Raw genomic sequence first — 72,089 nt, forward strand, 5'->3', positions numbered from 1 at the left:
AAATTTACTGTTATTGAACGTTTACTCATATTTGTCAGTTGGAGATGATTTGTAGCTGGAAATATGACGGCACCAATCCCGAATATTTCCTTACAGCACATTAAACTGAGCAGACCATTAAAGAAAGCCAGTTTCCTACATTTTTGCACAATCAAACAGGGTTGAAGTTTAGAACTTGAACGTATTATTTTGAATAGGTCGACGTCTTTCCCATCATGCTATGTAACCTAAAAACTGTAATGTCACAGAAAGTCAATCATAGTACCGTTACTCTCAGTTAATGTTCACAGCAAAATTCTTGAACCATTTCCATGCCCACTTATAATGTATCTTAGGACACAGCAAAGGGAAGTAACTGCTATTACTACAGTATGCAGATTGCAATGTAGTTACCTTCCTCAAATAACCACTAAATAAATTGTTTTCACCTATTGACTCATTCGGAACTCTTCGGCCATTTTTTTCAAAAACAACCTCGGATGTATGCCGGTACATCTGTTGAAGTAGTCCGTATTTTTTTTGAATAAAAGCATTAATTAAATGTAGTGTTTAAGAGTTGTATTCATTGCTCTCAGTTTAAATTGATTGCCAGTAAAGTGTATTATTGCAAACATAATTACGATTCCCAAGAGTTAAGTCATCAATTTTAACTACTAAATAAGATTACTACGCGATCTATTTGCAGCGGACTTAGACCTACCACTTTTTAAGTATGTAAACCGTCCATATACATCCGAGGTTGTTTTTGAAAAAATGGCCGAGGAGTTCCGAATGCTATTGACTAGAAATTTTAGGAAATATGTGTAATTATTGTCAATAAATGTGGTATTGACATGGTCGGAGTCAAAATTAATCAGTTCATCCAGTTCTGATAAATATTTTAGATTTATAATATCCAAAATATATCGTTACTCTGGTTAAGTAGGAGTCACTGTTTCCACGCGATTTAAAACCTGGGCAGACTTTTACCTGCTTTGCGTGGCTATATGCACAGTATTAGCAGTTTACTTAATCCTGCAGAGCCGTCTTCAGTCTTAAGTAACGATTCTTAATAAATACGAAACGAGACATTTTAAAAACCTAGCGCCCCTGATTGGCTGTTGGGTAAACACTAACTTTGGGTTATAAAACTAGTCTTAGATATAATGCCCATATACATTCTGACACACTATGTATACTTGTTTAAAAAGCTACAAGGGGCCACAACTCCTACATTATTTAAGTTGGATTATATAACTTGTACAAAAGAGCACATTGTTACTGTTCAGAACTCAAAAGGTACTTTTAATTTTAACGAATCAGTTAATGAAAACCAAAATGGCTGCCGTAATTGGCCGTTTAGTAAATAATATTTACACCTCAACTTCCATTCCTTAAATGAACTGCCTTTCGGCAATTGCGTTCACCAATCGATGAACGCAACATCTTCGGATCGCAATTCATCGCATAACAATTATATACATGAAAACTATTGATCTTGTTATTGTTTGTATCATGTCAGCAGGCCCCGTAAAATATAAATCAACATTTTAGAAAATGTTAAGTTATTATATTTTAAACGTTTTGTTGCAGTGTTTCAATTTTATGTTTAAAAGTGATTTAAAGTGGTTGATCTTTTCCCGTTATTGTGACGTCATTTAAAAAAAATGTTTCCGGTAACAGTCGGGTCGTCCTATTTACAGAATGAGTAGAAAGGATTACTGAAAGGTAATCCGAAATGAAATGAAGTACATTTTTAACGTTTCTTGAAAAAATAATGAACTATTGGTGTAAATATAAGGAATTAATTGCGGGGTTGATGTCATTATCGGGGATATGAGCGCAATTGGGCTGGTCAAAATACACGTGGAGTCCGACTCCACACACACATCAACTCCGCAATGTTCCTTAATTGGAAAACTTTTATCGAAATCTGGATAAGAACCACCCAAGGAACATTCCTGCGAAGTTTAATTGATCTTGTCGTAGTGATAAAGTTGTTGTTAAGATAAAAATATTGACGACGAACAATCCCTCTATCGCAAAAGCTTAAGCTCAAAGAACTTTGCCAGATTTGCATTATATACAATCCAGAGTGAGCAAACTGTATAAGGTTTCAAAACAATACATGGATTAGATGTTAGATTGAAATGCAAAACCTAAACCAGACGAAAGAAATTGAATAAAAAAGGAACAAACACTACTTGAAAGACAGTGTGGTACCTTTGTATAAAGTTTCAATGCAATTTATCAAGTATGCTATGTTTTCTTACATGCAAAACAATTTGTTTTGAGGTAAAAGCCATAAGCAACCCAAAAGAACTATAAAATTGGCCTAATCAAAGGTTGTATAGTTGAGTACAAATGTCACAAATAAACTTGGTTATTTGATTGGGATGAACGGTTGAGTATCATTGTATAAAGTCGAAATACAATCAATGCATCAACTAGTGGCTGATATGTGTGCTTACATGCAAAACCTTAATCAGAATGTCCAAGTCAAAAGAAAAAGGTCCATAATTTGCTTTGTTTTCCTATAGGTATAATCAAACATAATCATTAATAATTATTAAGTTATGTTGGGAACACGTATAATTTCTTTCAATCAATACATGATATACTTGCTTAGATCTTGAATGTATTGTTGCTATTATGCAAATCCTTCAACAAACTGAGACACCGACCGGCGCTAGGGAAACAAGTGTAGCATTACTTATTATTCTAATATTCCCTAAAACAGAGTTGTTAATTAAATTCCATCGAGTAGTATTTAAGTTTTCCGAACAAAAAAGTGACAAAGGGCAGTAGCTCTGCACTGAGCTGAAATAGAGTTATGCTTTTTATACAATGCATTTCCGCTCATTGTGCTTTAAAAAATGTTTCATCATGTAGTTATGTTCCGGACAGGGTAATAATGCCATCTTTATAAGGTATAATAGTGTTATGTCAACTTTACTTATTATCACTGTACTTTACAATTGTATGTAGTTTAATTAAGTTCTAACAAGTATTTTTAAGTTATGGACAAGGAAAAATGTCATACATGGCAATAACTTCGAAAAGCTTAACTTGACTAGTAGTTCTTGTATGGGTTAGGGTTACCCTTCTTGTATAATGTACTTACTCTCATTCAATTCTATCATTGAATGAAGCTCCACTGAATTTGATCTAGAAATGTTGAAGAAATGCTCTGGCCCCGAAATCTCGAATCTTCTGAAGTCCCTATAAACAGGATTAAGCTAAGCTCACTATTTTTGGATTTCAATAATAATGTTTACTTCTTTAAGAGATTTTATACTTGAGAAAGGAATTATCATCATGATTATCAGAAGAGGTTTTTATGATTTATCAAAATCTAGTTAAGTATATATTTTGACATTTTGAAATAAGCTACTTAAGCCTGTAAAGCTTAAGTAGTTTCGCGAAATCGGAGCCAGCTGGTTACAAAGGGCAAACGATCTGTTAGTAGCTTCAACAGTTTCTTGTACACTCTACTTATTCTCATTGTGCTTAACTATCGTGTGTAGTTGAATTACATACTGTAGTTTTCAAAAATGGTTCTGATCAAGAAACGTAACACAGGACAATAACTCAATTTGCTGAAAGGTCCTCAGGAATATGATGTGGCTGTTTGTGTGTCACTAAATATTGAGTTGTAAAGGTTTTCAGGAGTATGATGTGGCTGTTTGTGTGTCCCTCTATGTTGAAATGTAAAGGTCCTCAGGAATATGATGTGGCTGTTTGTGTGCCCCTCTATGTTGAGATGTAAAGGTCCTCAGGAATATGATGTGGCTGTTTATGTGTCCCTCTATGTTGAGATGTAAAGGTTTTCAGGAGTATGATGTGGACGTTTGTGTGTCCCTCCTTGTAGAGATGTAAAGGTCCTCAGGAATATGATGTGGCTGTTTGTGTGTCCCTCCTTGTAGAGATGTAAAGATCCTCAGGAATATGATGTGGCTGTTTCTGTGTCCCTCTATTTTGAGATGTAAAGGTCCTCAGGAATATGATGTGGCTGTTTGTGTATCATTCCTTGTAGAGATGTAAAGGTCCTCAGGAATATGATGTGGCTGTTTGTGTTACCCTTTAGGTTGAGAAGCAAAGGCCCTCAGGAATATGATGTGGCTGTTTGTGTGTTCCTCCGTGTAGAGATGTTAAGGTCCTCGGGAATATGATGCGTCTGTTTGTGTGTCCCTCTATATTGAGATGTAAAGGTCCTCAGGAATATGATGTGGCTGTTTGTGTGTCCCTCATTGTTGAGAAGTAAAGGTCCTCAGGAATATGATGTGGCTGTTTGTGTGACCTTTTATGTTGAGATGTAAAGGTCCTCAGGAATATGATGTGTCTGTTTATGTGTCCCTCCTAGTAGATATGTAAAGGTCCTCAGGAATATGATGTGTCTGTTTGTGTGTCCCTCCTTGTAGAGATGTAAAGGTCCTCAGGAATATGATGTGGCTGTTTGCGATATTTAGAGATGTAGGGGATCCTGAGGAATATGCTTATGAAAGTATAAAACAGATGTATTATTGAATCATCAGAGGCAAATTAAGTGTTCACTTCGAATAAACATTTTATCAACAATATTTAATTAATTACTTTTAGTTTGAAACAGAAGAAGACACAGTGTTTTTCTTTATATATATATATAAGAAAAACCAACAACATATAAGTGAAGAAATTGTACCTTTTAATATTTTTTGTTAAATCAACCAAACACCCACATTTTCCAAATGTAAGAATGAACAAGAAACGCCGCAATGCGACGAAACCAGGGTTTTAATGATTGACAGAAGAACTTCAGTCTGTGTCTGTTTTCCTATTTTTAATAACAGTGACCTTGACCCTAGGGGCCCCAAATGCACTCGATTGAAAGGTATCCATAAACGCTTCCTTTATACCAAGTTGGGTCAGGATATATCAACCCTAACTTAAGTTATTGAGTTTCAACCATTTTTCTATTTTTAGCAACAGTGACCTTGACCTTGAATCAAGGGACCCCAAACGCAATCCCATGAAAGGTATCCATAAACTCGTCCTTTATACCTGGCTTTGGTCAAAATATGTTAACCCTTACTAAAGTTATTCAGTTTCAACTGTTTTTTCTATTTTTAGTAACAGTGACCTTGACCTTGACTCTAAGGAACCAAAACGCAATCCCATGAAAGGTATCCATAGACTCTTTCTATAGACCAAGTTTGATCAAGATATGTCAACCCTTACTAAAATAATTCAGTTTCAAATGTTTTCCTATTTTTAGTAACAGTGACCTTGACCTTGAACCTAGGGAACCCAAATCCAATCCAATGAAAGGTCTCCATAAATTCTTCCTATAGACCAAGTTTGATCAAGATATGTCATCCCTAACTAAAGTTATACGGTTTCAACCGTTTTTTCTATTTTTAGTAACAGTGACCTTGACCGTGACCATAGGGACCCCAAACACAATCCCATGAAAGGTCTCCATAAACTCTTCCTATAGACCAATTTTAGTCAAGATATATCATCCCTAACTGATGTTATTCAGTTTCAACCATTTTTCTATTTTAATAACAGTGACCTTGAACCTAGTGACCCCAATCGCAATTCCATGAAAGGTCTCCATAAACTCTTCCTATAGACAAAGTTTAGTCAAGATATGTTATCCCTTTCTAAAGTTATTCAGTTTCAACCGTTTTCAATTTAGTAACAGTGACCTTGACCTTGACCTTAGGGACCCCAAACGCAATCCCATGAAAGGTATCCATAAACTCTTCCCACAGACCAAGTTTAGTCAAGATAATTATGTCATCTCTAACTAAAGTTATTAAATATCAACCATTTTTCTATTTTTAGTAACAGTGACCTTGACCTTGATCCTATGGACCATAAACGCAATTTCATGAAAGGTACCCATAAACTCTTTTTATAGACTAAGTTTGGTCAAGATATATCAACCCTTACTAAAGTTATTCAGTTTCATAGGTGAGTTTGACGGCGCCAGGATGCCCGCCCGAACAACGACGTTCGACATTCTAATAACCAGGTTTCAACTGGCTATGAGAACAGTGATACAGTACCTAGACATGTGAAAGCCCTGGCTATGACAACAGTGACACAGATTCTAGATACGTTGAAACCCAGGCTATGACAAAAGTGACACAGTACCGTACCTATACATGTAAAAGCCTTGGCTATGATACCGGGGGTAACAGTGACACAGTACCTAGACATGTAAAAACCCATGCTATGGTAACAGTGAAACAGTACATGTCTAGTTATAGGAAAAGAAGCTCAGAATTTGTTTATACAGATTTCAGATGCCATTCATGTTTTCAATGGCTACAACTCTGTATAAAAATGTTGCAATTAAAACAAATCTTTACTGATAATGATGCCTAAATTTATATTTGTAAAGGGTCATGCAATAAAGCTACCTGTATAGTTTATTAAATTTGGCCCGGTAGTTTCAGAGAATTTTTAAAGCAAAAAAAGTCAGCAATTGTGTTGTTGTTCATGATCAATCTCAATGCCTTGTTGTATTTTTATAGAGTATGATGCAATGAAGCTTCCTGTTAAGTTCCAGTGAATATGGCCCTGTAGTTTAAGAAGAAAGATTTCTTTTAAAGCAAAACAAGAAGTTTGCCAGAATGTTGTTTGTATTTGATCAATCTCGACACCTTATATTTTTGTAGAAGGTTATCCAAAAAGGTGACCCTAGGAAGATTCCTGTATAGTTTCATTGAATTTGGACTGGTCTGGTAGTTTTAAAGAAGATGTTTTTTATAAAGCAAAACAGGAAGTTGGTCATTTTGTAAATGTTGTTTGTGATCAATCGGGAATCTTTGTTATATTTTTTGTAGAAGTTTCATTGAATTCGAAGTGTTAGTTTCAGGGGATATGCTTTTTTAAACAAAACAGGAAATCAGCCATTTTGATGTTGTTGCTTTTGATGTTGTTGATAAATCATGATCCCTTGTTGTATTTTTGGGTCACCCAAGGAAGCTTTCTGTAAGGTATAATTGAATTTGGAGTGTAAGTTTCAGAAGAGATGCTTTTAAAGTCAGTCATTTTGTTGTTGCTGTTGTTGTTGTTGTTTATCAATCGTGATCTCTTGTTGTATTTTGTAGAGGAACACCCAAGGAAGATTTTTGTGAAATTTTAATAAATTTGGCCTGGAAATTTCAGAGATGATTTTTTTTAAGCAATTGTTGATTTTGGACGGACAGACCACGGACAAAGACTGATCAGTGATCACAATAGCTCACCTTGGGCATTTGTGAGCTAAAAGGACTGGTATGTCAATGGTTTCTTTTGAAATAGGTCTATCCACACAGCAAGTTATATAAGTGTGTGACATTATGATCTAGGAATATGCATGCAATACCTTGAATAAAACCACAACAGCACAAAGAAACAACTTTTGTATTTTAGGCTTTTCAGATTAAGGTGAGAAAAACATGAGTTCACTTTATTGTGAACTAAATTCAGAAATTCACACGATTAAGTTAAAATCTGTCGAAATTTTGTTTTGACATACAATTTTTTTTATAAAAAGGCTCCAATCATCTAATGGATTTTTTGGCTTTTCCCTACTATCAACTCTAGTTGTGAAGATGAAGGTAGGATTGTTATTTTACTTCCTTACTTCTTTATTTCACAATGACCAACACAATTAAGCATTGAACGTTATTTTCTGGTGGATGGTATAAGGCATACAAAATTGAACTTTTTAGTAAGGATTATATCTTTTTCAAAACAGGGTACTTGTATGTAGGCTTTTTTTCAAATGAAATATTTCGTTTTCTATTATGCTTTATGTAAAAAAGTTATTATCAGCATTAGGTAGGAGTGTTCAAGTAACTTTAACGTTTTTAAATTACGTGTTTAAAACACACTTACGAAGAGGAGGCCAAAAACGGCCTATGCTCTACTGGCATGGCTCTTGTGATAATTTTTAATCCAGAGCATGTATGCTTGGGTAAAAGGCAACATACATATAGATCACGTTTTGTGTTTTGGTTACATGAAAATGTTGCACGATCAACATCTGAGGACAGTTAGTGTTGTTAGCAGATCTCTATTTGTCTCTGCATAAACTATTTTAATATGTGCCAAGTAAAGGTCATCTGACAAAAAATTGTTTTATATTACTGTATTCATGGTCAAATTTTCTGTAGTTTTAAAAATAAAGAAGTTGGTCAAAAGGTCAAAGTTAAGGGCATTCGATGACAACATTGATGCTCATTTGCAAAACTGTAGAAATGGTCTAAATATCATTGCTGTAGCTTTAAAAATAAAAAAAATCAAAAGGGGTGGGGCCAGCTTTAGCTCAAGGGGCATATTTTCAAATGCTTTGCTCGACAGTCATCATATGATTCTCCACAACAAACATCAAAGGTACGATCTTTGTGGTTTGAAACAAGAGGATTTTGAAAATTTTCTTAAATAAGTTTCTAGAAAAATTGTGACCCCAGGGGGCAGTGCCAGCTTTTTGACCCCATGGTCATAATTTGAACAACCCTGGTAGCAGATCACTAAATTGTGCCTTATTCAAAATAGCAAGTCCGAACCTTTGAACACCGTTGGATGGCCAGTTATAACCCCAGTGGCATAATTTGAACAAACATTCACAGGCAATTATGCTGAGATGGATGCGCGAAAACACAAACAGCTTTTCAAACATTTCCCAAATTAAGTGTACAAACTTGTGAACACTTGGTGTGGGCAGTACTGACCCCCGGTGCATATTTTGAACACATATTCTAAACGAATTTTGTTTCGATGAATGCGCGAAATACAGACAATAGAGCTAATAAATTGGCCTTATGGATTTCAGCAAGAACAAGGCGGAGTAATTGACAAAATCAACTGCAGAACCAAAAAGCAAGTTGTCTCCCTTTAATCCTAGACTTGACTTTACATGTTAACATGGCTACAAAAAGAATTCGCTCATGCAGACCTGACTAAAACTAGGTTAGCTAAAATATAATTTGTTTTTAAACTTTCACGGGCAATAATCTTGGCATTGTTTTGAAAGGAACCAAGCTCAAATATATATTTAAACACTGTACAAGTTTCATAGAAATACAAGCAAAACTGAAGATTGTATCGAGTTCACAAGCAATTGTTTACAGACGCATATACTACGTACACATAACCATCTCATAAGCTCTTTGGCCAGTAGATCTAACTACAACAAAGTATAACAAGAGTTGTAACAGAGACAGCGCGCTCGACTATTCCGCCGCTTTTCAGTGTAAGGATTGAAAAGTTTTGGCGAAACAAGCATGGATCACTGTTAGATGAGATTTTAATGCAATACATGATGTGCGGAGATATTAACATAAATGTGGTTCCATGCAAAATTTTAACCAGAAGTTTTAAGTGTAATAATAAAGGGCCATTATTTGCAAAACACAGTTATCTAACTTGGTTATTCAATTAGGTTGGATGGTTGTATACCATTGTATAAAGTCTCAATGCAATATATCAAGTAGTTGCTGAGATATTATCCTATGTGTGCTAACATGCAAGACCTTAACCAGAATTTCTAAGTCGCATAATAAAGGGGCAAAAATTATTTAATATGAAAGATAGAGTTATCTTACTTGATTAGATAAGAAGGTTAAATGGTTGGGAGCCTGTGTGTAAAGATTCAATGCAATACATGATGTATTCGCTGAGGTATTGACTCTCAAGTGGTTACATGCAAAACCTTCACCAGAATTTCTATGTTGAATAAAAAAGGGGCCATTATTTGAATTTAATGCAATCTTGAGTTATCTTACTTGGTTATTTAAGTAGATTGGATGGTTGAGTACCATTTAATAAAGTCTCAATGCAATTCATCCAGTAGTTGCTGAGATATTAACCTATGTGTGCTTACATGCAAAACCTTAACCAGATTTTCTGAGTCGAATAATAAAGGGCAATTATTTGCATTAAATGCAAACTAGAGTTATCTAACTTGGTAAATTAAGTAGGTTGGATGATTGAGTACCACTATATCAAGTCTCAATGCAATACCTCAAGCAGTTGCTGAGAAATTAACCTATGTGTGCTTGCACGCAAAACCTTAACCAGAATTTCTTAGTCAAATAATAAAGGGCAATTATTTGCATAAAATGCAATCTAGAGTTATCTTACTTGGTTAATTAAGTAGGTTGGATGGTTGAGTACCATTGTATCAAGTCTCAATGCAATACCTCAAGTAGTTGCTGAGATATTAACCTATGTGTGCTTGCACGCAAAACCTTAACCAGAATTTCTAAGCCAAATAATAAAGGCCTATATTTGGCATTAAATGCAAAGTAGAGTTATCAAACTTGGTTAATTAGGTAGGTTGGATGGTTGAGTACCATTGTATAAAGTCTCAATGTAATACCTTAAGTAGTTGCTGAGATATTAACCTATGTGTGCTTGCACGCAAAATCTTAACCAAGGTGTGACGCCGACGCCGACGCTTGGGTGAGTAGTATAGCTCTCCTTATTCTTCGAATAGTCGAGCTAAAAAGGGAAAGGGCAGTGCCTATTTGGTATGTTGGGTTGGGTAGCCAAAACTAAATGTGTTTTTTTTCCGAGGTCTAATTGGTCAGGAATTCTTGTGAGCTTATATGTTTTTAAATAATAAGCAGGGTTTTTTTATGTTTTGTGGCCAAGCTGACAGAGAATGTTCTAGTAGAAGAGAATGTGTAGTAGACATATATAGGACTGCAGGGACACACCCGTTACATGGAAGACGCACGTTTAATGCAATCCAATTACCTTTTAGTTCTTGAAAGAAAATCTAAATATATAAAGTGTTCTTTTCTAATGGAGAAATATAAAAAATCACTCAATATATGTTTCAAAACTAGGACAAAAAAAACACAAAAATATGGCAGTGATTAAAAATATATTAACAAATTACATAGACCATGGTTGCCAAAGACTATTAATATTAACTAATGCTTAAAAGTCACTCAACTGCAAAAAATGTAAATAGATATAGCTTGTTACCTATAACATAAAACAAACAAAACATATAAATCATGACTCCAAACCAAATAATAAGAATAGCAAAATGAACAGGCTTCAAACAAATAGCAGAACTACCAAACAGAGCCAAAAACAAACCTTAAAACACTGACTTCACGCATTTAACATGTCATACATAAAAGAGCTAAAACCAAACTAAAAATATACTAGACTTCATATTTACAGCATGGTTGCCATGGGGAGCCAAAAACAAACTAACAATACAACAGACTTCACATTTATAACAGGGCTGCCACGAAGAAACAATAAAATCTAACAATACAAATGGCTTTAAAACCATATGAATTTTACAACAAAAAGAGAAAAACAAACTAACAATACACAATAATCCATACATATAGCAAGACAACCTTAAAAAACAGCAACATACAATCTTACAATACACCAAACCATACATATAGCAATCGAGGCTACCAAAAAACCAAATCCAAACTAACAACACAACAGTCTTCATACATATAACAAGAATTAACAAGAATTAACTAAAACAATCAAATTACTTTAAACATATAAAAAGTTTACAAGCAGACCATTAAAACACTCTAACAATACAACAGAACGTGTGTATAAAGCATGGATTCTGTAAAGAGCAAAAAGCAAAAACAAATACTTCATAAATTATATGGCATGGCTACTTTACGATTACAAACACAAATTGTGATGCATCAGCCTACAATTCCATAAAATGACAACCATAGAAAAATAACAAAGAAACAAACAAAAACAATACAGAGCCAAAAGAAGACAAAAAGTTCAACAAACTACATACAAATAGCATTGCTATAATTAAAGACTTAATTTCCCAGATTTCTTACAACTAGAATGGCGCACTACTCTAAAACAACACTTAAAAAATAGTTACAATTTCAACACACTTCATACCCATCATGGGTACCATAACAGACAAAAACAAACTAATATTACTATATGCTCTAAGCAAGGAAGCATACCATAAAAAACATAATAAAAGTACCAACACATTTTAACCGACACATGTGGCCATAACAGGGGAAAAAACAAAATAAAAAATCACAATACAAATACATATAAAAAGACTTCTATATCATGATCAGATTAACAATACAGTGTCACACACAATAAGGTACAACAAACCTTATGCATGAAACATGGTTTTAATAATGTTTCACCAATTAACTAACAATAAATCAGACTTCATACTATTTGCATGGCTTCTTCAAAGAAAACAAACACTAAAATACACACAACTTCATATATAATAATTGTTTTAAACAAAACATGGCAATTCAAAATATCAAATACATAATTATGGTTTTGCTACTAATAAACCCCAAAACAAACTTAGATTACACACACCTTTTACATATAGAAAAGCTATCATAAAAAGACAAAGAAGCAATTCTCAAGACTTCATTCAAATAGCATGGCTGAAATAAAGAGCCAAAACAAACTTACAACACAGCATACTTCATAAATACAGCATGGATATAAGAATAAGAATAAACAACAACAATAAAACACAAGTCATACACAGAGGAAGGCTTTCACAAAAATAGCAACACAACATATTGAATATATGTGACATGGCTTCGAAAAAGACACTAAAACAAACTAACACTACATCAAACTCCATACACAGAAAATGGCTTTCATAAAATACAAACAATATAAAAATACAACATATTCAACCCATGTTACAATGAAGCATGGCCATCATAAAGATAAAAAGATAACAATACATAAGCCTTCATATGTTTAGCATGGCCACAATGAAGAGCCAATAAGAAAACAACAATACACATATTGCAAAAATAGAGCATCGCTACAAGAAGGAGCCAAAAATAAACAAACAACAAAATCAATACATGTAGCCTGGTTATCATAAAAAATAAAAACCTATAAATGCACCATCCTTCTACATATAGCATGGCTGACATAAACTGACAATAATCAAACAGACAATACACAAGATTTTATACATAAAGCATGGCTACAATAAAGAGCAAAAACAATTCTAACAGTATTCCAGACTTCATACATATAGCCATAAAAATCAAACTAACAATACACAGGCACTTACATAAATATATATAAATGTTATTATATATTAAAACACAAAATAACTAACAACACAACAGATAACAAAGCATGGCTACCATAAAGAGCCAAAACAAGCTAACAAGGCTATAATAAAGAGATAAAAAACACTAACAATACACCATACTTCATACATTTGATGTAGCATGGCTACAGTGAAAGGTCAAGCACAACTTATCAATACACCATACTTCATATATATATATATATATATATATATATATATATATATATATAACATGGTTATATATAAGAACCTAAAACAACCTAACAGTACACCAGACTTCATTCATCTAATATGGTTACAATAAAGAACCAAATACATGTACAACCTAACAATACCTCAGACTTCATACAGGTAACATGGCTACCATAAAGAGCCAAACATAATCTATCAATACAACATATTTCATACTTAGAGGAAGGCTATAATAAAGAGCCCAAAACAATCTCATATTACCCCAGACTGAATACATGTTGCATGGCTTTAATAAAAAGCCAAAACAAACAATATACCAGGTTTAATAAATAAAAAAGATAACATTCTAATAATACAATATTATAATACTTCATACATATAGCATGGCTGCAATAACATGACAATTGTAGTCAAACTTGCACTACAACAGACGTTATATGCATAGCATGGCTACAATTCATAGATTTTAAAACTTAAAAAAAACAATACACCAAACTTTAAACATGTAGGATGGCTACCATATAAAGCCCAAACAACAAACAGTATGCCAGAATCTATACATAGATATTGCATGGCTACAATGATAGTACAAAAGCACACTTACAAGACAACATACTCCATCCATTTGAAATGGTAAGGTAAAAATAAAAATAAACCTGGGAGGGAGTTTTAAATAATCAACATAAATCAAAACATATACCATAAAATATAAAGATCTAAAACAATCAGTATGGAGCCAAATCAAACGTAAGAATAATGTGTATAAGTTGTAATGGCCTATAAGAAGATGCAAAGAAAAACTTACAGTACATCATACTAAATGCATAAAGCTTGGCTTTACAAAGAGTAAAAACAAACTTAAGAGTTCAACAGACTTCATACATATGGCATGGCTTCAACGAGTAAAGCCAAACTTACGATAAAACAGACTTCATACAAGCATCCGCTTAACAAAGAGTAAAAACAGACCAACAATACAATAAGATTCATAAATATGCATGGCTAAACAAATGGAAAAAACAACAAATTTACAAAACAGCAGATTTCATAAACACAGCATGGCTTTACAAAAAGGAAAAACAAACTTACAATACAACAGACTTATACAAACAACATGGCTTAACAAACAGTAAAAACAAACTACAATGCAAAAGATTTCATACATAAAGCATGGCTTTACTAAACAAACTTACAATACAACAGACTACATACAAACAATATGGCTTTACAAACAGTAAAAACAAACTTACAATGCAAAAAAATCATACATACAGCATGGCTTAACAAAGAATAAAGAGAGTAAACTTACAATACAAAAGACTTACAATACAAGAGCCTTAATACATACTAAACATACAGCATGGCTTTACAAAGAGTAAAAACAAACTTATAATACAACATACTTCATACATACAGCATGCCTTATCAAAGACTTTACAAGGAGTAAAAACAAACTCACAATACAACAGACTTTATACATACAGCACTACATACATATATACTTCATTCATACTATTTACATTTATAATATACAATAAATTAAACGAGTACACTAAGCTTACATTACAGCATGGCATTACATACAGTAAAAACAAACTTACAATACAATAGGCTTCATAAATAAACATGGCTTTACAAGTAAAAACAAACTTACAATAAAACAATGTTCTAACATAGAGCATGGCTTAACAAAGAGTAAAAAACAATCTTTCAAAAATACTACAAATGTTATACATACAGCATGGGTTAACAAAGAGTAAAAAAACAATCTTCTAAAAATACTACAAATGTTATACATACAGCATGGGTTAACAAAGAGTAAAAAACAATCTTACAAAAATATTACAAATGTTATACATACAGCATGGCTTAACAAAGAGTAAAAAAACAATCTTCCAAAAATACTACAAATGTTATACATTCAGCATGGCTTAACAAAGAGTAAAAAACAATTTTACAAAAATACTACAGATGTTATACATACAGCATGTCTTAACAAAGAGTAAAAAACAATCTTACAAAAATATTACAAATGTTGTACATACAGCATGGCTTAACAAAGAGTAAAAAAACAATCTTACAAAAATACTACAAATGTTATACATACAGCATGGGTTAACAAAGAGTAAAAAAACAATCTTCTAAAAATACTACAAATGTTATACATACAGCATGGGTTAACAAAGAGTAAAAAACAATCTTACAAAAATACTACAAATGTTATACATACAGCATGGGTTAACAAAGAGTAAAAAACAATCTTCCAAAAATACTACAAATGTTATACATACAGCATGGCTTAACAAAGAGTAAAAAACAATCTTACAAAAATATTACAAATGTTATACATACAGCATGGCTTAACAAAGAGTAATAAAACAAACAATCTTCCAAAAATACTACAAATGTTATACATTCAGCATGGCTTAACAAAGAGTAAAAAACAATTTTACAAAAATACTACAGATGTTATACATACAGCATGTCTTAACAAAGAGTAAAAAACAATCTTACAAAAATATTACAAATGATGTACATACAGCATGGCTTAACAAAGAGTAAAAAACAATCTTACAAAAATACTACAGATGTTATACATACAGCATGGCTTAACAAAGAGTAACAAACAATCTTACAAAAATACTACAAATGTTATACATACAGCATGACTTAACAAAGAGTAAAAACAATCTTACAAAAATACTACAGATGTTATACATACAGCATGGGTTAACAAAGAGTAAAAAACAATCTTACAAAAATACTACCAACGTTATACATACAGCATGGGTTAACAAAGAGTAAAAAACAATATTACAAAAATACTACAAATGTTATACATACAGCATGACTTAACAAAGAGTAAAAAACAATCTTACAAAAATACTACAAATGTTAAACATACAGCATGGCTTAACAAAGAGTAAAAAAACAATCTTCCAAAAATACTACAAATGTTATACATTCAGCATGGCTTAACAAAGAGTAAAAAACAATCTTACAAGAATACTACAGATGTTATACATACAGCAAGGCTTAACAAAGAGTAAAAACAATCTTACAAAAATACTACAAATGTTATACATACAGCATTGGTTTAACAAAGAGTAAAACACAATCTTACAAAAATACTACAGATGTTATATATACAGCATTGGTTTACAAAGAGTAAAGACAAACTTACAGTAAAAGTTATGCAAAGCACTTCTTACATATACCATGGCTTTAAATATAGGAAAATCAACCTTACAATACAACATTTTCTTTACTTACAGCATGGCTTTACTAACAGTAAAAAACAAACTTACAATACAACATATTACATTCACACGGCATTGCTTTACAAACAGTAAAAACAAATTACAATTCAATAAGCCTCATACATACAACATGGCTTTACAAAAAGTAAAAACAAACTTAAAACACACCATACTTCATACATACAGCAGTTCTTTGAAACCAGTAAAAACAAACTAACAATAAAACAGACATGATACAAACATACATCATGCCTTTATAAACAATAAGGACTTTACAATGCAACAGACTTCATATTTACAGCATGACTTCACAACCAATAAAAACATTTTACAATATAAAGGACTACATGAATATAGAATAGCTTCACAAACAGTAAAATCAAACTTACAATACAACAGACTACATACATACAGCATGGCTTTTCAAAGAGTAAAAACAAACTTACAATACAATAGGCCTTATGCATACAGCATAGCTTCCAAACAGTAAACACAAACGTACAATTCAACAGACTCCTTAAATACAGCATGGCTTTACAAACAGTCAAAATAAACTTACAATACAACCAACTTCATAAATACAGCATTGATTCACAAACAGTGTATCATCCATGCAATACAACAGACAACATACATGAAGCATGGATTCACAAACAGTAAAACAAACTTACAATACAAATGACTAACAAGACAAAAGCCTTCATGCATACTTAACACACATCATGGCTTCACATGAGTAAAAACAAACTTACAATACAACAGACTTCTTACATACAGCATGGCTTTACAAACAGTAAAAACAAATGTACAACACAAAAGACGTATTTCATATAGCATGGCTAAACAACAAATTACAATACAACATAATGCACACATACAGCATGGCTTTACAAACAGTAAAAACAAATAATGATACAACAGACTTCTTACATGGTTTACAAACTGAAAAACACTTACAATACAAAATACTTCATACATATAGCATGGCTTTACAAACAGTTAAAACAAACTAGCATTATAACATACTTCATACCTATAGCATGGTTAAACAAACAGTAAAAACAACATTACAATACAACAGACTTCTAACATATAGCATGGCTTTACCAACTGTAAACAAGAGGCCCAAAAGGGCATATGCTCTACTGGCATGGCTCTTGTGGTCATTTTAATCCACAGCATGTATGTAAGGGTAAAAGGCAACAGACATATAGTTCACATTTTGTGTGTGGGTTACCTGAAAACGTTGCACGTTCAACCTCTGAGCCCAGAAAGAATTGTAAGCAGATTAGTTGCATGAACTATTTTAATATGTGCCAAGTAAAAGTCATCTGACAAAAAAAAATCTTTCAAAACTGTACTCATGGTAAAAAATTCTGTAATTTTAAAAATTTAAAAAGAGTTGGTCAAAAGGTCAAAGTCAAGGGCATCCGAGGACAACATTGATCGATTTGAACAAACATTCGCAAGCAATTCTATAGAAATGGATGCAAAAACACATAAAAAGATTTTCAAACCTATCCCAATTTAATTTTACCAAACCTGTGAACCCTGGGTGCGGCCAGTAATGACCCCAGGTGCATAACTTGAACAAACATTCACAACCAATTTTGTTAAGATGAATGTGCAAACTACAAACACTTAGAGCTAAAAAAAATGGCCTTTTGGCTTTCAACAAGAACAAGGCAGAGTAATTCACAAAATCAACTGCAGTACAAAAAGCAAATTCTCTCCCTTAGTCCTAAACTTGAGTTTACACATGTAAACTTGACTAAAAATATAATTCACTCATGTGGATCTGGCTAAAACTAGGTTAGCTAAAAATAGCATTTCTTTAATTGAAAACTTTCAATACCCTTTATCTAGGTATGCATATGCGAATTTGGCCGGTTTTCGAAAAGAACCAAGCTCTAATTATTATCTAAATACTGTACAAGTTTCATCGAGATACAATCAAAACAGAAGACTGTATCGCGTTAACAAAAAAAAATGTTTACAGATACACGGACACACGGACGCACGCACGGACGCACATACTACATACACATTACCATCACATAAACTCTTCTGGCCTTTGGCCAGTAGAGCTAAATACTAACGTACAACAGACTTCATACATACAGTGAGGCTTTATAAACAGTTAAAAGAAAATTACAATACAACAGACTGCATACACACAGCACGGCTTCACAAACAGTTAAAACAAACTAACAATACAACAGACTTCATTCATACAGCGCGGCTTCACACACAGTTAAAACAAATTAACAATACAACAGACTTCATTAACCAAGCTGATATTAAAATGCAATTCACTGAATAAGCCAAACACAAATTTACAATATACTTCCTCATATAATAGAACATAGACTATTGCTGCCTAAATGAGCCAAAGCATTCAATATCACTTGATACATGGGTTCTTGATGCAGCAATTATGGCTTTAAAGAATCCAAAAACAAACCAACAACACTAACACAAAAATTCCAAGTTTAACACAAAACACTGGAAAAACAAGACAATATATGACACGAACTTACACACACCAATGTGCCATTAAGAGGAGCCAAAACAACCTGACGTAACATTAACAACATAAGCTTGATGCATTTACTGTGGCTATCATAAATAAGCAAAAAATAAATAAAGCCAAAACACCACACTAAAAAATCATGATATAAAGAAACTGATGCTTCCAAAACAGAACTTAGAATACATAAAAAACTTAAGACACTTGAGCACAATCATGTCATACACTAACATTGGCTACCATAAAAATAGCTAAAAACACAGCAAATATAAAACATTTTTTCCGATATAGATCTTGCTATAAAATGAGCGTTAAAACACAATTAAGACAACATCATTCAAGTCACTCAATACAAGTACTGTGGCTACAATACAGACACAAGTTTAAAAAACCAACACTACTCTAATAGTATGCATAGCATAAACCAAAGTTGAGCAAAAATATGTTTCATCAAAGCATAATACATTTACCATGACTAACATTAAAATTACAATAAAATCCTGAAAAACATATATCATGGCTCAAATCAGAAAGGCAAAGTAGTTCTAACAATACAAAGAAGAGTAGAATGTTACTTTGCATGTTTATGAATGTTGTTGCACCTACTTTTTGAACATACACAATCCCCATGAAAAAAGAATGTGAGTAAACAATAATATATTTATAAGTCTGTTGATTGTGAAGTTTTTGGCCTTTGATAATGAAATATATTTAGATTTAGTTTCAAAGAACTTACTTTATACTTTGTAAGATTGAGATTTTCTGTACACCTTTTGAGAATACAAACAGGACGTTATGCACTCATAATGTACCTCGTAATAATATACCTTTTAATGAAAGATATTGTTTATGTTGTAATCATAGGGACATAGAGGATGAATATCACCTCATAAGTATTTGTCCATGATATCATCAGTGACATGTAACTTATATAAAACAATGCTGTATATAATGTATATATTCCATCTGTATTCAACTTCCATCAGTTATTGGAATCATGTAATAAAAGGATGCTATGAATGTTTGTAAATATATTAAAGAATCAAGTGTTATACTCAACTCACTTAATAATTTATCTTGATATAGTAGCTCTGAAACATACCCTCACTGCCAAAGTTAACATATTACTTATTTGGTATTCAATTTACATAGTATGTTTGCTTATTTCATATTTCATTATATTCTGATTGTAAGTTTAGACATGTGGCATGTTTATATGTATAACTGTATGTATTACGACATGTACACTTGTAAAAGTCAAATAAACTGTCTGTTCTATTTTGTTCTTCTAGGTCCTTTCGTTAATGAAGTTTATGGCTTCTTGTAGATCCTTCTTTGAATAAAGTTTTAGACTTCTTGTAGATCCTTTCTTGAATGAAGATCTTTAATACTTTGAGGTCATTTCAAAATGAAGATCTTTGCTTCTTAAAGGTTCTTTCTTGAATGAAGTTCTTGACTTCTTGTTATGGTTTCTTTCCTGAATGAAGTTAATCGTTTCTTGTACATGTAGTACCTTTCTTGATTAAAGTTCTTGACTACTTGAAAGTCTTTCCTTGAATTAAGTTCTTGACTTCTTGTATGTATGTCCTTGAATAAAGTTCTTTCAATAATTAGGCTATTACATACTTTAAATTCCTTTCTTGAAAGAAGGTAGTCACTACCTGCTTGTGATCTTTTGTTATTTTAATTGTTTCAACTCTAATCCCAACCAGGGGTTTGACTATGGTCTCAAAGAAATATTAAATTACTGCAAACATTAATGTATACACAAATTTATTAATACAGACTCACCTTAAGACCACAATAAACAATACACCAAAGGCTACCAATTAAAGAATAAGGTTTTAGTGGCAGGTTTGCGGTTTGGTACTGGGCTTGTCCATGCAGTTTTCAGCATTAGAAGAAGAGAAGAAATGGTGCCAGAAGAAAGCGGATGATTGAAATATCCTTTGATTGATGTATAGTGACTGTGTAACATCGGGAAGGACACACACACACATATGTTGAATGTGGTTATATTTGGAAGGACAACGAAATAAAGTGGTTGTGGTTTTGTTTAAAAGGACACAGTCATATTGAGACTGTGGATTTGTCTTGAAAGACACAGACATAAGGTGACTGTGGTTATATCTTTAAGGACATAGACATATGGTGACTATGGTTACATCTGGAAGGACACAGCACTATATATTCAAATGAAACTACTAATGGCCAGACATGATTTTTGCTAGAAAATAAAAAAATAGGGCTAAAAATTAAAATAGGGCTAAAACACTAACCCAAATTACTTTATCTATGATATACTAATACATCTATTTTATGCATCATCTATGATTCTTTTAAAATGTATACAAAAATTACCTATGGTCATTCACGGCAGGGTATCACAACTTCAAATGATGGTTAATGAAGCTTATTTGCGGGGTTTCTGAGCAATTGATACTATTCATTATGTTTCATTTTTGTTAGTCTATTTTAGTTCTTAATACATTTCTATTGATTCTAAAATTTCAAATTCCATCAAGTTAACAGAGCCCTGAAGGCCCTGTATCGCTCACCTGATCCAGATTCGAACTTGGCCTAAAGCTAAGCAATATAAACATTCTGACTAAGTTTCATGAACATACAGTCACGAATGTTACCTCTAGAGTGCTAACAAGCTTTTCCTATAACTTGACATAATGAACTAGTTTTTAACCACACATAACCCGGATTAAATATTGGCTTAGAAATTATTAATATAAACATTCTGACCAACTTTCATAAGATACAGTTATAAATGTGATCTCTAGAGTGTTATTAAGCTTTTCCTTTTCTTATTAACGTGACTGGTGCCTCCTACCTTGAACTCGTTCCTGCATTATTTACTGCCTTTGGTCAATTCTTCAATTCTTTCTCTGCCCATGGTAAGTTATGATATTGTCCAATGTTGGTTATATCGGCTTATACAGTAGGTTCTATCAGCATCCATGGTTGTTTCTATCAACATCCAGGGTTGGTTTTACCAGTGTCCATGCTTGGTTCTATCAGCCTCCAGTATCCATGGTTAGTTTTCAGTACGCATGAAAGACTAAAAACAGAACATTTTGGTCATGCCATCTAGTTTTCCATATACCATGCTATGTCCTATCTAATCATACAAGTTCCTTTCTACATTATGCAACTCAAAGTCAACCTTTTAAGTTTAAACCACTTGTCCCCTAAGCACTTCCATGAAAGGCCAAGTTAAAAACAAAACACATGGCCTGAAAGAGTTTTATAAGGCCACCTTAGGAGCACTTCTGTTAAACAATCTGGCCTGTTGTTAGTGGAGAGTAGATTCCATTGATTTATCGTTATATAGTGAAACTAGCCCTGCATAATGTTGGCAAGGTTAAAGCAATCCAACATAGCTTGAACAAAAAATATAAAGGACCTTTAAGTTGTAATTTATATATATACTGTATACAATTACTGCATTGATTTACCTTTATCTTTCACTTAAGTGTATGCTGACCATCCCTGACTGTCACTGCCACCTATGGCCATCCAACCACAATTATTCTAAACCTTTCAAAACCTAAGGTTATTCTAACTAAAGATTGCTTTTTGAAAATGCGCTTGTCCCCGCTATTGTGTGTTGGTATCTGAGAAAAAATAAATGATGAACATGAAATTTGTAATTTTGGACTGGAGATGAACCAACAGTGAAGTTTATTCAACCGTATTATATATTTAAGCGAAAAAGAGTTGTTGATTAATCCTGGAAAATGTAAACAAATTTTGCATTGTTTGAAGTTCCTGGGCGCAAGCGTTATTCAATTATTGAATGGAAACCATTTTTTCAGCTCAATATAATCATGACCTTGACCTTTGACCTACTGATCATAACATCAATAGGGGTTAAAGTGTTCTTGAGTTACTGAGCGGTAATTGTTTCTTCACATCAATGTCACAGCAACCTTGACCTTTGGCCTATTGATCTCAAAATCAATAGGGGTCATCTACTAGTCATGACCGACTAGCATACCAAGTATGAATTTCCTGGGTGCAAGCATTTTTTATTTATTGAGCGGAAACAAAGTGTAATTTTCAGACTGACGGTATTAAGTCAAGTATTAAGTTCCTGGGTACAAGAGTTCTTTAGTTATTGAGCATAAATCATTTTTAAGCTAAATGTCACCACCAAAATATCATTTTTTACTTGAAGATAATCTTGAACTTTAAACTTTTGATCTCAAAATCACTAGGGTTCACCTTCTAGTCATGATCAACTAGCATACCAAGTATGAAATTCCTGGTTGCCAGTGTTTTTTAGTTATTGAGTGGGAACCGTTTCTTCAACTGAAGGTCATGGTGACCTTGACCTTTGACCTACTGATCTCAAAGTCAAAAGGAGTCATCTACTAGTCGTGAACAACTAGCATACCAAGTATGAAGTCCCTTGGTACAAGCTTTTTTTTAGTTATTGAGCAGAAACCATGTTTAAGCTTAAGGTTACTGCCAACATATCCTTTTTTTCCTGAAAGTAACATTGACCTTTGACCTTTCCATATCAAAATCATGCACAACTAGCATACCAAGAATGCATTTCCTTGACTCGAAGGATATAAAGTTATAGAGCGGAAACCATTTCTTCACCTCAAGGTCACGGAGACCTTAACCTTTGACTTTGTGACCCCAAAATCAATAGTGGACGTCTTCTAGTCACAACCAATTAGCATAACAAGCGTTCTATAGTTCTTGAGTGGAAACAAAGTGTGATGTACTGACTGACCTACGGACCGATGGACTGACATTCTGACTGATGGACAGGGCAAAAACAATTTGTCTCCACATGAATGGGGGAGACATAAATATTAACTGTGAGCTTGATGAGGTTATTTGGCACATTTTATTGTCACTGTTGAAATGGGAGGTCAATATGGGGGTTTCTCTCAAATGCACAATGATATAAAACCACTTACTTCTTGCAATGCCTTAAGAGCTAATGCTACATAAGGTCATTAATTGGTTCTATAAACTTATTTATCTATAGGTTCACACATGCATTCTGGAAATTAAAGACACATTTGTGCTAAATGATAACAAATAATGTTGTTTTCCATTGGCAATCACATTTATGACAAATTTGCAAAAGTGGTACCAATCTGAAAAAAGGCTATATTTCGGAGATAATTTTTTAAAACATTTTCTTAATTTGATATTAGCAGAGCACTAAAACTTTTAGGCTGATTTGGTATGTCAATTTTAAATTCAAACTTTTATAAGAGTTTGAAATGATACAGTCATATTGCTGGCTATTTACCAACAATTCTGTGTAACCGAGTAATTGCAATTATCACAATAAACTATAGTTTTTGAAACATCAGAATACAAATAATTATTGTCTTATTGCCTTTTCTTCGACTTAACCATCTTTATTAATCCGCTGACCGTTTTCAAGCCATTCCCTAACAAATCAGCTAGATATGACCTGATGATCTCTTTATTTCATATCGTGTTAGACTTGTATTGATCTTTATGCGCGTAGCTTTATTAAAAAAAACGATTATTAGGAAAATTGCTATCAAATATTCGCGACACCTTTGCCGTTTCTAGCCAGAATATTGGGTCACGGTCGCTCCCCGCTCCTACATGACTACAATGGCACGATGGTATATAATCACTAGTAAAAATGTCAACTTGCCTTGTCAACGTTTACCAAAGTACATCAGTTATTATTTTGGAAAAGTCTTGCATCCTTTTGTAAAACAAACAAAACAAAGCTTAGGCAAAGGAAGTCTGGAAATTAATATGCAAAAGCTTACCATGCTGCTCAGGAAAATTATTTCTGGCTAGAGATGTTGCATTCACAGCTCTGCTGGTAAATCAGACTGATGCTTCAGAAGTCCATGTACACCCACAGCAGTATCTGCAAGAGGAGCGTAAAAATCTAGATAACTGCATACAGGGTAATTTATTTAAGAAGGTTTTATCTAGCATTGAGACATTCACAGTTTTGGTAAAGAAGAGGCCGATAAGGGCCTATGCTCTACTGGCATGGCTCGTGTGGTCATTTTTAATCAAGAGCATGTATGTATGGGTAAAAGGCAACAGACATAAATATTACATTTTGTGTTTGGGTTACCTGAAAACGTTGCACGTTCAACATCTCAGGACAGAAAGTATTGTAAGCAGATCCCTCTGCATAAACTATTTTACTATGTGCCAAGTAAAGGTCATCAAAAAATGCTTTTAAACTGTACTCATGGTCGAAATTTATGTAGTTTAAAAAAAAAGAAGTTGGTCAAAGACACGGGTATCAGATGACAGCAATCAAAATCAATGTTTAACATTAATGCTCATTATGAAATGTGTTGCTTGTCATTGCATTATAGTAACAGTTACTTTGACCTTAGGGACCCTAAACGCAATCTCATGAAAGGTATCAATAATATCTTCCTTCATACCAAGATTGATTAAGATATGTCAACCTTTTAATGTAATACTAAAGTTATTCAGCTTCAACTTTTTTCTATTTTTAGAAACAGTGACCCTGACCTTGTATCTAAGGACCCCAAACGCAAACCTATGAAAGGTGTCCATAAACATTTCCTTAATACCAAGTTTGGTATGTCAACCTTAACTAATACTTTAGTTTCAACCGTTTTACTATTTTAGTAACAGTGACTTTGACTCTAATTAGGACCCCAAACACAAGCCATGAAAGATATCCATTAACTCTTCCTTAATTTCAAGCTGGTTCAAGATATGTCAACCTTTACTAAAGTTATTTAGTTAAAACTTTATTTTTTATTTTTAGAACCAGTGACCTTGACCTTTGAAACCCAAAACGCAATCCAATGAAAGGCATCTTTAAAGTCTTCCTTTATATCAAGTTTACTCAAGGTATGTCAACCCTAACAAAAGTAAATCTGTTTTAACTGTTTTTTTAAGTAACAATGACCTTGACCTTAACTCTAGGAACACCAAATACAACCCCATGAAAGGTATACATAAAATCTTCCTAAAGGTCAAGATATGTCTACTATTACTGAAATCGTTCAGTTTCATATGTGAGTTTGACGCCGCCTTTCTGCCCACCCCAATACCGTCATTTGTCGTCACATAGTGAAACCTAGTTAAAAAGGATATATTTTCAACGTTTACAATTTATTAATTTGACGTTTAATAATCAGTGCATGACAATATTCTGTAAAACATGCATTTAAAATAAATGTGTATTTAAATTGGCGAGCACACATGCATTTGAAATATAAATGCAGTAAAAAACACTTTAACTTTGATGATTAGTTGAATATTTCCATATTTAAAAACAAAGTTTAGTTATTATTCAAACACAAATGATTTCATGCTAATTGTCTATTTTTATTGTAAGGTGATTAGACACTCATAAATGTTTGTGGCCGAATGAATCAGATATTATCATCACTTACAAAATATGCACAAAAGGGCATGTTTACCTAGATAAATGTCTTAGGCCTGGAAAATATGCAATGAAAACGGTAGAATTGTATATTTTTTTGACAATGCCGATATACAGACATGTTTGTGTTCTCAATACGGAATTTAAATTAGTTTCACGTAATCGGACAATTTATTTTTTATGTGGCTGCCAAATACATGGACTTTTGCATTAAAATAGTATTGTTTCACGTATCTTTGTTTTGAATATGAAATGCAAGAGTGATATTACCTGAAGGTGAATGTGAAATTTTAGCAAAATGTTCTTCTTGATATGCTTTTTTATTATGACTACGGTTACCATATTGAAAAGAAACCTCACTCAGGTAGAGATACATGTACATGTGGGTTGAATACATCTTCAATGTACCTTTAACATATCGAAGACTACCGCTGTTGAAACTTCTTTCTGTGTTATCATCTGTGTTTTAATATATCAGTCTACCCTGTCAGCTCCTTTCGAGTCCATATTGTGAATCTGCAATGAAGGACAGCATGCATGGTTAGACTATGCATAGAAGTGAAAGAACCATATACTCTAGGGGAACTAGCTTGTGCATCTTAAATCACACTGTCTTATGGGAGAGTGGGTACATCTATGCAGCATTATTGCAATTGTATTAGTATTGGAGGATAGATCATGCCAACTCGAGTATGTGTTTACCACCATTTTGGTGGTAGTTTTGGGATATTTGAAGCAAAATGAACACAACAGAACTACCAAGAAAGATTCATAATTATATGGATTGAAATTTTATGATACTGCCACAATTTAAGAAATACAGTGTTTCTTTTACGCTATATAAATGTATATAGAAATCTTGTTTTTGTTTAACAAAGGTTGTAAGGCTAATTTCTCCACTTGAAAGGAAGTGATTAACAATACCCCTTTGAATACTCTTTTTTTCATACTTATGAAGTGCTGTCCAGATTTTCTTTTTTCCTGAAATCACACCTTTCACCACGGTTTTTCTTATGGGTAAACTCAAAACGGAAGTATTTTAACTGAATTCCTGTTATTTGACCTTTTAAGTGTACCCAGTTATTAAAAATAACAAGAGCTGTCACAATATGTGACGAATGCCCCCGATTGTGACATTGACCTATGAACAAGGTCAGTACATGAAAAGTTGATCTTGCCTTTACATGTCAAACACATATGGCAAGTTATTTTAAATTGCCTCTAGACATAAAAAATACCACCCATACTTGACAACCGACACTGTTATGTCCTTATATATGCAGCATTCCATTGTGAATAAACACCCAAGTGTGACCCTGACCTTAGACACATCGTCTTGGTAGGTGGAACACATGTGGCAAGTTATTTTAAAATCTGTCCATACAAGGGAAAGTTACAGCCCCGACACGACAACTTATACTCTATGTCCTTATATGCAACACTCCGTTGTGAATAAACACCTAAGTGTGACCTTGACCTTAGAGGTAGGGACACAGGTTTTGCACGCGACACGTCATCTTGGTATGTGGAACACATGTAGCAAGTTATTTTAAAATCTGTCCATACAAGGAAAAGTTACAGCCCGGACATGACAACCTATACACTATATCTTCATATGCAGCACTCCGTTGTGAATAAGCACTTAAGTGTGACCTTGACCTAAGAGGTAGGGACACGGGTCGTGCACGCGACACGTCGTCTTGGTATGTGGAACACATGTGACAAGTTATTTTAAAATCTGTCCATACAAGGGAAAGTTACAGCCCGCACAAAACAACTTATAATCTATGTCCTTATATGCAGCACTCCGTTGTGAATAAACACTAAGTGTGACCTTGACCTTAGAGGTAGGGACACGGTTCTTGCACCCGACACGTCGTCTTGGTATGTGGAACACATGTGGCAAGTTATTTTAAAATCTGTCCATACAAGGGAAAGTGACAGCCCCGACACGACAACCTATACTCTATGTCCTTATATGCAGCACTCCATTGTGAATAAACACCCAAGTGTGACCTTGACCTTAGAGGTAGGGACACGGGTCGTGCACGCGACACGTCATCTTGGTATGTGGAACACATGTGGCAAGTTATTTTAAATTCTGTCCATACATGGGAAAGTTACAGCCCAGACACGACAACCTATACTCTATGTCCTAAATGCAGCACTCCATTGTGAATAAACTATAAGTGTGACCTTGACCTAAGAGGTAGAGGCATGGTTCTTGCACGCGACACGTCGTCTTGGTATGTGGAACACATGTGGCAAGTTATTTTAAAATCTGTCCATACAAGGGAATGTTACAGCCCGGACACGACAACCTATACTCTATGTCCTTATATGCAGCACTCCATTGTGAATAAAGACTAAGTGTGACCTTGACCTTTGAGGTAGGGACACGGGTCTTGCACATGACACGTTGTCTTGGTATGTGGAACACATGTGGCAAGTTATTTTAAAATCTGTCAATACATGGGAAAGTAACAGCCCGGACACGACAACCTATACTCTATGTCCTTATATGCAGCACTCCATCGTGAATAAACACTAAGTGTGACCCTGACCTTAGAGGTAGGGGCACGGGTCTTGCACGCGACACATCGTCTTGGTACGTGGAACACATGTGGCACGTTATTTTAAAATCTGTCCATACAAGGGAAAGTGACAGCCCGGACACGACAACCTATACTCTATGTCCTATATGCAGCACTCCATTGTGAATAAACCCCTGCTGCCTGCTTACTCGCAGTATTTCATTCAGTTGAGGTAGGGGCACGGGTCTTGCACGCGACACGTCGTCTTTGTATGTGGAACAAATGTGGCAAGTTATTTTAAAATCTGTCCATACAAGGGAAAGTTACAGCCCGGACACGAGTTATTGAGCCGGACACACGGACGGACGGACGGACGGACGGTGCGATTTTAATATGCCCACCTTCGGGAGAATAAAAATGATTTTAAATAAACAAGAGGGCCCTGAAAGCCCTGTATCGCTCATGGGATCCAATAAAGATCATAAAGAATAACATTCAGATCAAGTTCCATCAATATATGGTCATAAATGTGACCTTAAGAGTGTTAACATGCTTTTCCTCAATTTGGCCTGGTGACCTAGTTTTTGACCGCACATGACCCAGATTCGAACCTGAGCCAGAGATTATTAATATTAACATTCTCACTAAGTTTACTGACGATACAGTCATAAATGTGACCTCTCTAGTGTTAACAAGCTTTCCTTTAATTTGACCTGGTGACCTAGATTTTAACCCCAGATGACCCCATATCAAACTCGTCCAAGATTTTATTGAGGATAACATTCTGACAAAGTTTCATTAAGATTGTGCCAAAATTGTGACCTCTAGAGTGTTAACAGTTAAATTGTTGACGATGGACGATTGATGGCAGACGACGACGGACGACGGACACAGGGCGATCACAATAGCTCACCTTAAGCACTTCGTGCTCAGGTGAGCTAACAATCATCCTGCACACTGAGAGGACTTGTCGACGCCTGCTTACTCGCAGTATTTCATTCAGTTGCCTGCACACTGACAGGACTTGATGATTGACTGCAAACTGACTGAATTTGATTCTCATACCTGCACACTGACAGGACTTGGATGATTTACTGCACACTGACAGAATTTGATTCTCATATTTGCACACTGACGGGACTAAGGTTTGGAATCGTACAGAAGAAATACTATCGATAATCGTTCAATGATCGATTATTACAGTGGCGGATCTACCGGGGGGCACATAGGGCCCGTGCCCCCCCCCCCCCCAGCGGCCGGCAAGTTATGTTTTTTGAGGCACACATTTATTGAATTAACTGTACAAACAAGTTGTTTTGCCACAATTTAAATTTTATGTAAGCATTTGAGCAAATAAACAGTATGATTTTGGAGTGTATTTTAGTATAGGAAACGACAAAGTCTTTTTAAAAATGACATCGGGGCCCGATCATTTTATAAAAAGAATCAGCGCCATTTTACACAGACAGCTGATCAAAAGTAGACAATTATTGCTGCAGTTATACGGGTAAGTTGCTTTTCATAATTTGTCATTGTGTGCCAATAAGATGTGTGTGCATGACGTGCATTTAACAAAGTTTAAATTCAAAAAGTTTCCGCTTTGAAACTTTCTATTTCGTCCTTTATTATCGTATAGTTATCTAAAAAATATGCTAGAGCCCTTGTAAGTAAATACATAACAATTTATTTGAAACAACTTTTTTGAATTTGTTGTCAAGTTGTTTTTACTTCAGATAACTTAAATTTATAATAATGACATTCAAAGTACCTACAATACCGTTGAGAGCAATCAATATACTTTGTGAAGGTTTATATAGCACTAATTTTAAAGCATAAGTATGGGTGTCTGAGGTGGACGAGTGGTTAATGACTTAGCCTGTTAGTCCGTCAACCCTGGTTCGATTCCCCAGAACGGTTAGATATCTTTGTTGTTTTTTGAAAGGTTTATCTCAGTAAATGATATCTTTTTAATTCAATTTATCTGCCAAACATCATTGACAGAGAAGACAAATGTTTATTCCATGTCATTATACGATTAAACTAATACATTCAAAAAAAGTTTGATATGTTTATAATTAATTGTGCCCCCCCCCCCCCCCCATTTAGAGAGTCCTGGAGGCGCCCCTGTATTAATCGATTAAATTATAATTTGAATCTTCATATTAAGGTCAATGTGAGGTCTTGGCTGCAAATTAACTTGTGCCTAACATAGCCTAAATCGCAGTGATGATATAAACACCATGTGCAACAATAATGTTGTGACATACAACCATGTGCTTTAAAAGGTTTTCCATGTTTCGTTACAATGTTCGAGCATTGAAATACAAATGTATATATATATAATATAGCGTTTTAGGATACATTTTCTATAACGTTGTTCATAAGATGAGTCAAATCAATCTTTGTTTTCATATTATTATTTTACTTAGTTCCCGAGTTAGTTTGGGTTTTCCATAGTTATATTTAGTTAATTAAGAGGTCAATCTCAGAACGAGGCTGCTCATCCTAAGTAAGGCCCTTCTTTGGTGCAAACACTATTTGACTAGTAATCCATCTAATTTCACATTGTTTAAAAATATAAAGGCTACGGAATTGAAATTATTCCGTATTTGTTTATAATGTATTGCTTTTTTTCTTCCTGATAATGAAAAACAAGAGGCCCAAAAGGGCCTATGCTCTACTGGCTGGTTTTGTGTGGTCAACATCACTGTTTTTGAAAAAGAACCAACCCCTTATGGGTCACTGAATACTCAAAACTGAAGACTGTATCATGTTCGCAAGCATTGATTACACAATAGCATTTTTATACTATCAAGGTCCATAATCTAATCATTTCAAGGCCCATAATCTAGGCATGCATGGGCAGATCCAGCTGGTTTTCAAAAGGAACCGAGCTCTAATGGATATGTAGATACTGTACAAGTTTCATCGAGAAACAATCAAAACTAAAGGCTGTATCATGTTAACGAGCAATTGTTTACTGACATACTGATTATTTTATACCATCAAGGGCCATAATCTAGGCAGGCATGGGCGGATCTGGCTTGTTTTCGAAAGGAACCGAGCTCTTATGGATATGTAGATACTGTACAAGTTTCATCGAGATACAATCAAAACTGAAGTCTGTATTGTGTTAACGAGCAATTGTTAACAGGATTTTTATACTATCAAGGCCCATAATCTTGGCATGCATGGGCGGATCTGGCTGGTTTTCGAAAGGAACCAAGCTCTAATGGATATATGATCATGATCAGGTTTCATCAAGATACAATCAAAACTGAAGACTGTATCGTATGAACATGAATTGTTTACAGACGCACGGATGCACATACTACGTACAAATAACTATCGCGTAAGCTCTTCTGACCTTTGGCCAATAGAGCAAAAATCAAAAGCTCATTGGGGAAAATCGGTATCTGCAGCGCTTACTCCGGGCTATGACAAACTAGGGTAAAAATGTCCCAGCTAATACTTTAGCGAATAATCAAAGTAGTTTTAAAACAACATCTTCTAAAATATGTACTTTGGTAATCGAATATTCGATCGAAAGAATTACTGAATATTCGAATATCAGTTTTGCCATTCGTTTGCATCCCTTATAGATACACAAACAATAAACAGTGTACCGTCCAATCAAATCAATAAACTGCCTTAAACTCTAAATATCAAACATCAGAACACCTTCAGCACCTTCCACTAATATCATCACTTCTCTACAATCTAGGTCAACATCACCTTCCTTCACATGTTCAAACTCAAATGTTTCTTTTAATAAATTCATTAAGGCTTATTCACTTAATCCACAAATAAGATAAGATTGTAGCTTAAAATAATCTACATGAATCTTCAATGGAAAAGTCAAATTATTTAATTTATCATTAATAAAAAAAAAAAATTCTTCTAAAGAATAAAGTGCATTAGAATTATTTGAATCTATGAACCTAAAAAATGAACAATAATTACCTTAAAAGGATTATGTTAAAGACTTAATTTGTTTAAATCTATTCCCTTGTTCCAAAAAAATAGAAAGTAGAGAAATCTCCAACAAAAAGGGAGACCATGAAGCAATACTTGCTGCCCTTGCTTCAAGAGTTACTGTTACATTTCATACAGATTTTAACATTTTATCAATTTTGTTGTTTTTGTTGTTGTTGTTGTTGATCAATCATGTTCTTTGGTGTATTTTTGTAGAGGGTCACCCAAAGAAGCTTACTGTAAAGTTTAATGGAAATTGGAGTAGTAGTTTTAGAGGAGAAAGCAAAATAGGAAGTTGGCCATTTTGTTGTTGTTGCTATTGTTGTTGTTGTTGTTGTTGATCAATCGTGACCCCTTAATGTATTTTTGTAGAGGATCACCCAAAGGGGCTTCCTGTTAAGTATCACTGAATTGAGAGTGGTGGTTTCAGAGAAGATGTTTTTTTAAAGCAAAACAGGAAGTCAGCAATTTTGTTGTTGATTGTTTTAGTATAAACCCAGTCTCAGGAGATAAATTAATTTTCTGTTTTATTTCAGGTTGTAATAGACAAGTTTATCTATAATGAATTTATTTCAGTGCTCATATTTTATTTATTTGATCTTATATATATATACTGTACGTTTAGTTTTCTGAACATGTAATTGCGTTCAATGGTGTTTAAAAAAGATTCTTGTTTTGCGACTCAGATATGTGCACATGCATATATTTGTCACATTGTTTAGTATTTGTATGTTTCTTCCTTTTTGATGAGGCATTTAACATTTTATACGGTGCTAGGGAGACAACTTAAATAACATTTTTGATTGGTGTGATGAACATCGGATAACGGTACCTTAAATTTGTTTGATTAATATATTTTGCATAAATTATTCTCGTATTACATTTATTTTAGAATTGGAGGACAAACTTTCCCTTATGGGGGAAGTGTATTATTATATAGTGTGTGAGAGGGTGGTCAGTGTGTATGTATTTAAGTGGTCATTTTAACAACTATCATTTGGATAATATTAGAATTCATTCATACATGTAATTACCCGTAACATTCTATCTCTCAGGCATTGCTGTCCTGACACTTATTGAATTCGCATCTGAAAAATGTTTTCTACTTTTTTGCATTGTTGTTAAATAATACTTATTACACTGCTGGCCTTTTTCTTTTTTTTATTGGAAATAAAGAATATAAACGGACTGACCCATAATACTTGTATACCCAGACTACAGTTAAACAAGAGATGTTTGTCAAACATTATGCCCCCTGAGCGCCAAGTTGCCAGAAATATTTGGACAATTGAATGAAATATGCATGGACTGAAATGACAGCTGATTTGTCATTGGATGCATATGAGGCAGGTCATCTACTGGTCATACCTAATCTTCATGTCAAGTTTGATGACCATAGGTCCGGGAATTGTTGAGTTATCACTCGGACAAGCTTTGGTCTTCCAACAGACCGACCGACATGTGCAAAGCAATTATATAACCCCTCTGCTTCGAAGGGGGGCATAATTAAACTAGATGTTCACTGAAAACTGATACTTCAACTCATGCATTTAGTGACATATAAATTTCTACTGTCTACTATATAAGACAAATATCAGAACAATACTCTTACTTTAAAACTTTACTGAAGAAAATATATCCTTGATGATCATCTATCTTAGTTTGAAACAAACATGGCACTTAGTGGATAGAGGAGCTTGAGGCAAATTTTCTCCAAAATTGCATAAGATGCACTTTACTTATGATAACTTAAGAAGGCAAATAAATGCCCAACTAAAATAGTAACATAAAAGAAAATCATTTCTATACAAACATTTATACATCAATCCCAATCATCTGTGCATGCATTAAAAAAATATGGACAATCAGAAAACCTTTTTTCAGCTTACAGTCACACTGACCTTGACCTTTGACCCACTGACCTCAAAATCAATAGGGTTCATCTGCTGGTCATGACCAATAAGCCTACCTAGTATGAGGTCCCTGGGTCAAAGCGTTCTCAAGTTATTGATCGGAAACCGTTTTTCATGTTAAGGTCACACTGACCTTGACCTTTGACCCACTGACCTCAAAATCAATAGGGTTCATCTGCTGGTCATGACCAATACGCCTACCAAGTATGAGGTCCCTGGGTCAAAGCGTTCTCAAGTTATTGATCGGAAACCGTTTTTCATGTAAAGGTCACACTGACCTTGACCTTTGACCCACTGACCTCAAAATCAATAGGGTTCATCTGCTGGTCATGACCAATAAGCCTACCTAGTATGAGGTCCCTGGGTCAAAGCGTTCTCAAGTTATTGATCGGAAACCGTTTTTCATGTTAAGGTCACACTGACCTTGACCTTTGACCCACTGACCTCAAAATCAATAGGGTTCATCTGCTGGTCATGACCAATACACCTACCAAGTATGAGGTCCCTGGGTCAAAGCGTTCTCAAGTTATTGATCGGAAACCGTTTTTCATGTAAAGGTCACACTGACCTTGACCTTTGACCCACTGACCTCAAAATCAATAGGGTTCATCTGCTGGTCATGACCAATAAGCCTACCTAGTATGAGGTCCCTGGGTCAAAGCGTTCTCAAGTTATTGATCGGAAACCGTTTTTCATGTTAAGGTCACACTGACCTTGACCTTTGACCCACTGACCTCAAAATCAATAGGGTTCATCTGCTGGTCATGACCAATACACCTACCAAGTATGAGGTCCCTGGGTCAAAGCGTTCTCAAGTTATTGATCGGAAACCGTTTTTCATGTAAAGGTCACACTGACCTTGACCTTTGACCCACTGACCTCAAAATCAATAGGGTTCATCTGCTGGTGATGACCAATACACATACCAAGTATGAGGTCCCTCGGTCAAAGCGTTCTCAAGTTATTGATCGGAAACCATTTGGTATTCCGACCGACCGACAGACAGACAGACAGACAGACAGACCGACCGACATGTGCAAAACAATATACCCCACTTTTTTCAAAAGGGGGCATAAATATACATCAGCTATTAAAGGAATCCTTTGGACTGAGTGGTGAAGGCATCAGTTTTCTTTTTTTTCTTGCCTGTTCTGCAGTGGGTTTGCACCCCAATACAGCCAGCTTATTTTAAATACTTTAATTGTTGCTGTTTTTCTGCAGTTTTGGTTTCAAAGAGTCAAATAATTATAAAATAAGTCTTCAGGTACATTTAAATTGATCCAAAAGCATAAGTGAGTCCCTTAAAGTACTTTAAGTACTTTAATACTACAAAAAGTTTGTTTTATAAAAGTTTGAAAAAAAAAACAAATTAAGAAAATGTAATCAAATTGGAATTTTAAACGTAACTTTAATGGACAAAATTTAAAATATTTCTCACACATTAAAGTTTTCTTGTCTTAATACAAAAACCATACAGGCATATTTGCTACCAATAGACAGAGCTTCAACTAAGCAATAACTAACTATTCAATTATTTGTATGGTTGGTTTGATTTCTTCGGCACATTTGAGTTTGGTTGGCCCTCAACTACAGACTCTCTCGCAACATCATTCCAAGAGAGCAAACTTGTAACTACAGACTCTCTCTCAACATCATTCCAAGAGAGCGAACTTGTACAATTTAATAAAACTTCCTTCACAATTATTGTAGAATAAATAAATTTTAACTTGAGCATGCTCAGTCTTCTAACATTGTGCACAAAACAGTTATTTCACCGAAAATCCTTGTTATTGAGATAATCTTCTGTGCAGTGTTTCATTTCAATAGCTCAGAGACAGGTTACAAACAGTGACAAAAAAACCGATAAGAATTATAAAACAAGAATGTACCTTGTTGTGTTTTTTGACTTTGGTCTTGCATGCTGGTCTCAATCTCAGTGGAAGTTTTGTGAAACTCAAGTAGGCCACTGCCATCAAAATTTCCATTTTAATTTGCCGCAGCTGTAGCTCCAGCCTGTAATACATTTTAAAACAAATTAATAAAATCCTAAAACAAATAAAAATGGAGGTGCATTAAACCTAAAGGTAAGTGATCAAGAAGCTTGAGTGAAAAATACTCATATTTAAAGCTGCAGCCTCACAGGTTGACAACATATTTCACTTTTTGTCTTGGAATGAGCCAATTTCCGCACATTGTCTGAAAACCAGTGATACAGAGCTGCTGACAAAAAAAAAAGTTGGTACATTGTAAGTAGTGTAAGTATTATGTACGAGGAATGTCGTATAGTGTAAGTATTATGTACGAGGAATGTCGTATAGTGTAAGTATTATGTACGAGGAATGTCGTATAGTGTAAGTATTATGTACGAGGAATGTCGTATAGTGTAAGTATTATGTACGAGGAATGTTGTATAGTGTAAGTATTGTGTACGAGGAATGTCGGTACAGTGTAAGTATTATGTACGAGGAATGTCGGTACAGTGTAAGTATTATGTACCAGGTTTGTTGATTAACTGTGTAGACAATTTAGAAGTTTAAAAGCTGCACTCTCACAGATTGATTTTTTTGACAACTTTGATTATATTTGGTCATTATCATAAATAGGGACATACATCAATATTGTCTAAGTTTAATATAGTTTTAAATTAGTTTTGTTCAACAAAAAGAAAATGATTTACAATGAACAGACCCATGTGAGTGGGGCAGGTCATATTCATGCATCTGAAGAGGATGACCTTTTAATATTTGGCAATTAAAGTGTCTGCTATTTAATAAAAGCTAAAGTGACATCCCTCAAAAATTAAACATTCAAGACATGTTGTAAAAACTGCACAAGCCTATAAGCCTTGCACTGGTGAACTGCTTTCTTGTTTTTATTAAATTCTAGATTTTATATAGACAGGCTTGTTCAAATAATGTGATGCCAAGCACAGGTGTACACATAATAATTTGGTATTGTTTCATGAAGGAAAGAGCTTCTGGCAAAAATCATTATCTGCATGTTTTGGAGAGTGTAAAGGCTTCCGTTAAAGTTTAAAGTATATTACTCCCTAGATTAGATATTGGCTCATACTTCCAAAATTGATTCTTTGGATGTACAGAAACTTCCATAATTTTAAAGAAAACTTCCACAGTTGAGAGCTTGGAATTTAACAAGAGATGTTAGTGAAACATTTATGCCCCCTTGGGAGCCAAATTGTTAGTAGGATTTGGACACTTAAATAAAATATGGACAATCAGAAAACCTTTTTTCAGCTTACAGTCACACTGACCTTGACCTTTGACCCACTGACCTCAAAATCAATAGGGTTCATCTGCTGGTCATGACCAATAAGCCTACCTAGTATGAGGTCCCTGGGTCAAAGCGTTCTCAAGTTATTGATCGGAAACCGTTTTTCATGTTAAGGTCACACTGACCTTGACCTTTGACCCACTGACCTCAAAATCAATAGGGTTCATCTGCTGGTCATGACCAATACACCTACCAAGTATGAGGTTCCTGGGTCAAAGCGTTCTCAAGTTATTGATCGGAAACCGTTTTTCATGTAAAGGTCACACTGACCTTGACCTTTGACCCACTGACCTCAAAATCAATAGGGTTCATCTGCTGGTGATGACCAATACACATACCAAGTATGAGGTCCCTCGGTCAAAGCGTTCTCAAGTTATTGATCGGAAACCATTTGGTATTCCGACCGACCGACAGACCGACCGACCGACCGACCGACATGTGCAAAACAATATACCCCACTTTTTTCAAAAGGGGGCATAAATATGGACAATCAGAAAACCTTTTTTCAGCTTACAGTCACACTGACCTTGACCTTTGACCCACTGACCTCAAAATCAATAGGGTTCATCTGCTGGTCATGACCAATAAGCCTACCTAGTATGAGGTCCCTGGGTCAAAGCGTTCTCAAGTTATTGATCGGAAACCGTTTTTCATGTTAAGGTCACACTGACCTTGACCTTTGACCCACTGACCTCAAAATCAATAGGGTTCATCTGCTGGTCATGACCAATACACCTACCAAGTATGAGGTTCCTGGGTCAAAGCGTTCTCAAGTTATTGATCGGAAACCGTTTTTCATGTAAAGGTCACACTGACCTTGACCTTTGACCCACTGACCTCAAAATCAATAGGGTTCATCTGCTGGTGATGACCAATACACATACCAAGTATGAGGTCCCTCGGTCAAAGCGTTCTCAAGTTATTGATCGGAAACCATTTGGTATTCCGACCGACCGACAGACAGACAGACCGACCGACCGACCGACCGACCGACCGACATGTGCAAAACAATATACCCCACTTTTTTCAAAAGGGGGCATAAAAATATCAACACCTGGTGTCAATATTACTTTGATGGTCACAATTTGAATCAGGCTTCAAGAAGTATGTATTTTAATAATATAAATCTCTGATTATGGCAACTTGCAAATTATTTGATTTTTTACTACAAGCTGAAAACTGCGAGAGACCTAAACTTCCAAATTTCAGTAAAAACTTCAAGTAATGATTGACAGGAAGTTAATACTTCCAGTTTCAAAGTCTTAAATATACACTCTTTAATACTCCCAAATTAGATTTACTACAATTAATTCTTTGTTTTAATATCCACAAAGGATGAATAAATGTTGAAAACAATTGTTCTTAAGAAGGATACGGAGTTTAATTTGTAATAAATGTGCATAAAATTAAAAGACTGTATTTCTACCCTATGCCACTATAGTAGATCACAGTAAATCTTTTAACTATCACCAATCATTTAATATTTTTGCAATTTTCTGTTTTAAAATACAGGGTTACAAACTTACTTATCAGTATTAAATATTGTACATAAATGCATTTTTTAGTAAGTCGTTAAAGGTTTATCAGTAAAAATTTATGTTTGTTTACATGTGTATATATTGATTTTGATTAAGAGTGTCACTTTAATGAAAGCCCTGGAGCGTTATCTAGAGAAATCACAGGAGTGGTAAGGATCATGCATGTCAGAAAACAAAAACATAATTTAAAAATATTCAAAAGTGGGTGTTATTTACTTGGCACTTAATATCACTATTTTCAATTCTAGCTTATCAACATATACTGCAGAATGAAAAAGAGAAGATAAATCATAAAGAATCACAATAATCGTTACATACTTTTGAATATGGAGTTCTCTGCATCTGTATCCCAATAGGAGGGAGCATCAGTTTTCTCCTCCACCAATACAGGAAATGGTCCTGTTAAAAAGGACAAAAAGGGTTAACATAATTATATTTCAAACTGACTGAAAAAAGTTGACTTAAAACAAGCACAGCACACAGGAGCTTGTAATGTTATACAGTCATTCGGTCTTAGTCAGCAATATACAACCAGGTTTCTGTTACAAAATCAAGCTTCTTTATTGTGGTTTTGCTCTGAAAACACATATACAAGACAACTAGATTTAGCCACTCAGATATATTTTTTTACATTAAGTTAAGTATTTTCAATACCTTTTTTCAAATATAATTATGTGGAAAGTGTCGGTCGGGTCAAGAAGCTTAAAATTCCAGTTGTAATGAAGTATGATGGCACAGGGAAAGTCCGGAAACAGACAGTGATATATCGGACAACTCTTGTTTTATACAATGGCTGACATGGCGTTATTTGTACTTAACACTTAAATTTTGGTGTTGTTATAAATATTCCTTTTCAAAAAAAAATCCAAAAAGAAAAATACAAGAATCTGTTGATGGAGAATATATTGCGCCATATATATTTGACAGTTTTAATGCTTTCTACACAAGGATAGTCCATTTTGCAACCAAACACTCACAATTAATAAATATGACTTAATAAAAATGAAAAAAACAATATACACTTAAAAATGTCAATACGACAAAACAAACATGAATAATCCGATATACTCTTTAAAAACTGTCATCTAGCACCACATTCATGAACTCATTTCTACAATGAAAGCTTTGCTAACAATCAATCTTTTTAAGCTTTAGGGCCATGGGTGCAGGCATTGTCAAGTTATCACACAGACAAGCTTTTTGCGTTCAAGGTAACTGTGACATTGACCATTGACCCGATGACCCCTTCCCCATATATTAAAAGGTGCCATCTACAGTTAAGGCCCAACCCCCAAGTCAAATGTGATGATCATAGGTCCAGGCTTTGTTGAGATATCTCTGGGAGAAGCTTTGTTAACCTTTTCGTGATCTTTGACCCAATGAAATCAAATTCAAGAGGAATCATGAGACTGCTGGTCAGGCCCAACCTTCATGCCAATTTGATGGTCCAGGAATTGTTGTGTTTGACTTCAAGGTCACTGTGACCTTTGACCTTTGACTTGAAGACCCCCAAAATCAATAGGGGTCATCTACTGGTCAGACCCCACCTCCAAGTCAAGATTGAGGGCCATGGGTGCAGGCATTGTCAAATTGCCAATCGGACAACCATGTATCATTAAAGGTCACTGTGACCTTAACCTTTGACCCGATGACCCCAGCCTCCATGTAAATTTTGTCGACCATAGGTCTAAGCATTGTTGATTAATCACTCGGACAAGCTTTAAAATCCTTTTACCATTTAAGGTCACTGTGACCTTGACCTTTGACCCGATGACCTCTGAAATCAATAGGGGTCATCTACTGGTCATGCCCTATCTCCATCTCAAGTTTGATGACCATATGTCAAGGAATTGTTGAGTTATCACCCCGACAAGCTTTGGTCTACCGACGGATGGACGGACGGATCGACCGACCGACATGTTCAAAGCAATATATATATACCCCTCTTATTCGAAGGGGGGCATAAATATCAATGAGTAGGTGTGCAAACTAAATTGTTTGAAGTCAGTTCTTAAGCTATGTGTGAACTGACTTTAATATTGTGCAAACTTAATTATTTGAAGTCAGTAATTAAGCTAAGTGTGAACCCTTTATAGTCAGTTATTAAGATAAGTGTGAACCCACTTTAATCTTTCTACGAAGGATTATTGCACAATGTGATAATTTAGATGCCCTATCATCTCTAATTAATAAGTCTTTAATATGTGCAAATTATATTTTATATTTCAAAACATTTTAATTATCAACAAATGCTGTTGTTTGATTAGCAATTACTGGGTATGTAAATTTCATACAAATATCTTAAAAATATTATAACTTACCTTCAAATATACATTAAAATAAAAAGGAGTGGTGGCTATTTTACTAAATTGGGGCATTTTGACCAAATTGGGGGCGTTTTAACCATTTTTTTTCCAAGTGAGGGCTATTGACCAAAATGGGGCCTATTTGGCTCAATAGTCCAAGTAATTGTATGACGGAATTTTTTTAAGATTTTTGATATGGCAAATCCTTCACATACAAATTCTTTTGTATGTATGAAAAGTGGGTAGTTATTTGGGATTCCGGGTTAAGGCATATTGCGTCTATAAATTATCATAAAAACAAGAAATATTACCAGATAATGTTAATTTAAATTAGTTCCGTACACAAAAAATATCCAACGAATAATTATGAGTTTGAACGGTTTTCTTCATTTCATTTTGTCAAAACATAACAATATATACATGAAGGGCACCTGCAAGGCTTTAGGGCACAATTTTAAAACAATCGGATTCCGATGGCCAAGTTGTTATGATTGTACATGTATTTGTGAAGTCTATTTGAAGCTTGTCGGTGGTGGCAGCGTTATTACGATTGGGTTAAGTTGTTCCGCTTGGCATAATTGTTGTCTGTGTCAGTCAACCTACGTTTTATTTGAAAGGTAAATAATGTGCTAAAATCATGACATTTGTGTTTTAATGCATTAAATGCTTGTTTTGTGCAAAATAACTCTTCACTTACATGGTAAAATATGAATATAAACCTTTATGATCAATTTCAGCCATAAAATACTCCACTTAATACAATTTCAGTATTTTTCAAAACACCCTTGTTTTTTTGGGGTCACGGACACTACGGATTATGGACAATACAGACCAGATTTAGGGACACTACGGACCAGATTTAGGGACACTACGGACCAGATTTAGGGACATTACGGACCATCTTCAGAAACTTACGGACCATCATTTATAATATTTTTAAACATTTTTTTTTTAATTTATTCACTCATTGGTCTTAAATTTGTTACAATGGGTTTTCACACTTTTATGATTGCCAATTAAAGGTTGTCAGTATAATGTTTGTTTCTTTTGTTATATACCGCCGATAATTGCGGGTACAATTATAACTAATAAACACTAATTAAGACAACAGAAATTGCCAGTTTTAAACATCAGTTTGCAAGAATTGCAACAGACACCCATCGTTTATTTAATATATGCTCGATTTATTTTGGTAAATAAACTGTTTTGGAAAATACTTCTGCTCGATTTATTTTGGGAAATAAACTGTTTTGGAAAATATTTCTTCTGTTGCTTTTAACTGATTTAACTGCCGATCTTTCAAATTTCGTTCATTATTGTTCACATAATTGTTATAAATGCATAGCCCTTTAACACCTTTTGGAATTTCACAAGATTTTATATTGAGATCTATTCGAACTTCACGGGATTTTTCAGTTTTATGGAAGATATAACGTCATACTGAGCACTCATATTCAAGAATTTATTAACAAATTATAAACTAATGAGTGATTTATTTAAAAAAAAAATGTTTAAATCATGGTCCATAAGATGGTCCGTAATGTCCCTAAATCTGGTCCGTAGTGTCCCTATTAAAATCTGGTCTGTAATGTCTGGTCCGATGTCCATGGTCCGTAGTGTCTGTAATTCGTTTTTTTGTACCAACCAGTTTAGACGTACGGGATTGGAAGAATTCTGTATAACATGTCTATTATTTTTTACTATTTGCCTTAAAATGGCTAGTTGACCAGGTACCGTTTTAATACAATGATTTTAATTCAGTTAGGGTTAGGGTTGAGGTTTTTATTTTTACGCATGTACTGTATAGAATTGAGATGTCAATATATTGTTTTGCATTAATTTGAGACGCGACACTATCACAAGATCATGATATCCGAATCTTTGTTCATCCGATCTCTAGGTACCTCTGCTCATGCTGTTTAAATAGGCAAGGTTTTGCTAAACATGACCATTGAACCGAATGTTTCGTTGATGCCTTTTAAATCACGTTCATCCACCGATGCGATATACTAGTAAGGGCTGCACACGACAACAATTATTCTTCGTCTTTTGCTGTTTTTGTTGTGTTTCGCATATGTTGCAGGCAACTACTTAGCAGTCCCGTGGTAGCAGTCAACAGTTTACGGCGTTGGAAATGATCGTTTTACAATAAAAATATTTTGTATGCCCAGGTCGGGGATCCCAAATTTATTTATATACCATTTTCATACAAACTATTTTGACACCTGTGCTTCTTGAGTGACAATGTAATTACTTATGTTATAAACGCCAGAAAACGTTAACGATACAAACGGTTATAGAATACTACAAAACAAGATATGCTACCCGGCAAGCGCAGATCCTGATAAATCGGCGACCACTATCTTAGACATTCAATACGGAAGGCGACGTGGGTGCCACGTAGGGTATGGTGAGACGTAAATTTCAATACCAGAACCAAGCTCCTATCACTCTTGGTTCCGAAGATACCTTCGAGATTAGCTCCCCCTTAGTAGCTATATGGGAGCGCGTTTTGTGTACGAAATGTCGCTAATTTGCGCATACTTTGACGCTGTTGAAACCAGTCAAAAACTATCATCCCGCACACCCCAAGGGGTGCATCTTGAAGGGTTTAGCGTCCCCTACATGGAAAAATTGGTCCCAGCCTGATCACGTGTAGGGATGCTGAGATATCTTCGAGATTGCCAACCCCATTTTACGGCATTTTGTGCTGCATTTTAGTGTATAAAATAACGTTATAGGCGAATGGAAACTGTCACGTAATAACGCCAGCGATGCACCGACGTGCGCGTGACGTAGGGTATGGTGAGACGTAAATTTCAATACCAGAACCAAGCTCCTATCACTCTTGGTTCCGAAGATACCTTCGAGATTAGCTCCCCCTTAGTAGCTATATGGGAGCGCGTTTTGTGTACGAAATGTCGCTAATTTGCGCATACTTTGACGCTGTTGAAACCAGTCAAAAACTATCATCCCGCACACCCCAAGGGGTGCATCTTGAAGGGTTTAGCGTCCCCTACATGGAAAAATTGGTCCCAGCCTGATCACGTGTAGGGATGCTGAGATATCTTCGAGATTGCCAACCCCATTTTACGGCATTTTGTGCTGCATTTTAGTGTATAAAATAACGTTATAGGCGAATGGAAACTGTCACGTAATAACGCCAGCGATGCACCGACGTGCGCGTGACGTAGGGTATGGTGAGACGTAAATTTCAATACCAGAACCAAGCTCCTATCACTCTTGGTTCCGAAGATACCTTCGAGATTAGCTCCCCCTTAGTAGCTATATGGGAGCGCGTTTTGTGTACGAAATGTCGCTAATTTGCGCATACTTTGACGCTGTTGAAACCAGTCAAAAACTATCATCCCGCACACCCCAAGGGGTGCATCTTGAAGGGTTTAGCGTCCCCTACATGGAAAAATTGGTCCCAGCCTGATCACGTGTAGGGATGCTGAGATATCTTCGAGATTGCCAACCCCATTTTACGGCATTTTGTGCTGCATTTTAGTGTATAAAATAACGTTATAGGCGAATGGAAACTGTCACGTAATAACGCCAGCGATGCACCGACGTGCGCGTGACGTAGGGTATGGTGAGACGTAAATTTCAATACCAGAACCAAGCTCCTATCACTCTTGGTTCCGAAGATACCTTCGAGATTAGCTCCCCCTTAGTAGCTATATGGGAGCGCGTTTTGTGTACGAAATGTCGCTAATTTGCGCATACTTTGACGCTGTTGAAACCAGTCAAAAACTATCATCCCGCACACCCCAAGGGGTGCATCTTGAAGGGTTTAGCGTCCCCTACATGGAAAAATTGGTCCCAGCCTGATCACGTGTAGGGATGCTGAGATATCTTCGAGATTGCCAACCCCATTTTACGGCATTTTGTGCTGCATTTTAGTGTATAAAATAACGTTATAGGCGAATGGAAACTGTCACGTAATAACGCCAGCGATGCACCGACGTGCGCGTGACGTAGGGTATGGTGAGACGTAAATTTCAATACCAGAACCAAGCTCCTATCACTCTTGGTTCCGAAGATACCTTCGAGATTAGCTCCCCCTTAGTAGCTATATGGGAGCGCGTTTTGTGTACGAAATGTCGCTAATTTGCGCATACTTTGACGCTGTTGAAACCAGTCAAAAACTATCATCCCGCACACCCCAAGGGGTGCATCTTGAAGGGTTTAGCGTCCCCTACATGGAAAAATTGGTCCCAGCCTGATCACGTGTAGGGATGCTGAGATATCTTCGAGATTGCCAACCCCATTTTACGGCATTTTGTGCTGCATTTTAGTGTATAAAATAACGTTATAGGCGAATGGAAACTGTCACGTAATAACGTCAGAGATGCACCGACGTGCGCGTGACGTAGGGTATGGTGAGACGTAAATTTCAATACCAGAACCAAGCTCCTATCACTCTTGGTTCCGAAGATACCTTCGAGATTAGCTCCCCCTTAGTAGCTATATGGGAGCGCGTTTTGTGTACGAAATGTCGCTAATTTGCGCATACTTTGACGCTGTTGAAACCAGTCAAAAACTATCATCCCGCACACCCCAAGGGGTGCATCTTGAAGGGTTTAGCGTCCCCTACATGGAAAAATTGGTCCCAGCCTGATCACGTGTAGGGATGCTGAGATATCTTCGAGATTGCCAACCCCATTTTACGGCATTTTGTGCTGCATTTTAGTGTATAAAATAACGTTATAGGCGAATGGAAACTGTCACGTAATAACGCCAGCGATGCACCGACGTGCGCGTGACGTAGGGTATGGTGAGACGTAAATTTCAATACCAGAACCAAGCTCCTATCACTCTTGGTTCCGAAGATACCTTCGAGATTAGCTCCCCCTTAGTAGCTATATGGGAGCGCGTTTTGTGTACGAAATGTCGCTAATTTGCGCATACTTTGACGCTGTTGAAACCAGTCAAAAACTATCATCCCGCACACCCCAAGGGGTGCATCTTGAAGGGTTTAGCGTCCCCTACATGGAAAAATTGGTCCCAGCCTGATCACGTGTAGGGATGCTGAGATATCTTCGAGATTGCCAACCCCATTTTAGGGCATTTTGTGCTGCATTTTAGTGTATAAAATAACGTTATAGGCGAATGGAAACTGTCACGTAATAACGCCAGCGATGCACCGACGTGCGCGTGACGTAGGGTATGGTGAGACGTAAATTTCAATACCAGAACCAAGCTCCTATCACTCTTGGTTCCGAAGATACCTTCGAGATTAGCTCCCCCTTAGTAGCTATATGGGAGCGCGTTTTGTGTACGAAATGTCGCTAATTTGCGCATACTTTGACGCTGTTGAAACCAGTCAAAAACTATCATCCCGCACACCCCAAGGGGTGCATCTTGAAGGGTTTAGCGTCCCCTACATGGAAAAATTGGTCCCAGCCTGATCACGTGTAGGGATGCTGAGATATCTTCGAGATTGCCAACCCCATTTTACGGCATTTTGTGCTGCATTTTAGTGTATAAAATAACGTTATAGGCGAATGGAAACTGTCACGTAATAACGCCAGCGATGCACCGACGTGCGCGTGACGTAGGGTATGGTGAGACGTAAATTTCAATACCAGAACCAAGCTCCTATCACTCTTGGTTCCGAAGATACCTTCGAGATTAGCTCCCCCTTAGTAGCTATATGGGAGCGCGTTTTGTGTACGAAATGTCGCTAATTTGCGCATACTTTGACGCTGTTGAAACCAGTCAAAAACTATCATCCCGCACACCCCAAGGGGTGCATCTTGAAGGGTTTAGCGTCCCCTACATGGAAAAATTGGTCCCAGCCTGATCACGTGTAGGGATGCTGAGATATCTTCGAGATTGCCAACCCCATTTTACGGCATTTTGTGCTGCATTTTAGTGTATAAAATAACGTTATAGGCGAATGGAAACTGTCACGTAATAACGCCAGCGATGCACCGACGTGCGCGTGACGTAGGGTATGGTGAGACGTAAATTTCAATACCAGAACCAAGCTCCTATCACTCTTGGTTCCGAAGATACCTTCGAGATTAGCTCCCCCTTAGTAGCTATATGGGAGCGCGTTTTGTGTACGAAATGTCGCTAATTTGCGCATACTTTGACGCTGTTGAAACCAGTCAAAAACTATCATCCCGCACACCCCAAGGGGTGCATCTTGAAGGGTTTAGCGTCCCCTACATGGAAAAATTGGTCCCAGCCTGATCACGTGTAGGGATGCTGAGATATCTTCGAGATTGCCAACCCCATTTTACGGCATTTTGTGCTGCATTTTAGTGTATAAAATAACGTTATAGGCGAATGGAAACTGTCACGTAATAACGCCAGCGATGCACCGACGTGCGCGTGACGTAGGGTATGGTGAGACGTAAATTTCAATACCAGAACCAAGCTCCTATCACTCTTGGTTCCGAAGATACCTTCGAGATTAGCTCCCCCTTAGTAGCTATATGGGAGCGCGTTTTGTGTACGAAATGTCGCTAATTTGCGCATACTTTGACGCTGTTGAAACCAGTCAAAAACTATCATCCCGCACACCCCAAGGGGTGCATCTTGAAGGGTTTAGCGTCCCCTACATGGAAAAATTGGTCCCAGCCTGATCACGTGTAGGGATGCTGAGATATCTTCGAGATTGCCAACCCCATTTTACGGCATTTTGTGCTGCATTTTAGTGTATAAAATAACGTTATAGGCGAATGGAAACTGTCACGTAATAACGCCAGCGATGCACCGACGTGCGCGTGACGTAGGGTATGGTGAGACGTAAATTTCAATACCAGAACCAAGCTCCTATCACTCTTGGTTCCGAAGATACCTTCGAGATTAGCTCCCCCTTAGTAGCTATATGGGAGCGCGTTTTGTGTACGAAATGTCGCTAATTTGCGCATACTTTGACGCTGTTGAAACCAGTCAAAAACTATCATCCCGCACACCCCAAGGGGTGCATCTTGAAGGGTTTAGCGTCCCCTACATGGAAAAATTGGTCCCAGCCTGATCACGTGTAGGGATGCTGAGATATCTTCGAGATTGCCAACCCCATTTTACGGCATTTTGTGCTGCATTTTAGTGTATAAAATAACGTTATAGGCGAATGGAAACTGTCACGTAATAACGCCAGCGATGCACCGACGTGCGCGTGACGTAGGGTATGGTGAGACGTAAATTTCAATACCAGAACCAAGCTCCTATCACTCTTGGTTCCGAAGATACCTTCGAGATTAGCTCCCCCTTAGTAGCTATATGGGAGCGCGTTTTGTGTACGAAATGTCGCTAATTTGCGCATACTTTGACGCTGTTGAAACCAGTCAAAAACTATCATCCCGCACACCCCAAGGGGTGCATCTTGAAGGGTTTAGCGTCCCCTACATGGAAAAATTGGTCCCAGCCTGATCACGTGTAGGGATGCTGAGATATCTTCGAGATTGCCAACCCCATTTTACGGCATTTTGTGCTGCATTTTAGTGTATAAAATAACGTTATAGGCGAATGGAAACTGTCACGTAATAACGCCAGCGATGCACCGACGTGCTCGTGACGTAGGGTATGGTGAGACGTAAATTTCAATACCAGAACCAAGCTCCTATCACTCTTGGTTCCGAAGATACCTTCGAGATTAGCTCCCCCTTAGTAGCTATATGGGAGCGCGTTTTGTGTACGAAATGTCGCTAATTTGCGCATACTTTGACGCTGTTGAAACCAGTCAAAAACTATCATCCCGCACACCCCAAGGGGTGCATCTTGAAGGGTTTAGCGTCCCCTACATGGAAAAATTGGTCCCAGCCTGATCACGTGTAGGGATGCTGAGATATCTTCGAGATTGCCAACCCCATTTTACGGCATTTTGTGCTGCATTTTAGTGTATAAAATAACGTTATAGGCGAATGGAAACTGTCACGTAATAACGCCAGCGATGCACCGACGTGCGCGTGACGTAGGGTATGGTGAGACGTAAATTTCAATACCAGAACCAAGCTCCTATCACTCTTGGTTCCGAAGATACCTTCGAGATTAGCTCCCCCTTAGTAGCTATATGGGAGCGCGTTTTGTGTACGAAATGTCGCTAATTTGCGCATACTTTGACGCTGTTGAAACCAGTCAAAAACTATCATCCCGCACACCCCAAGGGGTGCATCTTGAAGGGTTTAGCGTCCCCTACATGGAAAAATTGGTCCCAGCCTGATCACGTGTAGGGATGCTGAGATATCTTCGAGATTGCCAACCCCATTTTACGGCATTTTGTGCTGCATTTTAGTGTATAAAATAACGTTATAGGCGAATGGAAACTGTCACGTAATAACGCCAGCGATGCACCGACGTGCGCGTGACGTAGGGTATGGTGAGACGTAAATTTCAATACCAGAACCAAGCTCCTATCACTCTTGGTTCCGAAGATACCTTCGAGATTAGCTCCCCCTTAGTAGCTATATGGGAGCGCGTTTTGTGTACGAAATGTCGCTAATTTGCGCATACTTTGACGCTGTTGAAACCAGTCAAAAACTATCATCCCGCACACCCCAAGGGGTGCATCTTGAAGGGTTTAGCGTCCCCTACATGGAAAAATTGGTCCCAGCCTGATCACGTGTAGGGATGCTGAGATATCTTCGAGATTGCCAACCCCATTTTACGGCATTTTGTGCTGCATTTTAGTGTATAAAATAACGTTATAGGCGAATGGAAACTGTCACGTAATAACGCCAGCGATGCACCGACGTGCGCGTGACGTAGGGTATGGTGAGACGTAAATTTCAATACCAGAACCAAGCTCCTATCACTCTTGGTTCCGAAGATACCTTCGAGATTAGCTCCCCCTTAGTAGCTATATGGGAGCGCGTTTTGTGTACGAAATGTCGCTAATTTGCGCATACTTTGACGCTGTTGAAACCAGTCAAAAACTATCATCCCGCACACCCCAAGGGGTGCATCTTGAAGGGTTTAGCGTCCCCTACATGGAAAAATTGGTCCCAGCCTGATCACGTGTAGGGATGCTGAGATATCTTCGAGATTGCCAACCCCATTTTACGGCATTTTGTGCTGCATTTTAGTGTATAAAATAACGTTATAGGCGAATGGAAACTGTCACGTAATAACGCCAGCGATGCACCGACGTGCGCGTGACGTAGGGTATGGTGAGACGTAAATTTCAATACCAGAACCAAGCTCCTATCACTCTTGGTTCCGAAGATACCTTCGAGATTAGCTCCCCCTTAGTAGCTATATGGGAGCGCGTTTTGTGTACGAAATGTCGCTAATTTGCGCATACTTTGACGCTGTTGAAACCAGTCAAAAACTATCATCCCGCACACCCCAAGGGGTGCATCTTGAAGGGTTTAGCGTCCCCTACATGGAAAAATTGGTCCCAGCCTGATCACGTGTAGGGATGCTGAGATATCTTCGAGATTGCCAACCCCATTTTACGGCATTTTGTGCTGCATTTTAGTGTATAAAATAACGTTATAGGCGAATGGAAACGGTCACGTAATAACGACAGCGACGCACCGACGTGCGCGTGACGTAGGGTATGGTGAGACGTAAATTTCAATACCAGAACCAAGCTCCTATCACTCTTGGTTCCGAAGATACCTTCGAGATTAGCTCCCCCTTAGTAGCTATATGGGAGCGCGTTTTGTGTACGAAATGTCGCTAATTTGCGCATACTTTGACGCTGTTGAAACCAGTCAAAAACTATCATCCCGCACACCCCAAGGGGTGCATCTTGAAGGGTTTAGCGTCCCCTACATGGAAAAATTGGTCCCAGCCTGATCACGTGTAGGGATGCTGAGATATCTTCGAGATTGCCAACCCCATTTTACGGCATTTTGTGCTGCATTTTAGTGTATAAAATAACGTTATAGGCGAATGGAAACGGTCACGTAATAACGACAGCGACGCACCGACGTGCGCGTGACGTAGGGTATGGTGAGACGTAAATTTCAATACCAGAACCAAGCTCCTATCACTCTTGGTTCCGAAGATACCTTCGAGATTAGCTCCCCCTTAGTAGCTATATGGGAGCGCGTTTTGTGTACGAAATGTCGCGAATTTGCGCGTACTTTGACGCTGTTGAAACCAGTCAAAAACTATCATCCCGCACACCCCAAGGGGTGCATCTTGAAGGGTTTAGCGTCCCCTACATGGAAAAATTGGTCCCAGCCTGATCACGTGTAGGGATGCTGAGATATCTTCGAGATTGCCAACCCCATTTTACGGCATTTTGTGCTGCATTTTAGTGTATAAAATAACGTTATAGGCGAATGGAAACGGTCACGTAATAACGACAGCGACGCACCGACGTGCGCGTGACGTAGGGTATGGTGAGACGTAAATTTCAATACCAGAACCAAGCTCCTATCACTCTTGGTTCCGAAGATACCTTCGAGATTAGCTCCCCCTTAGTAGCTATATGGGAGCGCGTTTTGTGTACGAAATGTCGCGAATTTGCGCGTACTTTGACGCTGTTGAAACCAGTCAAAAACTATCATCCCGCACACCCCAAGGGGTGCATCTTGAAGGGTTTAGCGTCCCCTACATGGAAAAATTGGTCCCAGCCTGATCACGTGTAGGGATGCTGAGATATCTTCGAGATTGCCAACCCCATTTTACGGCATTTTGTGCTGCATTTTAGTGTATAAAATAACGTTATAGGCGAATGGAAACGGTCACGTAATAACGACAGCGACGCACCGACGTGCGCGTGACGTAGGGTATGGTGAGACGTAAATTTCAATACCAGAACCAAGCTCCTATCACTCTTGGTTCCGAAGATACCTTCGAGATTAGCTCCCCCTTAGTAGCTATATGGGAGCGCGTTTTGTGTACGAAATGTCGCGAATTTGCGCGTACTTTGACGCTGTTGAAACCAGTCAAAAACTATCATCCCGCACACCCCAAGGGGTGCATCTTGAAGGGTTTAGCGTCCCCTACATGGAAAAATTGGTCCCAGCCTGATCACGTGTAGGGATGCTGAGATATCTTCGAGATTGCCAACCCCATTTTACGGCATTTTGTGCTGCATTTTAGTGTATAAAATAACGTTATAGGCGAATGGAAACGGTCACGTAATAACGACAGCGACGCACCGACGTGCGCGTGACGTAGGGTATGGTGAGACGTAAATTTCAATACCAGAACCAAGCTCCTATCACTCTTGGTTCCGAAGATACCTTCGAGATTAGCTCCCCCTTAGTAGCTATATGGGAGCGCGTTTTGTGTACGAAATGTCGCGAATTTGCGCGTACTTTGACGCTGTTGAAACCAGTCAAAAACTATCATCCCGCACACCCCAAGGGGTGCATCTTGAAGGGTTTAGCGTCCCCTACATGGAAAAATTGGTCCCAGCCTGATCACGTGTAGGGATGCTGAGATATCTTCGAGATTGCCAACCCCATTTTACGGCATTTTGTGCTGCATTTTAGTGTATAAAATAACGTTATAGGCGAATGGAAACGGTCACGTAATAACGACAGCGACGCACCGACGTGCGCGTGACGTAGGGTATGGTGAGACGTAAATTTCAATACCAGAACCAAGCTCCTATCACTCTTGGTTCCGAAGATACCTTCGAGATTAGCTCCCCCTTAGTAGCTATATGGGAGCGCGTTTTGTGTACGAAATGTCGCGAATTTGCGCGTACTTTGACGCTGTTGAAACCAGTCAAAAACTATCATCCCGCACACCCCAAGGGGTGCATCTTGAAGGGTTTAGCGTCCCCTACATGGAAAAATTGGTCCCAGCCTGATCACGTGTAGGGATGCTGAGATATCTTCGAGATTGCCAACCCCATTTTACGGCATTTTGTGCTGCATTTTAGTGTATAAAATAACGTTATAGGCGAATGGAAACGGTCACGTAATAACGACAGCGACGCACCGACGTGCGCGTGACGTAGGGTATGGTGAGACGTAAATTTCAATACCAGAACCAAGCTCCTATCACTCTTGGTTCCGAAGATACCTTCGAGATTAGCTCCCCCTTAGTAGCTATATGGGAGCGCGTTTTGTGTACGAAATGTCGCGAATTTGCGCGTACTTTGACGCTGTTGAAACCAGTCAAAAACTATCATCCCGCACACCCCAAGGGGTGCATCTTGAAGGGTTTAGCGTCCCCTACATGGAAAAATTGGTCCCAGCCTGATCACGTGTAGGGATGCTGAGATATCTTCGAGATTGCCAACCCCATTTTACGGCATTTTGTGCTGCATTTTAGTGTATAAAATAACGTTATAGGCGAATGGAAACGGTCACGTAATAACGACAGCGACGCACCGACGTGCGCGTGACGTAGGGTATGGTGAGACGTAAATTTCAATACCAGAACCAAGCTCCTATCACTCTTGGTTCCGAAGATACCTTCGAGATTAGCTCCCCCTTAGTAGCTATATGGGAGCGCGTTTTGTGTACGAAATGTCGCGAATTTGCGCGTACTTTGACGCTGTTGAAACCAGTCAAAAACTATCATCCCGCACACCCCAAGGGGTGCATCTTGAAGGGTTTAGCGTCCCCTACATGGAAAAATTGGTCCCAGCCTGATCACGTGTAGGGATGCTGAGATATCTTCGAGATTGCCAACCCCATTTTACGGCATTTTGTGCTGCATTTTAGTGTATAAAATAACGTTATAGGCGAATGGAAACGGTCACGTAATAACGACAGCGACGCACCGACGTGCGCGTGACGTAGGGTATGGTGAGACGTAAATTTCAATACCAGAACCAAGCTCCTATCACTCTTGGTTCCGAAGATACCTTCGAGATTAGCTCCCCCTTAGTAGCTATATGGGAGCGCGTTTTGTGTACGAAATGTCGCGAATTTGCGCGTACTTTGACGCTGTTGAAACCAGTCAAAAACTATCATCCCGCACACCCCAAGGGGTGCATCTTGAAGGGTTTAGCGTCCCCTACATGGAAAAATTGGTCCCAGCCTGATCACGTGTAGGGATGCTGAGATATCTTCGAGATTGCCAACCCCATTTTACGGCATTTTGTGCTGCATTTTAGTGTATAAAATAACGTTATAGGCGAATGGAAACGGTCACGTAATAACGACAGCGACGCACCGACGTGCGCGTGACGTAGGGTATGGTGAGACGTAAATTTCAATACCAGAACCAAGCTCCTATCACTCTTGGTTCCGAAGATACCTTCGAGATTAGCTCCCCCTTAGTAGCTATATGGGAGCGCGTTTTGTGTACGAAATGTCGCGAATTTGCGCATACTTTGACGCTGTTGAAACCAGTCAAAAACTATCATCCCGCACACCCCAAGGGGTGCATCTTGAAGGGTTTAGCGTCCCCTACATGGAAAAATTGGTCCCAGCCTGATCACGTGTAGGGATGCTGAGATATCTTCGAGATTGCCAACCCCATTTTACGGCATTTTGTGCTGCATTTTAGTGTATAAAATAACGTTATAGGCGAATGGAAACGGTCACGTAATAACGACAGCGACGCACCGACGTGCGCGTGACGTAGGGTATGGTGAGACGTAAATTTCAATACCAGAACCAAGCTCCTATCACTCTTGGTTCCGAAGATACCTTCGAGATTAGCTCCCCCTTAGTAGCTATATGGGAGCGCGTTTTGTGTACGAAATGTCGCGAATTTGCGCGTACTTTGACGCTGTTGAAACCAGTCAAAAACTATCATCCCGCACACCCCAAGGGGTGCATCTTGAAGGGTTTAGCGTCCCCTACATGGAAAAATTGGTCCCAGCCTGATCACGTGTAGGGATGCTGAGATATCTTCGAGATTGCCAACCCCATTTTACGGCATTTTGTGCTGCATTTTAGTGTATAAAATAACGTTATAGGCGAATGGAAACGGTCACGTAATAACGACAGCGACGCACCGACGTGCGCGTGACGTAGGGTATGGTGAGACGTAAATTTCAATACCAGAACCAAGCTCCTATCACTCTTGGTTCCGAAGATACCTTCGAGATTAGCTCCCCCTTAGTAGCTATATGGGAGCGCGTTTTGTGTACGAAATGTCGCGAATTTGCGCGTACTTTGACGCTGTTGAAACCAGTCAAAAACTATCATCCCGCACACCCCAAGGGGTGCATCTTGAAGGGTTTAGCGTCCCCTACATGGAAAAATTGGTCCCAGCCTGATCACGTGTAGGGATGCTGAGATATCTTCGAGATTGCCAACCCCATTTTACGGCATTTTGTGCTGCATTTTAGTGTATAAAATAACGTTATAGGCGAATGGAAACGGTCACGTAATAACGACAGCGACGCACCGACGTGCGCGTGACGTAGGGTATGGTGAGACGTAAATTTCAATACCAGAACCAAGCTCCTATCACTCTTGGTTCCGAAGATACCTTCGAGATTAGCTCCCCCTTAGTAGCTATATGGGAGCGCGTTTTGTGTACGAAATGTCGCGAATTTGCGCGTACTTTGACGCTGTTGAAACCAGTCAAAAACTATCATCCCGCACACCCCAAGGGGTGCATCTTGAAGGGTTTAGCGTCCCCTACATGGAAAAATTGGTCCCAGCCTGATCACGTGTAGGGATGCTGAGATATCTTCGAGATTGCCAACCCCATTTTACGGCATTTTGTGCTGCATTTTAGTGTATAAAATAACGTTATAGGCGAATGGAAACGGTCACGTAATAACGACAGCGACGCACCGACGTGCGCGTGACGTAGGGTATGGTGAGACGTAAATTTCAATACCAGAACCAAGCTCCTATCACTCTTGGTTCCGAAGATACCTTCGAGATTAGCTCCCCCTTAGTAGCTATATGGGAGCGCGTTTTGTGTACGAAATGTCGCGAATTTGCGCGTACTTTGACGCTGTTGAAACCAGTCAAAAACTATCATCCCGCACACCCCAAGGGGTGCATCTTGAAGGGTTTAGCGTCCCCTACATGGAAAAATTGGTCCCAGCCTGATCACGTGTAGGGATGCTGAGATATCTTCGAGATTGCCAACCCCATTTTACGGCATTTTGTGCTGCATTTTAGTGTATAAAATAACGTTATAGGCGAATGGAAACGGTCACGTAATAACGACAGCGACGCACCGACGTGCGCGTGACGTAGGGTATGGTGAGACGTAAATTTCAATACCAGAACCAAGCTCCTATCACTCTTGGTTCCGAAGATACCTTCGAGATTAGCTCCCCCTTAGTAGCTATATGGGAGCGCGTTTTGTGTACGAAATGTCGCGAATTTGCGCGTACTTTGACGCTGTTGAAACCAGTCAAAAACTATCATCCCGCACACCCCAAGGGGTGCATCTTGAAGGGTTTAGCGTCCCCTACATGGAAAAATTGGTCCCAGCCTGATCACGTGTAGGGATGCTGAGATATCTTCGAGATTGCCAACCCCATTTTACGGCATTTTGTGCTGCATTTTAGTGTATAAAATAACGTTATAGGCGAATGGAAACGGTCACGTAATAACGACAGCGACGCACCGACGTGCGCGTGACGTAGGGTATGGTGAGACGTAAATTTCAATACCAGAACCAAGCTCCTATCACTCTTGGTTCCGAAGATACCTTCGAGATTAGCTCCCCCTTAGTAGCTATATGGGAGCGCGTTTTGTGTACGAAATGTCGCGAATTTGCGCGTACTTTGACGCTGTTGAAACCAGTCAAAAACTATCATCCCGCACACCCCAAGGGGTGCATCTTGAAGGGTTTAGCGTCCCCTACATGGAAAAATTGGTCCCAGCCTGATCACGTGTAGGGATGCTGAGATATCTTCGAGATTGCCAACCCCATTTTACGGCATTTTGTGCTGCATTTTAGTGTATAAAATAACGTTATAGGCGAATGGAAACGGTCACGTAATAACGACAGCGACGCACCGACGTGCGCGTGACGTAGGGTATGGTGAGACGTAAATTTCAATACCAGAACCAAGCTCCTATCACTCTTGGTTCCGAAGATACCTTCGAGATTAGCTCCCCCTTAGTAGCTATATGGGAGCGCGTTTTGTGTACGAAATGTCGCGAATTTGCGCGTACTTTGACGCTGTTGAAACCAGTCAAAAACTATCATCCCGCACACCCCAAGGGGTGCATCTTGAAGGGTTTAGCGTCCCCTACATGGAAAAATTGGTCCCAGCCTGATCACGTGTAGGGATGCTGAGATATCTTCGAGATTGCCAACCCCATTTTACGGCATTTTGTGCTGCATTTTAGTGTATAAAATAACGTTATAGGCGAATGGAAACGGTCACGTAATAACGACAGCGACGCACCGACGTGCGCGTGACGTAGGGTATGGTGAGACGTAAATTTCAATACCAGAACCAAGCTCCTATCACTCTTGGTTCCGAAGATACCTTCGAGATTAGCTCCCCCTTAGTAGCTATATGGGAGCGCGTTTTGTGTACGAAATGTCGCGAATTTGCGCGTACTTTGACGCTGTTGAAACCAGTCAAAAACTATCATCCCGCACACCCCAAGGGGTGCATCTTGAAGGGTTTAGCGTCCCCTACATGGAAAAATTGGTCCCAGCCTGATCACGTGTAGGGATGCTGAGATATCTTCGAGATTGCCAACCCCATTTTACGGCATTTTGTGCTGCATTTTAGTGTATAAAATAACGTTATAGGCGAATGGAAACGGTCACGTAATAACGACAGCGACGCACCGACGTGCGCGTGACGTAGGGTATGGTGAGACGTAAATTTCAATACCAGAACCAAGCTCCTATCACTCTTGGTTCCGAAGATACCTTCGAGATTAGCTCCCCCTTAGTAGCTATATGGGAGCGCGTTTTGTGTACGAAATGTCGCGAATTTGCGCGTACTTTGACGCTGTTGAAACCAGTCAAAAACTATCATCCCGCACACCCCAAGGGGTGCATCTTGAAGGGTTTAGCGTCCCCTACATGGAAAAATTGGTCCCAGCCTGATCACGTGTAGGGATGCTGAGATATCTTCGAGATTGCCAACCCCATTTTACGGCATTTTGTGCTGCATTTTAGTGTATAAAATAACGTTATAGGCGAATGGAAACGGTCACGTAATAACGACAGCGACGCACCGACGTGCGCGTGACGTAGGGTATGGTGAGACGTAAATTTCAATACCAGAACCAAGCTCCTATCACTCTTGGTTCCGAAGATACCTTCGAGATTAGCTCCCCCTTAGTAGCTATATGGGAGCGCGTTTTGTGTACGAAATGTCGCGAATTTGCGCGTACTTTGACGCTGTTGAAACCAGTCAAAAACTATCATCCCGCACACCCCAAGGGGTGCATCTTGAAGGGTTTAGCGTCCCCTACATGGAAAAATTGGTCCCAGCCTGATCACGTGTAGGGATGCTGAGATATCTTCGAGATTGCCAACCCCATTTTACGGCATTTTGTGCTGCATTTTAGTGTATAAAATAACGTTATAGGCGAATGGAAACGGTCACGTAATAACGACAGCGACGCACCGACGTGCGCGTGACGTAGGGTATGGTGAGACGTAAATTTCAATACCAGAACCAAGCTCCTATCACTCTTGGTTCCGAAGATACCTTCGAGATTAGCTCCCCCTTAGTAGCTATATGGGAGCGCGTTTTGTGTACGAAATGTCGCGAATTTGCGCGTACTTTGACGCTGTTGAAACCAGTCAAAAACTATCATCCCGCACACCCCAAGGGGTGCATCTTGAAGGGTTTAGCGTCCCCTACATGGAAAAATTGGTCCCAGCCTGATCACGTGTAGGGATGCTGAGATATCTTCGAGATTGCCAACCCCATTTTACGGCATTTTGTGCTGCATTTTAGTGTATAAAATAACGTTATAGGCGAATGGAAACGGTCACGTAATAACGACAGCGACGCACCGACGTGCGCGTGACGTAGGGTATGGTGAGACGTAAATTTCAATACCAGAACCAAGCTCCTATCACTCTTGGTTCCGAAGATACCTTCGAGATTAGCTCCCCCTTAGTAGCTATATGGGAGCGCGTTTTGTGTACGAAATGTCGCGAATTTGCGCGTACTTTGACGCTGTTGAAACCAGTCAAAAACTATCATCCCGCACACCCCAAGGGGTGCATCTTGAAGGGTTTAGCGTCCCCTACATGGAAAAATTGGTCCCAGCCTGATCACGTGTAGGGATGCTGAGATATCTTCGAGATTGCCAACCCCATTTTACGGCATTTTGTGCTGCATTTTAGTGTATAAAATAACGTTATAGGCGAATGGAAACGGTCACGTAATAACGACAGCGACGCACCGACGTGCGCGTGACGTAGGGTATGGTGAGACGTAAATTTCAATACCAGAACCAAGCTCCTATCACTCTTGGTTCCGAAGATACCTTCGAGATTAGCTCCCCCTTAGTAGCTATATGGGAGCGCGTTTTGTGTACGAAATGTCGCGAATTTGCGCGTACTTTGACGCTGTTGAAACCAGTCAAAAACTATCATCCCGCACACCCCAAGGGGTGCATCTTGAAGGGTTTAGCGTCCCCTACATGGAAAAATTGGTCCCAGCCTGATCACGTGTAGGGATGCTGAGATATCTTCGAGATTGCCAACCCCATTTTACGGCATTTTGTGCTGCATTTTAGTGTATAAAATAACGTTATAGGCGAATGGAAACGGTCACGTAATAACGACAGCGACGCACCGACGTGCGCGTGACGTAGGGTATGGTGAGACGTAAATTTCAATACCAGAACCAAGCTCCTATCACTCTTGGTTCCGAAGATACCTTCGAGATTAGCTCCCCCTTAGTAGCTATATGGGAGCGCGTTTTGTGTACGAAATGTCGCGAATTTGCGCGTACTTTGACGCTGTTGAAACCAGTCAAAAACTATCATCCCGCACACCCCAAGGGGTGCATCTTGAAGGGTTTAGCGTCCCCTACATGGAAAAATTGGTCCCAGCCTGATCACGTGTAGGGATGCTGAGATATCTTCGAGATTGCCAACCCCATTTTACGGCATTTTGTGCTGCATTTTAGTGTATAAAATAACGTTATAGGCGAATGGAAACGGTCACGTAATAACGACAGCGACGCACCGACGTGCGCGTGACGTAGGGTATGGTGAGACGTAAATTTCAATACCAGAACCAAGCTCCTATCACTCTTGGTTCCGAAGATACCTTCGAGATTAGCTCCCCCTTAGTAGCTATATGGGAGCGCGTTTTGTGTACGAAATGTCGCGAATTTGCGCGTACTTTGACGCTGTTGAAACCAGTCAAAAACTATCATCCCGCACACCCCAAGGGGTGCATCTTGAAGGGTTTAGCGTCCCCTACATGGAAAAATTGGTCCCAGCCTGATCACGTGTAGGGATGCTGAGATATCTTCGAGATTGCCAACCCCATTTTACGGCATTTTGTGCTGCATTTTAGTGTATAAAATAACGTTATAGGCGAATGGAAACGGTCACGTAATAACGACAGCGACGCACCGACGTGCGCGTGACGTAGGGTATGGTGAGACGTAAATTTCAATACCAGAACCAAGCTCCTATCACTCTTGGTTCCGAAGATACCTTCGAGATTAGCTCCCCCTTAGTAGCTATATGGGAGCGCGTTTTGTGTACGAAATGTCGCGAATTTGCGCGTACTTTGACGCTGTTGAAACCAGTCAAAAACTATCATCCCGCACACCCCAAGGGGTGCATCTTGAAGGGTTTAGCGTCCCCTACATGGAAAAATTGGTCCCAGCCTGATCACGTGTAGGGATGCTGAGATATCTTCGAGATTGCCAACCCCATTTTACGGCATTTTGTGCTGCATTTTAGTGTATAAAATAACGTTATAGGCGAATGGAAACGGTCACGTAATAACGACAGCGACGCACCGACGTGCGCGTGACGTAGGGTATGGTGAGACGTAAATTTCAATACCAGAACCAAGCTCCTATCACTCTTGGTTCCGAAGATACCTTCGAGATTAGCTCCCCCTTAGTAGCTATATGGGAGCGCGTTTTGTGTACGAAATGTCGCGAATTTGCGCGTACTTTGACGCTGTTGAAACCAGTCAAAAACTATCATCCCGCACACCCCAAGGGGTGCATCTTGAAGGGTTTAGCGTCCCCTACATGGAAAAATTGGTCCCAGCCTGATCACGTGTAGGGATGCTGAGATATCTTCGAGATTGCCAACCCCATTTTACGGCATTTTGTGCTGCATTTTAGTGTATAAAATAACGTTATAGGCGAATGGAAACGGTCACGTAATAACGACAGCGACGCACCGACGTGCGCGTGACGTAGGGTATGGTGAGACGTAAATTTCAATACCAGAACCAAGCTCCTATCACTCTTGGTTCCGAAGATACCTTCGAGATTAGCTCCCCCTTAGTAGCTATATGGGAGCGCGTTTTGTGTACGAAATGTCGCGAATTTGCGCGTACTTTGACGCTGTTGAAACCAGTCAAAAACTATCATCCCGCACACCCCAAGGGGTGCATCTTGAAGGGTTTAGCGTCCCCTACATGGAAAAATTGGTCCCAGCCTGATCACGTGTAGGGATGCTGAGATATCTTCGAGATTGCCAACCCCATTTTACGGCATTTTGTGCTGCATTTTAGTGTATAAAATAACGTTATAGGCGAATGGAAACGGTCACGTAATAACGACAGCGACGCACCGACGTGCGCGTGACGTAGGGTATGGTGAGACGTAAATTTCAATACCAGAACCAAGCTCCTATCACTCTTGGTTCCGAAGATACCTTCGAGATTAGCTCCCCCTTAGTAGCTATATGGGAGCGCGTTTTGTGTACGAAATGTCGCGAATTTGCGCGTACTTTGACGCTGTTGAAACCAGTCAAAAACTATCATCCCGCACACCCCAAGGGGTGCATCTTGAAGGGTTTAGCGTCCCCTACATGGAAAAATTGGTCCCAGCCTGATCACGTGTAGGGATGCTGAGATATCTTCGAGATTGCCAACCCCATTTTACGGCATTTTGTGCTGCATTTTAGTGTATAAAATAACGTTATAGGCGAATGGAAACGGTCACGTAATAACGACAGCGACGCACCGACGTGCGCGTGACGTAGGGTATGGTGAGACGTAAATTTCAATACCAGAACCAAGCTCCTATCACTCTTGGTTCCGAAGATACCTTCGAGATTAGCTCCCCCTTAGTAGCTATATGGGAGCGCGTTTTGTGTACGAAATGTCGCGAATTTGCGCGTACTTTGACGCTGTTGAAACCAGTCAAAAACTATCATCCCGCACACCCCAAGGGGTGCATCTTGAAGGGTTTAGCGTCCCCTACATGGAAAAATTGGTCCCAGCCTGATCACGTGTAGGGATGCTGAGATATCTTCGAGATTGCCAACCCCATTTTACGGCATTTTGTGCTGCATTTTAGTGTATAAAATAACGTTATAGGCGAATGGAAACGGTCACGTAATAACGACAGCGACGCACCGACGTGCGCGTGACGTAGGGTATGGTGAGACGTAAATTTCAATACCAGAACCAAGCTCCTATCACTCTTGGTTCCGAAGATACCTTCGAGATTAGCTCCCCCTTAGTAGCTATATGGGAGCGCGTTTTGTGTACGAAATGTCGCGAATTTGCGCGTACTTTGACGCTGTTGAAACCAGTCAAAAACTATCATCCCGCACACCCCAAGGGGTGCATCTTGAAGGGTTTAGCGTCCCCTACATGGAAAAATTGGTCCCAGCCTGATCACGTGTAGGGATGCTGAGATATCTTCGAGATTGCCAACCCCATTTTACGGCATTTTGTGCTGCATTTTAGTGTATAAAATAACGTTATAGGCGAATGGAAACGGTCACGTAATAACGACAGCGACGCACCGACGTGCGCGTGACGTAGGGTATGGTGAGACGTAAATTTCAATACCAGAACCAAGCTCCTATCACTCTTGGTTCCGAAGATACCTTCGAGATTAGCTCCCCCTTAGTAGCTATATGGGAGCGCGTTTTGTGTACGAAATGTCGCGAATTTGCGCGTACTTTGACGCTGTTGAAACCAGTCAAAAACTATCATCCCGCACACCCCAAGGGGTGCATCTTGAAGGGTTTAGCGTCCCCTACATGGAAAAATTGGTCCCAGCCTGATCACGTGTAGGGATGCTGAGATATCTTCGAGATTGCCAACCCCATTTTACGGCATTTTGTGCTGCATTTTAGTGTATAAAATAACGTTATAGGCGAATGGAAACGGTCACGTAATAACGACAGCGACGCACCGACGTGCGCGTGACGTAGGGTATGGTGAGACGTAAATTTCAATACCAGAACCAAGCTCCTATCACTCTTGGTTCCGAAGATACCTTCGAGATTAGCTCCCCCTTAGTAGCTATATGGGAGCGCGTTTTGTGTACGAAATGTCGCGAATTTGCGCGTACTTTGACGCTGTTGAAACCAGTCAAAAACTATCATCCCGCACACCCCAAGGGGTGCATCTTGAAGGGTTTAGCGTCCCCTACATGGAAAAATTGGTCCCAGCCTGATCACGTGTAGGGATGCTGAGATATCTTCGAGATTGCCAACCCCATTTTACGGCATTTTGTGCTGCATTTTAGTGTATAAAATAACGTTATAGGCGAATGGAAACGGTCACGTAATAACGACAGCGACGCACCGACGTGCGCGTGACGTAGGGTATGGTGAGACGTAAATTTCAATACCAGAACCAAGCTCCTATCACTCTTGGTTCCGAAGATACCTTCGAGATTAGCTCCCCCTTAGTAGCTATATGGGAGCGCGTTTTGTGTACGAAATGTCGCGAATTTGCGCGTACTTTGACGCTGTTGAAACCAGTCAAAAACTATCATCCCGCACACCCCAAGGGGTGCATCTTGAAGGGTTTAGCGTCCCCTACATGGAAAAATTGGTCCCAGCCTGATCACGTGTAGGGATGCTGAGATATCTTCGAGATTGCCAACCCCATTTTACGGCATTTTGTGCTGCATTTTAGTGTATAAAATAACGTTATAGGCGAATGGAAACGGTCACGTAATAACGACAGCGACGCACCGACGTGCGCGTGACGTAGGGTATGGTGAGACGTAAATTTCAATACCAGAACCAAGCTCCTATCACTCTTGGTTCCGAAGATACCTTCGAGATTAGCTCCCCCTTAGTAGCTATATGGGAGCGCGTTTTGTGTACGAAATGTCGCGAATTTGCGCGTACTTTGACGCTGTTGAAACCAGTCAAAAACTATCATCCCGCACACCCCAAGGGGTGCATCTTGAAGGGTTTAGCGTCCCCTACATGGAAAAATTGGTCCCAGCCTGATCACGTGTAGGGATGCTGAGATATCTTCGAGATTGCCAACCCCATTTTACGGCATTTTGTGCTGCATTTTAGTGTATAAAATAACGTTATAGGCGAATGGAAACGGTCACGTAATAACGACAGCGACGCACCGACGTGCGCGTGACGTAGGGTATGGTGAGACGTAAATTTCAATACCAGAACCAAGCTCCTATCACTCTTGGTTCCGAAGATACCTTCGAGATTAGCTCCCCCTTAGTAGCTATATGGGAGCGCGTTTTGTGTACGAAATGTCGCGAATTTGCGCGTACTTTGACGCTGTTGAAACCAGTCAAAAACTATCATCCCGCACACCCCAAGGGGTGCATCTTGAAGGGTTTAGCGTCCCCTACATGGAAAAATTGGTCCCAGCCTGATCACGTGTAGGGATGCTGAGATATCTTCGAGATTGCCAACCCCATTTTACGGCATTTTGTGCTGCATTTTAGTGTATAAAATAACGTTATAGGCGAATGGAAACGGTCACGTAATAACGACAGCGACGCACCGACGTGCGCGTGACGTAGGGTATGGTGAGACGTAAATTTCAATACCAGAACCAAGCTCCTATCACTCTTGGTTCCGAAGATACCTTCGAGATTAGCTCCCCCTTAGTAGCTATATGGGAGCGCGTTTTGTGTACGAAATGTCGCGAATTTGCGCGTACTTTGACGCTGTTGAAACCAGTCAAAAACTATCATCCCGCACACCCCAAGGGGTGCATCTTGAAGGGTTTAGCGTCCCCTACATGGAAAAATTGGTCCCAGCCTGATCACGTGTAGGGATGCTGAGATATCTTCGAGATTGCCAACCCCATTTTACGGCATTTTGTGCTGCATTTTAGTGTATAAAATAACGTTATAGGCGAATGGAAACGGTCACGTAATAACGACAGCGACGCACCGACGTGCGCGTGACGTAGGGTATGGTGAGACGTAAATTTCAATACCAGAACCAAGCTCCTATCACTCTTGGTTCCGAAGATACCTTCGAGATTAGCTCCCCCTTAGTAGCTATATGGGAGCGCGTTTTGTGTACGAAATGTCGCGAATTTGCGCGTACTTTGACGCTGTTGAAACCAGTCAAAAACTATCATCCCGCACACCCCAAGGGGTGCATCTTGAAGGGTTTAGCGTCCCCTACATGGAAAAATTGGTCCCAGCCTGATCACGTGTAGGGATGCTGAGATATCTTCGAGATTGCCAACCCCATTTTACGGCATTTTGTGCTGCATTTTAGTGTATAAAATAACGTTATAGGCGAATGGAAACGGTCACGTAATAACGACAGCGACGCACCGACGTGCGCGTGACGTAGGGTATGGTGAGACGTAAATTTCAATACCAGAACCAAGCTCCTATCACTCTTGGTTCCGAAGATACCTTCGAGATTAGCTCCCCCTTAGTAGCTATATGGGAGCGCGTTTTGTGTACGAAATGTCGCGAATTTGCGCGTACTTTGACGCTGTTGAAACCAGTCAAAAACTATCATCCCGCACACCCCAAGGGGTGCATCTTGAAGGGTTTAGCGTCCCCTACATGGAAAAATTGGTCCCAGCCTGATCACGTGTAGGGATGCTGAGATATCTTCGAGATTGCCAACCCCATTTTACGGCATTTTGTGCTGCATTTTAGTGTATAAAATAACGTTATAGGCGAATGGAAACGGTCACGTAATAACGACAGCGACGCACCGACGTGCGCGTGACGTAGGGTATGGTGAGACGTAAATTTCAATACCAGAACCAAGCTCCTATCACTCTTGGTTCCGAAGATACCTTCGAGATTAGCTCCCCCTTAGTAGCTATATGGGAGCGCGTTTTGTGTACGAAATGTCGCGAATTTGCGCGTACTTTGACGCTGTTGAAACCAGTCAAAAACTATCATCCCGCACACCCCAAGGGGTGCATCTTGAAGGGTTTAGCGTCCCCTACATGGAAAAATTGGTCCCAGCCTGATCACGTGTAGGGATGCTGAGATATCTTCGAGATTGCCAACCCCATTTTACGGCATTTTGTGCTGCATTTTAGTGTATAAAATAACGTTATAGGCGAATGGAAACGGTCACGTAATAACGACAGCGACGCACCGACGTGCGCGTGACGTAGGGTATGGTGAGACGTAAATTTCAATACCAGAACCAAGCTCCTATCACTCTTGGTTCCGAAGATACCTTCGAGATTAGCTCCCCCTTAGTAGCTATATGGGAGCGCGTTTTGTGTACGAAATGTCGCGAATTTGCGCGTACTTTGACGCTGTTGAAACCAGTCAAAAACTATCATCCCGCACACCCCAAGGGGTGCATCTTGAAGGGTTTAGCGTCCCCTACATGGAAAAATTGGTCCCAGCCTGATCACGTGTAGGGATGCTGAGATATCTTCGAGATTGCCAACCCCATTTTACGGCATTTTGTGCTGCATTTTAGTGTATAAAATAACGTTATAGGCGAATGGAAACGGTCACGTAATAACGACAGCGACGCACCGACGTGCGCGTGACGTAGGGTATGGTGAGACGTAAATTTCAATACCAGAACCAAGCTCCTATCACTCTTGGTTCCGAAGATACCTTCGAGATTAGCTCCCCCTTAGTAGCTATATGGGAGCGCGTTTTGTGTACGAAATGTCGCGAATTTGCGCGTACTTTGACGCTGTTGAAACCAGTCAAAAACTATCATCCCGCACACCCCAAGGGGTGCATCTTGAAGGGTTTAGCGTCCCCTACATGGAAAAATTGGTCCCAGCCTGATCACGTGTAGGGATGCTGAGATATCTTCGAGATTGCCAACCCCATTTTACGGCATTTTGTGCTGCATTTTAGTGTATAAAATAACGTTATAGGCGAATGGAAACGGTCACGTAATAACGACAGCGACGCACCGACGTGCGCGTGACGTAGGGTATGGTGAGACGTAAATTTCAATACCAGAACCAAGCTCCTATCACTCTTGGTTCCGAAGATACCTTCGAGATTAGCTCCCCCTTAGTAGCTATATGGGAGCGCGTTTTGTGTACGAAATGTCGCGAATTTGCGCGTACTTTGACGCTGTTGAAACCAGTCAAAAACTATCATCCCGCACACCCCAAGGGGTGCATCTTGAAGGGTTTAGCGTCCCCTACATGGAAAAATTGGTCCCAGCCTGATCACGTGTAGGGATGCTGAGATATCTTCGAGATTGCCAACCCCATTTTACGGCATTTTGTGCTGCATTTTAGTGTATAAAATAACGTTATAGGCGAATGGAAACGGTCACGTAATAACGACAGCGACGCACCGACGTGCGCGTGACGTAGGGTATGGTGAGACGTAAATTTCAATACCAGAACCAAGCTCCTATCACTCTTGGTTCCGAAGATACCTTCGAGATTAGCTCCCCCTTAGTAGCTATATGGGAGCGCGTTTTGTGTACGAAATGTCGCGAATTTGCGCGTACTTTGACGCTGTTGAAACCAGTCAAAAACTATCATCCCGCACACCCCAAGGGGTGCATCTTGAAGGGTTTAGCGTCCCCTACATGGAAAAATTGGTCCCAGCCTGATCACGTGTAGGGATGCTGAGATATCTTCGAGATTGCCAACCCCATTTTACGGCATTTTGTGCTGCATTTTAGTGTATAAAATAACGTTATAGGCGAATGGAAACGGTCACGTAATAACGACAGCGACGCACCGACGTGCGCGTGACGTAGGGTATGGTGAGACGTAAATTTCAATACCAGAACCAAGCTCCTATCACTCTTGGTTCCGAAGATACCTTCGAGATTAGCTCCCCCTTAGTAGCTATATGGGAGCGCGTTTTGTGTACGAAATGTCGCGAATTTGCGCGTACTTTGACGCTGTTGAAACCAGTCAAAAACTATCATCCCGCACACCCCAAGGGGTGCATCTTGAAGGGTTTAGCGTCCCCTACATGGAAAAATTGGTCCCAGCCTGATCACGTGTAGGGATGCTGAGATATCTTCGAGATTGCCAACCCCATTTTACGGCATTTTGTGCTGCATTTTAGTGTATAAAATAACGTTATAGGCGAATGGAAACGGTCACGTAATAACGACAGCGACGCACCGACGTGCGCGTGACGTAGGGTATGGTGAGACGTAAATTTCAATACCAGAACCAAGCTCCTATCACTCTTGGTTCCGAAGATACCTTCGAGATTAGCTCCCCCTTAGTAGCTATATGGGAGCGCGTTTTGTGTACGAAATGTCGCGAATTTGCGCGTACTTTGACGCTGTTGAAACCAGTCAAAAACTATCATCCCGCACACCCCAAGGGGTGCATCTTGAAGGGTTTAGCGTCCCCTACATGGAAAAATTGGTCCCAGCCTGATCACGTGTAGGGATGCTGAGATATCTTCGAGATTGCCAACCCCATTTTACGGCATTTTGTGCTGCATTTTAGTGTATAAAATAACGTTATAGGCGAATGGAAACGGTCACGTAATAACGACAGCGACGCACCGACGTGCGCGTGACGTAGGGTATGGTGAGACGTAAATTTCAATACCAGAACCAAGCTCCTATCACTCTTGGTTCCGAAGATACCTTCGAGATTAGCTCCCCCTTAGTAGCTATATGGGAGCGCGTTTTGTGTACGAAATGTCGCGAATTTGCGCGTACTTTGACGCTGTTGAAACCAGTCAAAAACTATCATCCCGCACACCCCAAGGGGTGCATCTTGAAGGGTTTAGCGTCCCCTACATGGAAAAATTGGTCCCAGCCTGATCACGTGTAGGGATGCTGAGATATCTTCGAGATTGCCAACCCCATTTTACGGCATTTTGTGCTGCATTTTAGTGTATAAAATAACGTTATAGGCGAATGGAAACGGTCACGTAATAACGACAGCGACGCACCGACGTGCGCGTGACGTAGGGTATGGTGAGACGTAAATTTCAATACCAGAACCAAGCTCCTATCACTCTTGGTTCCGAAGATACCTTCGAGATTAGCTCCCCCTTAGTAGCTATATGGGAGCGCGTTTTGTGTACGAAATGTCGCGAATTTGCGCGTACTTTGACGCTGTTGAAACCAGTCAAAAACTATCATCCCGCACACCCCAAGGGGTGCATCTTGAAGGGTTTAGCGTCCCCTACATGGAAAAATTGGTCCCAGCCTGATCACGTGTAGGGATGCTGAGATATCTTCGAGATTGCCAACCCCATTTTACGGCATTTTGTGCTGCATTTTAGTGTATAAAATAACGTTATAGGCGAATGGAAACGGTCACGTAATAACGACAGCGACGCACCGACGTGCGCGTGACGTAGGGTATGGTGAGACGTAAATTTCAATACCAGAACCAAGCTCCTATCACTCTTGGTTCCGAAGATACCTTCGAGATTAGCTCCCCCTTAGTAGCTATATGGGAGCGCGTTTTGTGTACGAAATGTCGCGAATTTGCGCGTACTTTGACGCTGTTGAAACCAGTCAAAAACTATCATCCCGCACACCCCAAGGGGTGCATCTTGAAGGGTTTAGCGTCCCCTACATGGAAAAATTGGTCCCAGCCTGATCACGTGTAGGGATGCTGAGATATCTTCGAGATTGCCAACCCCATTTTACGGCATTTTGTGCTGCATTTTAGTGTATAAAATAACGTTATAGGCGAATGGAAACGGTCACGTAATAACGACAGCGACGCACCGACGTGCGCGTGACGTAGGGTATGGTGAGACGTAAATTTCAATACCAGAACCAAGCTCCTATCACTCTTGGTTCCGAAGATACCTTCGAGATTAGCTCCCCCTTAGTAGCTATATGGGAGCGCGTTTTGTGTACGAAATGTCGCGAATTTGCGCGTACTTTGACGCTGTTGAAACCAGTCAAAAACTATCATCCCGCACACCCCAAGGGGTGCATCTTGAAGGGTTTAGCGTCCCCTACATGGAAAAATTGGTCCCAGCCTGATCACGTGTAGGGATGCTGAGATATCTTCGAGATTGCCAACCCCATTTTACGGCATTTTGTGCTGCATTTTAGTGTATAAAATAACGTTATAGGCGAATGGAAACGGTCACGTAATAACGACAGCGACGCACCGACGTGCGCGTGACGTAGGGTATGGTGAGACGTAAATTTCAATACCAGAACCAAGCTCCTATCACTCTTGGTTCCGAAGATACCTTCGAGATTAGCTCCCCCTTAGTAGCTATATGGGAGCGCGTTTTGTGTACGAAATGTCGCGAATTTGCGCGTACTTTGACGCTGTTGAAACCAGTCAAAAACTATCATCCCGCACACCCCAAGGGGTGCATCTTGAAGGGTTTAGCGTCCCCTACATGGAAAAATTGGTCCCAGCCTGATCACGTGTAGGGATGCTGAGATATCTTCGAGATTGCCAACCCCATTTTACGGCATTTTGTGCTGCATTTTAGTGTATAAAATAACGTTATAGGCGAATGGAAACGGTCACGTAATAACGACAGCGACGCACCGACGTGCGCGTGACGTAGGGTATGGTGAGACGTAAATTTCAATACCAGAACCAAGCTCCTATCACTCTTGGTTCCGAAGATACCTTCGAGATTAGCTCCCCCTTAGTAGCTATATGGGAGCGCGTTTTGTGTACGAAATGTCGCGAATTTGCGCGTACTTTGACGCTGTTGAAACCAGTCAAAAACTATCATCCCGCACACCCCAAGGGGTGCATCTTGAAGGGTTTAGCGTCCCCTACATGGAAAAATTGGTCCCAGCCTGATCACGTGTAGGGATGCTGAGATATCTTCGAGATTGCCAACCCCATTTTACGGCATTTTGTGCTGCATTTTAGTGTATAAAATAACGTTATAGGCGAATGGAAACGGTCACGTAATAACGACAGCGACGCACCGACGTGCGCGTGACGTAGGGTATGGTGAGAC

General features: G+C 39.3%; 1 long non-coding RNA gene across 2 annotated transcripts; it reads right to left on the minus strand.

The window, feature by feature from the left end:
* Positions 1-2,006: 2,006 nt before the first annotated feature.
* Positions 2,007-44,096, minus strand: LOC128218486 (uncharacterized). Of its 2 annotated transcripts, XR_008258386.1 has the most exons (8): positions 43,927-44,096; positions 40,035-40,115; positions 36,777-36,900; positions 26,874-26,981; positions 24,847-24,950; positions 22,525-22,683; positions 21,900-22,127; positions 2,007-4,474 (listed from the first exon to the last, which is right to left on the minus strand). It is a non-coding gene; the product is annotated as an uncharacterized LOC128218486 (long non-coding RNA). The 2 variants fall into 2 exon arrangements; XR_008258387.1 differs by lacking the exon at positions 22,525-22,683.
* Between the last annotated feature and the right edge of the window lie 27,993 nt (positions 44,097-72,089).

This window comes from Mya arenaria, chromosome 14 (assembly GCF_026914265.1).
Source record: "Mya arenaria isolate MELC-2E11 chromosome 14, ASM2691426v1".
Taxonomy (NCBI): Eukaryota; Metazoa; Mollusca; class Bivalvia; order Myida; family Myidae; genus Mya; species Mya arenaria.